The following is a 52536-nucleotide window of genomic DNA, read 5'->3' on the forward strand; positions in this document are numbered from 1 at the left end:
GCTCCATGTATCTTATTATTTTATGTAAGCTGGTCATGCTGAACTAATTTAGGACTGATCACTGCCTATCGAACATCATAATCAAGTTCTGTTGATTTACGTAACAAAACTAAAAAAGAAAAAACCAATTTTTCACATTTTCTGTGGGATATCCTCTGCTTCGAAATACAACCTTCCCACATGCCTCAACAAAAAATGTACTGTTGCTGCCTACGGTATTGTTCGATTGAAATTTGTATTTTTTGACAGTTGAAAAATCTGCCCAATATTCTCATCTCCTATACTCGAAAGGTTTGTAATTTGTATTATTGTTTATACGGAAAATGAACGTATCGTTTTTCGTTATGAATTTGTTGGTCCTGAAAAGGACCGATTTTGATTGTGGGATGTCGTCACTTATGTAACATCTTAAGCACGTTCACCACGAATACGTCTGGCCAATTGGATATCCTTTGGCATGATGGTAACTCGCTTGGCGTGGATTGCGCACAAATTGGTGTCTTCGAACAGACCGACCAAATAGGCTTCGCTGGCCTCCTGTAGAGCCATAACAGCCGAACTTTGGAAACGTAAATCGGTCTTGAAATCTTGAGCGATCTCACGAACGAGCCGTTGGAAAGGCAATTTACGAATCAACAATTCGGTGCTCTTTTGGTAGCGACGGATTTCTCGCAATGCAACGGTACCAGGGGCGATAACGATGTGGCTTCTTAACTCCACCAGTAGCTGGTGCACTTTTACGTGCAGCCTTGGTGGCCAATTGTTTACGAGGTGCTTTGCCACCGGTCGATTTACGTGCAGTTTGCTTTGTACGAGCCATTTTTCTCTCTTTTGCTGTTGTTTGCTTGTCAACGATCAGAAACAGAATGAGGAGAGCGCAACACATTCCCCTCTATTTATATCATTTTGACAGCTCGTTGTATGGCACGGAATGTTTGCATTTTCCCAACTTTGTCGACTGGAATCGGAAAATTTTCTTTTTGATTTTCCTTAATTTCGTCGACAGCAAATAGAAAATCGAGAAAAATCGAAATTTGTGCGGAAATTGAAGATTTTAGCCGGAAAACGGAAAATGCAAGTGGAGGGGAGAAGTGTATATAAATGAGTGCGTACCGCTTGCAAAACATTCAGTATCGACTTGGTCGTTGTGTTGCACAGTTCGAATAAAAAAATAAAATTGAAAAATGACTGGACGCGGTAAAGGTGGTAAAGGTTTGGGAAAAGGAGGCGCCAAGCGTCATCGCAAAGTTTTTGCGTGATAACATCCAAGGTATTACGAAGCCAGCCATTCGTCGATTGGCCGTCGTGGTGGTGTCAAACGTATTTCCGGTTTGATCTATGAAGAAACCCGTGGTGTTCTGAAAGTTTTCTTGGAAAATGTTATCCGAGATGCAGTCACCTACACGGAACATGCTAAACGTAAGACCGTAACAGCCATGGATGTCGTTTATGCCTTGAAACGACAGGGACGTACATTGTACGGTTTCGGAGGTTAAATCATTCTGCGTTAACAAGAGCAACGCGCTTATTAAAATGGCCCTTTTCAGGGCCGCCAAAATCATAAATAAAAACGATTCGATACTCACTTTCGAACATAATAATACAAAACCCTATATGTTGAGAGGAATAATGTTAATGATGAAATTGAATTTCGAATGAAACTTCTGAATGTGTGACGCATGTGTACGTCTTGAGATTAGTTCTGTTTTCGATTATAATTAATGGAGCGTTAACAACAGTAGCAAAATTGGGCTAGGGAAATTATTGTGTAAGGGAAAAGGCTAAAAAAAAACAACACAAAGGGACCCATCCATTTTTCTTCATTCACAAGTTGTGTACGTTACAAAGAGTATAGCGTCTGACTTAAGGCGACGATAACAAATTTGATATTTTCTGATTAAAGCCATGCGAGTTGCGCATCATAAAACGCTTTGTTCTTTAAAATTGCAGCTGAAAATGAACGCAGCACCAACAGAAAAGCTTCTATTTTTCTCGTATTATTCTATCGAATGATTCAATTGTTTTTCGTTAAATTTTTGGTCGCCCTTAAAAGGGCGTTTTTTCGGGTATACTCGAGATGTTTCCAGTATACAGGGCACTTAAGCCTTCTTTTCGGTCTTTTTCGGCAACAAAACTGCCTGAATGTTGGGCAGAACACCACCTTGGGCAATGGTTACACCCGACAACAACTTGTTCAATTCTTCGTCGTTGCGGATGGCCAACTGTAAGTGACGTGGAATGATTCTGGTCTTCTTGTTGTCACGGGCTGCGTTACCAGCCAATTCCAATACTTCAGCAGCCAAATATTCCATCACAGCTGCCAAATAAACTGGAGCACCAGCACCGACACGTTCGGCATAGTTGCCTTTACGCAACAATCGGTGAATGCGACCGACTGGAAACTGTAATCCGGCACGGTTCGAACGAGACTTTGCCTTTCCCTTAACTTTTCCACCTTTACCACGGCCAGACATTTTTCAAATTGGTTTTTAATTTACTTGTTTACAGCACGAAACTGAATGACTGAATGATACCGAACGTACGCGTCTACTGTCTTTATATGCACGTTCGTTCAACCATATGGATGAATGGGCGGAGCCATCTCGTTGAACAAAAGTGAATATAAAAGTGCGGTACGAATGTGACGGTATTGATATAGTTTCATTGAGTGTATCGTTCAGTAAACATGCCACCAAAGACAAGCGGAAAAGCTGCCAAGAAGGCCGGTAAGGCGCAAAAGAACATTTCGAAAGGCGACAAGAAGAAGAAACGCAAGCGTAAGGAATCTTATGCCATCTACATCTACAAAGTGTTGAAGCAAGTGCATCCAGACACTGGCATTTCGAGCAAAGCCATGAGTATCATGAACAGTTTCGTTAATGATATTTTCGAACGCATTGCTGCCGAAGCATCCCGTTTGGCTCACTACAACAAACGATCGACCATCACCAGTCGGGAAATTCAAACCGCTGTTCGTCTGTTGTTGCCTGGTGAATTGGCCAAGCACGCTGTCAGTGAAGGCACAAAAGCCGTCACCAAATACACCAGCTCCAAGTAAATTGGTTTAAAAAAAAATGGTTTCACATTAAAATCTCCGACATCAAAACAAACGGCTCTTTTCAGAGCCACCATTTCATTTACGAAAAACATTGAAATCAATTCGAAAATAATACAAAAAAAACCGACTCCGAAACTTTGGGTGTGGCTCTACTCCGTCTAACTGTAATTGGGCTTTGGCCATGATTTTTAATATTGTTCTACATAATTGAGAGTGGTCGCTGAGCAGGCTTGATTAGATTTAGACAGTCTCTTTATGAAATCTGCTAGCAATCATTAAGTAGAAGACAAACAAACAAAATGCAATGTCGCCCATCCACAATTCGTTAATAGAAATAAATTTGAGCTGTGTGTGGTCCGTCCACTTTCAGTCGCTATTTCTGTACAGATGTTGACATATATGGGGCAGTCAAGAAAACCGACTTTTTCCACTTTTAAAGGAAGATCCTAAAGGCGAACGTTGACTGTCTTTTCTGGAACATAAAATTTTTTGTCCATCACCAACCGAGTTAAAATAACGGTCTGTTGTTTGCGTCAATCAGTCAATGGGTTAGTAAACAATGATGTCTGCAGAAGAAATTCGAACGCGTTGTAACTCGCATTCAATGTGTTAGTGGCGTGGATTTCATGCCATACCATTACTGTTTGTGGTCATTTCACTGATTATTCCAGTCAGGAAAAAAAAAACATTTCCCAGACTCACAGGTCTAGATGATGAAAACGTTAGCTCTAATAAACATCGAACAAAACCTCACGTAAATGTTGGCTCGTGAATGTCTGGTGTGCTTGTGCTTTTGTATGTCGGAATCAATAGTTGTTCCATGGATCGAAAGTGGTAAAAAAGTGAATCTGACGAAGAACGAGGACTAGCTAAAGGTCCAACTGCCACAGAGGGCCCAAATTAAAAGAATCGAAATAAATCGAAATTGGAAAGAGTGTGCGGACAGCGCCATAGAATGTAGAGGTTGCAGTGCCCCTTAAAACCATCAAATTTTTCCACACACAGCCAAATGCATACGGATTTTGTTACTGCTTTCGATGCATGTAACTCCATTGCTGCCTAAAATCATTGTGGGCAATCGCTGGACCCCGATTGATCATTAATTTGACTTCATTAAAAAAATTAACTTTCGAAGTTCCGATTGCACGTCTGTCACGACGCACTCGTTTTCCATGCGACATTGAATAACCTTGGACGATTGAATGACCTCACGATTAAGATTAGAGTGTCGACATTACGAATCCATCACAACATCCCGGACGGCTCTCGGGTTTCCCCAAAATAATTAACAATTTGGACAATCGTGTACGGTTGGACTACTTTGTGCAAAGTTTTGTATCGTGCTATACAGGCATGATGTTGTTTCCGTGAGGGACTAATGTTTTGTCAGTACCACATTTGCACCGCATTTTTCGAATAAAAATACGCAAATCGTGTGTACCGCAAACATTCAACGCTTTCAAACCGAAATCTAAAAACAAAACATTTACAATGGCCGACACTGCTGTGACCGAAGCTGCTCCCCCAGCTACCTCATCTCCAGCTGCAAAGAAAAGCAAGACTGCTTCTGCTGCATCGAAGAAACCACGAGTGAAGCCAACCCATCCGCCAACAGCCGATATGGTTAATGCTGCTATCAAAAGCCTGAAAGAACGTGGTGGTTCATCGTTGCAGGCAATCAAGAAGTACATCACAGCCAATTACAAGATCGATGCCGAGAAACTATCGCCTTTCATCAAGAAATACCTGAAGAGTGCCGTTGCCGGTGGCAAATTGATCCAAACCAAAGGCAAGGGTGCTTCTGGTTCATTCAAACTTTCTGCTACTGTTGCAAAATCAAAGTCCGAATCGGCACCGAAGAAAGCTGCTGCCAAGCCCAAGAAAGCTAAGGCAGCGACCGGTGAAAAGAAACCGAAAGCGAAGAAAGCTGCATCTCCAGCTAAGAAGAAGCCTGCAGCCAAAAGTGCTGAAAAGAAGAAGAAAGCCGCAGCACCAGCTAAAGCAGCAAAGAAGGCTGGTTCCGTGAAGGCACCAAAAGCCCCAAAGGAAAAGTCAACGAAACCGAAAGCTGCCGCTAAAAAGCCAAAAACACCAAAACCCAAGAAGGCAGCTCCAGCCAAGAAAGCAGCACCAAAGAAGGCAGCTGCACCAAAAAAGAAGTAAATTCCTTAAAACACGGGAATTTTCGCCAATTATAAATTGCAATGATCCAATTGCATTGAAAAACACAGCCCTTATTAGGGCTACCAAATTGCTGACGAAAACGTGCAATCCATTTCCATTAATAATACACAACGCGTCTACTATAGTAGTGCGACACTACGACTCGTCGCCATAAAATCAGAATTTTTTGTTGATTCGTTGATTCTTCGAGCTACTTTTAACGAAATTGAACATGTTGATGTACACTACAGGCTCCCATGTATCTTATTATTTTATGTAAGCTGGTCATGCTGAACTAATTTAGGACTGATCACTGCCTATCGAACATCATAATCAAGTTCTGTTGATTTACGTAACAAAACTAAAAAAGAACAAAAACCAATTGTTCACATTTTCTGTGGGATATCCTCTGCTTCGAAATACAACCTTCCCACATGCCTCAACAAAAAATGTACTGTTGCTGCCTACGGTATTGTTCGATTGAAATTTGTATTTTTTGACAGTTGAAAAATCAGCCCAATATTCTCATCTCCTATACTCGAAAGGTTTGTAATTTGTATTATTGTTTATACGGAAAATGAACGTATCGTTTTTCGTTATGAATTTGTTGGTCCTGAAAAGGACCGATTTTGATTGTGGGATGTCGTCACTTATGTAACATCTTAAGCACGTTCACCACGAATACGTCTGGCCAATTGGATATCCTTTGGCATGATGGTAACTCGCTTGGCGTGGATTGCGCACAAATTGGTGTCTTCGAACAGACCGACCAAATAGGCTTCGCTGGCCTCCTGTAGAGCCATAACAGCCGAACTTTGGAAACGTAAATCGGTCTTGAAATCTTGAGCGATCTCACGAACGAGCCGTTGGAAAGGCAATTTACGAATCAACAATTCGGTGCTCTTTTGGTAGCGACGGATTTCTCGCAATGCAACGGTACCAGGGCGATAACGATGTGGCTTCTTAACTCCACCAGTAGCTGGTGCACTTTTACGTGCAGCCTTGGTGGCCAATTGTTTACGAGGTGCTTTGCCACCGGTCGATTTACGTGCAGTTTGCTTTGTACGAGCCATTTTTCTCTCTTTTGCTGTTGTTTGCTTGTCAACGATCAGAAACAGAATGAGGAGAGCGCAACACATTCCCCTCTATTTATATCATTTTGACAGCTCGTTGTATGGCACGGAATGTTTGCATTTTCCCAACTTTGTCGACTGGAATCGGAAAATTTTCTTTTTGATTTTCCTTAATTTCGTCGACAGCAAATAGAAAATCGAGAAAAATCGAAATTTGTGCGGAAATTGAAGATTTTAGCCGGAAAACGGAAAATGCAAGTGGAGGGGAGAAGTGTATATAAATGAGTGCGTACCGCTTGCAAAACATTCAGTATCGACTTGGTCGTTGTGTTGCACAGTTCGAATAAAAAAATAAAATTGAAAAATGACTGGACGCGGTAAAGGTGGTAAAGGTTTGGGAAAAGGAGGCGCCAAGCGTCATCGCAAAGTTTTGCGTGATAACATCCAAGGTATTACGAAGCCAGCCATTCGTCGATTGGCCCGTCGTGGTGGTGTCAAACGTATTTCCGGTTTGATCTATGAAGAAACCCGTGGTGTTCTGAAAGTTTTCTTGGAAAATGTTATCCGAGATGCAGTCACCTACACGGAACATGCTAAACGTAAGACCGTAACAGCCATGGATGTCGTTTATGCCTTGAAACGACAGGGACGTACATTGTACGGTTTCGGAGGTTAAATCATTCTGCGTTAACAAGAGCAACGCGCTTATTAAAATGGCCCTTTTCAGGGCCGCCAAAATCATAAATAAAAACGATTCGATACTCACTTTCGAACATAATAATACAAAACCGTATATGATGAGAGGAATAATGTTAATGACATGAAATGATGAAATTGAATTTCGAATGAAACTTCTGAATGTGTGACGCACGTGTACGTCTTGAGATTAGTTCTGTTTTCGATTATAATTAATGGAGCGTTAACAACAGTAGCAAAATTGGGCTAGGGAAATTATTGTGTAAGGGAAAAGGCTAAAAAAAAAACAACACAATGGGACCCATTCATTTTTCTTCATTCACAAGTTGTGTACGTTACAAAGAGTATAGCGTCTGACTTAAGGCGACGATAATAAATTTGATATTTTCTGATTAACGCCATGCGAGTTGCGCATCATAAAACGCTTTGTTCTTTAAAATTGCAGCTGAAAATGAACGCAGCACCAACAGAAAAGCTTCTATTTTTCTCGTATTATTCTATCGAATGATTCAATTGTTTTTCGTTAAATTTTTGGTCGCCCTTAAAAGGGCGTTTTTTCGGGTATACTCGAGATGTTTCCAGTATACAGGGCACTTAAGCCTTCTTTTCGGTCTTTTTCGGCAACAAAACTGCCTGAATGTTGGGCAGAACACCACCTTGGGCAATGGTTACACCCGACAACAACTTGTTCAATTCTTCGTCGTTGCGGATGGCCAACTGTAAGTGACGTGGAATGATTCTGGTCTTCTTGTTGTCACGGGCTGCGTTACCAGCCAATTCCAATACTTCAGCAGCCAAATATTCCATCACAGCTGCCAAATAAACTGGAGCACCAGCACCGACACGTTCGGCATAGTTGCCTTTACGCAACAATCGGTGAATACGACCGACTGGAAACTGTAATCCGGCACGGTTCGAACGAGACTTTGCCTTTCCCTTAACTTTTCCACCTTTACCACGGCCAGACATTTTTCAAATTGGTTTTTTAATTTACTTGTTTACAGCACGAAACTGAATGACTGAATGATACCGAACGTACGCGTCTACTGTCTTTATATGCACGTTCGTTCAACCATATGGATGAATGGGCGGAGCCATCTCGTTGAACAAAAGTGAATATAAAAGTGCGGTACGAATGTGACGGTATTAATATAGTTTCATTGAGTGTATCGTTGAATAAATATGCCACCAAAGACAAGCGGAAAAGCTGCCAAGAAGGCCGGTAAGGCGCAAAAGAACATTTCGAAAGGCGACAAGAAGAAGAAACGCAAGCGTAAGGAATCTTATGCCATCTACATCTACAAAGTGTTGAAGCAAGTGCATCCAGACACTGGTATTTCGAGCAAAGCCATGAGTATCATGAACAGTTTCGTTAATGATATTTTCGAACGCATTGCTGCCGAAGCATCCCGTTTGGCTCACTACAACAAACGATCGACCATCACCAGTCGGGAAATTCAAACCGCTGTTCGTCTGTTGTTGCCTGGTGAATTGGCCAAGCACGCTGTCAGTGAAGGCACAAAAGCCGTCACCAAATACACCAGCTCCAAGTAAATTGGTTTTAAAAAAAAATGGTTTCACATTGAAATCTCCGACATCAAAACAAACGGCTCTTTTCAGAGCCACCATTTCATTTACGAAAAACATTTGAAATCAATTCGAAAATAATACAAAAAAAAACCGACTCCGAAACTTTGGGTGTGGCTCTACTAACTGTAATTGGGCTTTGGCCATGATTTTTAATATTGTTCTACATAATTGAGAGTGGTCGCTGAGTTTTAGGCTTGATTAGATTTAGACAGTCTCTTTATGAAATCTGCTAGCAATCATTAAGTAGAAGACAAACAAACAAAATGCAATGTCGCCCATCCACAATTCGTTAATAGAAATAAATTTGAGCTGTGTGTGGTCCGTCCACTTTCAGTCGCTATTTCTGTACAGATGTTGACATATATGGGGCAGTCAAGAAAACCGACTTTTTCCACTTTTAAAGGAAGATCCTAAAGGCGAACGTTGACTGTCTTTTCTGGAACATAAAATTTTTTGTCCATCACCAACCGAGTTAAAATAACGGTCTGTTGTTTGCGTCAATCAGTCAATGGGTTAGTAAACAATGATGTCTGCAGAAGAAATTCGAACGCGTTGTAACTCGCATTCAATGTGTTAGTGGCGTGGATTTCATGCCATACCATTACTGTTTGTGGTCATTTCACTGATTATTCCAGTCAGGAAAAAAAAAACATTTCCCAGACTCACAGGTCTAGATGATGAAAAGGTTAGCTCTAATAAACATCGAACAAAACCACTCGTAAATGTTGGCTCGTGAATGTCTGGTGTGCTTGTGCTTTTGTATGTCGGAATCAATAGTTGTTCCATGGATCGAAAGTGGTAAAAAAGTGAATCTGACGAAGAACGAGGACTAGCTAAAGGTCCAACTGCCTCAGAGGGCCCAAATTAAAAGAATCGAAATAAATCGAAATTGGAAAGAGTGTTGGGACAGCGCCATAGAATGTAGAGGTTGCAGTGCCCCTTAAAACCATCAAATTTTTCCACACACAGCCAAATGCATACGGATTTTGTTACTGCTTTCGATGCATGTAACTCCATTGCTGCCTAAAATCATTGTGGGCAATCGCTGGACCCCGATTGATCATTAATTTGACTTCATTAAAAAATTAACTTTCGAAGTTCCGATTGCACGTCTGTCACGACGCACTCGTTTTCCATGCGACATTGAATAACCTTGGACGATTGGATGACCTCACGATTAAGATTAGAGTGTCGACATTACGAATCCATCACAACATCCCGGACGGCTCTCGGGTTTCCCCAAAATAATTAACAGTTTGGACAATCGTGTACGGTTGGACTACTTTGTGCAAAGTTTTGTATCGTGCTATACAGGCATGATGTTGTTTCCGTGAGGGACTAATGTTTTGTCAGTACCACATTTGCACCGCATTTTTCGAATAAAAATACGCAAATCGTGTGTACCGCAAACATTCAACGCTTTCAAACCGAAATCTAAAAACAAAACATTTACAATGGCCGACACTGCTGTGACCGAAGCTGCTCCCCCAGCTACCTCATCTCCAGCTGCAAAGAAAAGCAAGACTGCTTCTGCTGCATCGAAGAAACCACGAGTGAAGCCAACCCATCCGCCAACAGCCGATATGGTTAATGCTGCTATCAAAAGCCTGAAAGAACGTGGTGGTTCATCGTTGCAGGCAATCAAGAAGTACATCACAGCCAATTACAAGATCGATGCCGAGAAACTATCGCCTTTCATCAAGAAATACCTGAAGAGTGCCGTTACCGGTGGCAAATTGATCCAAACCAAAGGCAAGGGTGCTTCTGGTTCATTCAAACTTTCTGCTACTGTTGCAAAATCAAAGTCCGAATCGGCACCGAAGAAAGCTGCTGCCAAGCCCAAGAAAGCTAAGGCAGCGACCGGTGAAAAGAAACCGAAAGCGAAGAAAGCTGCATCTCCAGCTAAGAAGAAGCCTGCAGCCAAAAGTGCTGAAAAGAAGAAGAAAGCCGCAGCACCAGCTAAAGCAGCAAAGAAGGCTGGTTCCGTGAAGGCACCAAAAGCCCCAAAGGAAAAGTCAACGAAACCGAAAGCTGCCGCTAAAAAGCCAAAAACACCAAAACCCAAGAAGGCAGCTCCAGCCAAGAAAGCAGCACCAAAGAAGGCAGCTGCACCAAAAAAGAAGTAAATTCCTTAAAACACGGGAATTTTCGCCAATTATAAATTGCAATGATCCGATTGCATTGAAAAACACAGCCCTTATTAGGGCTACCAAATTGCTGACGAAAACGTGCAATCCATTTCCATTAATAATACACAACGCGTCTACTATAGTAGTGCGACACTACGACTCGTCGCCATAAAATCAGAATTTTTTGTTGATTCGTTGATTCTTCGAGCTACTTTTAACGAAATTGAACATGTTGATGTACACTACAGGCTCCCATGTATCTTATTATTTTATGTAAGCTGGTCATGCTGAACTAATTTAGGACTGATCACTGCCTATCGAACATCATAATCAAGTTCTGTTGATTTACGTAACAAAACTAAAAAAGAACAAAAACCAATTTTTCACATTTTCTGTGGGATATCCTCTGCTTCGAAATACAACCTTCCCACATGCCTCAACAAAAAATGTACCGGTGCTGCCTACGGTATTGTTCGATTGAAATTTGTATTTTTTGACAGTTGAAAAATCTGCCCAATATTCTCATCTCCTATACTCGAAAGGTTTGTAATTTGTATTATTGTTTATACGGAAAATGATCGTATCGTTTTTCGTTATGAATTTGTTGGTCCTGAAAAGGACCGATTTTGATTGTGGGATGTCGTCACTTATGTAACATCTTAAGCACGTTCACCACGAATACGTCTGGCCAATTGGATATCCTTTGGCATGATGGTAACTCGCTTGGCGTGGATTGCGCACAAATTGGTGTCTTCGAACAGACCGACCAAATAGGCTTCGCTGGCCTCCTGTAGAGCCATAACAGCCGAACTTTGGAAACGTAAATCGGTCTTGAAATCTTGAGCGATCTCACGAACGAGCCGTTGGAAAGGCAATTTACGAATCAACAATTCGGTGCTTTTTTGGTAGCGACGGATTTCTCGCAATGCAACGGTACCAGGGCGATAACGATGTGGCTTCTTAACTCCACCAGTTGCTGGTGCACTTTTACGTGCAGCCTTGGTGGCCAATTGTTTACGTGGTGCTTTGCCACCGGTCGATTTACGTGCAGTTTGCTTTGTACGAGCCATTTTTCTCTCTTTTGCTGTTGTTTACTTGTCAACGATCAGAAACAGAATGAGGAGAGCGCAACACATTCCCCTCTATTTATATCATTTTGACAGCTCGTTGTATGGCACGGAATGTTTGCATTTTCCCAACTTTGTCGACTGGAATCGGAAAATTTTCTTTTTGATTTTCCTTAATTTCGTCGACAGCAAATAGAAAATCGAGAAAAATCGAAATTTGTGCGGAAATTGAAGATTTTAGCCGGAAAACGGAAAATGCAAGTGGAGGGGAGAAGTGTATATAAACGAGTGTGTACCGCTTGCAAAACATTCAGTATCGACTTGTTTTGCATCGTACTAAGTAGACATTATGTTGTTTCCATGAGGAACTTATGTTTTGTCAGCATCACTTTGTTCGAATAAAAATACGCAAATCGTGTGTAACCGTAAACATTCAACGCTTTCAAAGCGAAATCTAAAAACAAAACATTTACAATGGCCGACACTGCTGTGACCGAACCTGCTCCCCCAGCTACCTCATCTCCGGCTGCGAAGAAAAGCAAGGCTGTTTCCGCTGGAAAAGTGATTAAAACCAAAGGCAAGGGTGCGTCTGGTTCATGCAAACTTTCTGCTGCTGTTACAAAAGCAAAGTCTGAATTGGGAAAGTCCAAGGACTATGATGAAGACGATGAGAGTAAACGAATGTCGTTTGTCGATTTCCTCGTTAAACGAAAAGAAACTTTGGAACAGATCTATTTTACATAGATAACAGTAAGATTGCAGTAAAACCCAGCCCTTATCAGGGCTACCAAATTTGTAATGAAAACGTGCAATCCATTTCCATTAATAATACAAGTTGACGTGAACACCTACTGTGACCCGCTTCATTTGGTTGATTGTTTCAGAGCAAACGAAATTCACAAAATTGAATATGGGGGTGAGTATATGAGTATAATATGATGTAAGGTAAAGTATCGCGGTTCGACAAGAATTTTGAAAATCTGAGTTTCAACTCGATTGTTTCCGTTTCTTATAAGAGATATGTACGCGGAAATTGTTTTAGACTATGGGAACAATTAATCGCCCAAAACTACTTACAGTGGAGGTGTGACGCAAGTCCTGTTATCCACTTACAAAAGAACCGATATCGGTGTAGGTGACGCTTACAGATTCGACACGCAAAAAGATATGCGTCACAAATGGCAGCTGATGAGGAAAGTCGCGAAAGTTTCATCAACAAAAATCTTACCAGAAAAATTGCAGGAAGAAAATTATAACAAAAAAAAAATTGCGTCAAAAAGTGGCAGATGATTCGGCTTTCTTCCGTTTGAATTCCATTCTTTAAAGCAATATATTTCACAATAAAAATTGTCCTTCCTCAACATCTGTAAAATCAAAAATAAAGGGGCCATTTTGTAATTTTCTTACGGGCGGCTGTACGTTTCAAAGTTTAGATAAACGTATAATAAGATCAGTGCATTTTAGAGACATATCGTTAAACAATTTTTTGTTTAGAATAATCGTAAAATAAAACACAACATTCTCCAAAACAAATGAAAATTGAATTCAACTATTTCACTCCACTCTTAATCAGAACGTATTTCCATCATATAAACAAAAAACAAGCTGATTTCGTCGTTTACGACTCATCAGTGCACCTTTGTCATGACCATGTGCATATCAGCTCGTACACTTTTAGACTAAATCAAATCAAGTGTACGAAGTACATCACATCCTGACCGTACTGATAGAACAATGGGTTACTGTAAATACAATTCGCTCGATGCTTAGAATAATGTTTTACGTCGATTAAAAATAACTTCAATCCCCCATTCGGGAGATACTGTCTGAGATGGGTAAGTTGCGTACTTGATATCCCGCCTAAATGTAGGCATCATACGCAGGCACGGTATCATACGAGTAGCTCAGTGCGTTCAGTACCTAGTGCCTAGTCAGTTTTTCACATTGCATACATATACATTGGTAATGTGTGACCTAAGTGATTTGTTGCAGAAATTAACAATCGAGATGAAAATAATTGGAGGCGATGCAGAGCATCATTAGGTTAAGTTATTAACTGTAGATATATCTTACTCACTGCTCATGATCCAAACACTGTGGTACACTCAAAATGAGATACATCTGAAGCAGCTAAAGCTCCTTAACCCCATCCTCCTAGGTTTTCTTTATGGGACAGATAAATTGCTTGTGAAAACTTTTATACAAACTACATATACCTACTCTTGTATGCAAATTTCCAAACAATTCTCAAAAGGAAAATAACTGGGACGGTATTATCGTTTAGGAACACGTTATCGTACAGAAAACGAAATAGCACTGAATTTGGTTAGAACAAATTTATCGTCCAAAAAACGATATTGTCGTTTTTTAAAACGATATTATCGTCCTGGATGAAAAACGTTTTTAGACCATAATATCGTCTTAAAACGACAATATCCTTCCTGACAATATTAACCGTGTAGAAATATCCCGTCACCACTCCACATTCATGGTCGGTTTATTTCTTTTTGTACACAAAAATTACGTTCTGTACACAAAACATACATTTTGTACACACAAAGTCAATTGTGTACACAGAAACCATGATTTTGTACACAAAAATGATTATTTTGTACATAAAAGTGATCATTTTGTACACAAAAGTGATCATTTTGTACACAGTAAGTTCGTTCTGTACACAGTATGTTCGTTCTGTACACAAAGAAGAATCATTTTGTACACAAATTTGATGATTTTGTGAGAGAGAGAAGAATATATTTATTCATCGACGTTATTACAATGTTGGCCTGTGGGAATCGGAATAATGCGAATTCTTATACATGTGCATTTGAATATTTAAAATTTTGAATGAGTAATCTAAATATTGTATTATTGTGTTATTAATTTAAAAAATGTTAGGTAAAAACATTGTACATGAAAAGCAGCGCCGCAGGCCGTGAACTTAAAAAAAAAAAAAAGAAGCGGGGTCGAGGGGCGGCAGCCCCCGCAGTGGGGGGTCAAGGGGGGTACAGCCCCCCTTGCGGGGTCTAAGGGGCAGAGCCCCTAGCGGGGTTTGGGGCAGAGCCCCATGAACGTACGGCAGCCTGCAGGGCGTAAAGAAAAGCTCGCCGCAGGCGCGGGGGTTTGGGGGCGGAGCCCCCGCACAAAGAAAATACATCATCCTACAGTAAAGAAAGTGTATGAAACAAGATGTAGTCCAATGACAAAAGATTTAATTAAGCAAATATACTTTTGAAAGACTACAGACACAAATTACACGTTCTCTTCTCTAACTGTATTACCTCTTCTTTTTGGTGCCGTTGTTCTGTTAATTATTAACTTCTAGGAATGAAAGTGCTGCTCAATGCAATTTATGTTTATAATAAAAAAATCTCTCAAAATCAAAAAACACAGCCAATTGAGAACTCTCATTGTGATAAAGCTTCTTTGTTTTGTCACACTTGATAACTTATGTGCTGAGATCGCGTAAAGCTAATTCAAAAAATTGCTAGAAGCTTAACAAGATTTTGTGTACGAATAGTGTTTTCTGTGTACGTTGTTACGGTTTCCGTGTACAAAATCAGTTATGTTTGTGTACAAAATATTTTTATTTGTGTACAAAACAGACCTTTTGTGTACAAAATAATCAATTTTGTGTACAAAATCTTTAATTTTGTGTACAAAATATTTTTTGTGTGTGTACAAAAGGGACGTTTTGTGTACAGAACGTACTTTTTGTGTACAAAATGAAATGAACCTTCATGGTCTTCGTTGACTTCTATTCAAAATAATCCCATCAAAATGACTGTTTTTATTGGGTTAAAATCTGATGATACAAAACATGCAAAATATTGTAAATTAACTTCAGCTAGACTAGGCTTTTTTCAACGTTTATGGAAGTGATTCGATTAATTGACAAATCCAAATTGCCCAAAATTAGAGATTGGTCTGCCATACTTTTCGTCAAATTGTGCAAATCGACTTGATGATCTGGCTTGCCTATATAAAAACTTCCGAATAATTCCATATAATTGGGGTCTTCAAGTCGTTCCATTTCCTTCTTTTCAAAATCATCTGGCTCCGTGCTTATTGCAGTATAAATAACAGTTTTCGTCTGTAAGTCAACAAACTGCGGGAATGCATTCAAGTCAATAGTTTCCAGTCCATCTTGTTTGCGTAAGATTAATTGGACCAAATTGGGTAAACCCGAAAATGCGTTGACACTTATGGTCGATATTGAGTTGCCCCTCAAACTCAAATATTTCAAATTACGAAGTCCTCTGAAAGTGTATTCGTCCAGAGCAGTAAGTTTGTTGTTTCTCAAATCTAATTTTTTCAAATTTTTCAAGTTCGTAAATGCACCATTTTCAATGCGATCAATGGAATTATCCCACAAATTTAACACTCTCAAATCAGTTAATTCGATGAAGGCGTTTGCGGGTAGCCGCTCAATTTGATTGAGACTCATTTCCAGGCGAATTAAATTGGGCATTTGTGAGAATGAAGTTGATGCAATGTCGCGGATACCATTGTCCTGTAGCACCAAATATCTTAGACTCTTCGGAATATACATCTTTGTAGGTATAAACGAAATTTGCTTCATATTTATGTTTAACGACGTCAATTTTTCCAATCCGGTAAAGTCAATGGCACTGAAATTTGACAAATGACCCAAATGAAGAATCAAAGTTTCCAATTGATTCAAATCGCGAAACAGACCAGGAGGCAATGATGACAATGTTGGATTCGTATACTCTGCGATAAGCAATTTCTTTAAGTGGTGGACGCCTTGAAACGATGATGCACTCATCTTTGTTAAATTGTAACCGTAACAATGAACTGATCGCAAATTTGCTAGACCAGAAATGGCCGATGCTAGCCATGTCAGATCTTCAGGATCTGTATACATGAGTTCGATGTTTGTCAACTGATTCATTTCACTGAGTGTCTCCTTTTGCATCGAATGCATATCTTCAATATAGTGCAGTTTGAGCAATGTGCAGTTTTTAAACAAATTGAACTCGTTAAAAATGCATCGCCTAATACTGAGGGTCGTGATGTTCTCCCTGAGTACTTCCTCATCTCCACAGATAACACTTTCATCCTTGATGGTGTGAATCTGTTCACTGTCACATTCGTCACTATCGCAGTTCAGGTACAATTCTCCCGGGTTACAGAAATTACAGAATTCAAATGAATTCATGGAAAACGAAAATTTCCATGACAAAGCCAACAAAATCAAAAGTTTCATGTTGGACTGGTAGTTCTCAGACACTAACTGAAAAAAATAATTTAATTTGCCAAATCTTACATTCAGCTCATCTGCTCAATTATATTGACCTTAGGTTATTGTATGAATATCATCAACGCACTTCAAGCATGAATGGTACTCCAAATAGGGTACGGAAACTTGACAGTGTGCAACAGTGTAAAAAAAACATTTCATGCAAAATAGTATGGCAGGTGTCGACTGTGATCACTGTTGCCTGAAGTGCGTTGATATACATGACGACGTTGAATTCTTGAATTCTCTTCTGAATAATTTTTCTTCTAAAATTGCACACTATGAATGATCTGGAGCTCAATTGTGTGCCAATTGAATGAATTAAAGCGCTTCAATATATCAAAAAAGACGAACATCAATCAATTTTGATAATTTTTCAGTCATTTGGTTATTTTGAAAAAGCCTTTGTGATATCTACCGGTCGTTTGGGATTTTGAGAAAACTATTATTTTTTGATTCAGGTGACTGGAGTGTGACTGGATATGTGAGTTTAGAATTAGTACATTACTTCAAGGTTCTGAAGGAACAGGTTAAGACACTTCTGACTTGATCACGAAGGCGATGAAACACAAATTTTAACAATTTAGACGGGTTTTGTTAAACACACTCATTAGTCATTACAGATTGTGTAAAATGTCAACTTGATAATTTTTTTCCTCAAGTTTTCTTTTCATACAATCTATAATGCGTGTGTTTAACAAAACTTGTCTAAATTGTAAAAATTTGTGTTTCACCCGCCTTCGTGAGTGTCTTAACCTGTTCTTTCAGAACCTTGCATTACTTATCAATGGGGCAAATGATGGAAATGGTACTTCTTGTGTGAAATTTGCCGATCGAGGCGTAGCTAACTTATTTTGTAAATCGTTCCAGGTTAGCGATATCGCCAAAATTTCGATAAATTTTTTTAGCTAAAACAATTCGATACTCACTTTCGAACATAATAATACAACATTTGGTTCGTGGCCTCGTGTACCCTATATTGATATACTGAGCGGAAAAATGCAATGACATGAAACGATGAAATTGACGGTCGAATGACTTCTGCATGCGTACGTACTGAGATTAGTGTTCCTTTCGATTAATGGAGCGTTAACAGTAGCAAAATTGGGTTAGGGAAATTATTGTGTAAGGGGAAAGGCTAAAAAAAAACAACACAAAGGGACCCATTCATTTTTTTTCATTCACAAGTTGTGTACGTTACAAAGAGTACACACAGTACAGCGTCTGACTTAAGGCGACGATAACAAATCTGATATTTTCTTTGTTCTTTAAAATTGCAGCTGAAAATGAACGCAGCACCAACAGAAAAGCTTCTATTTTTCTCGTATTATTCTATCGAATGATTCAATTGTTTTTCGTTAAATTTTTGGTCGCCCTTAAAAGGGCGTTTTTTCGGATATACTCGAGATGTTTCCAGTATACAGGGCACTTAAGCCTTCTTTTCGGTCTTTTTCGGCAACAAAACTGCCTGAATGTTGGGCAGAACACCACCTTGGGCAATGGTTACACCCGACAACAACTTGTTCAATTCTTCGTCGTTGCGGATGGCCAACTGTAAGTGACGTGGAATGATTCTGGTCTTCTTGTTGTCACGGGCTGCGTTACCAGCCAATTCCAATACTTCAGCAGCCAAATATTCCATCACAGCTGCCAAATAAACTGGGGCACCAGCACCGACACGTTCGGCATAGTTGCCTTTACGCAACAATCGGTGAATACGACCGACTGGAAACTGTAATCCGGCACGGTTCGAACGAGACTTTGCCTTTCCCTTAACTTTTCCACCTTTACCACGGCCAGACATTTTTCAAATTGGTTTTTTAATTTACTTGTTTACAGCACGAAATTGAACGACTGAATGATACTGAATGCACGCGTCTACTGTCTTTATATGCACGTTCGTTCAACCATATGGATGAATGGGCGGAGCCATCTCGTTGAACAAAAGTGAATATAAAAGTGCGGTACGAATGTGACGGTATTGATATAGTTTCATTGAGTGTATCGTTCAGTAAACATGCCACCAAAGACAAGCGGAAAAGCTGCCAAGAAGGCCGGTAAGGCGCAAAAGAACATTTCGAAAGGCGACAAGAAGAAGAAACGCAAGCGTAAGGAATCTTATGCCATCTACATCTACAAAGTGTTGAAGCAAGTGCATCCAGACACTGGTATTTCGAGCAAAGCCATGAGTATCATGAACAGTTTCGTTAATGATATTTTCGAACGCATTGCTGCCGAAGCATCCCGTTTGGCTCACTACAACAAACGATCGACCATCACCAGTCGGGAAATTCAAACCGCTGTTCGTCTGTTGTTGCCTGGTGAATTGGCCAAGCACGCTGTCAGTGAAGGCACAAAAGCCGTCACCAAATACACCAGCTCCAAGTAAATTGGTTTTAAAAAAAATGGTTTCACATTGAAATCTCCGACATCAAAACAAACGGCTCTTTTCAGAGCCACCATTTCATTTACGAAAAACATTTGAAATCAATTCGAAAATAATACAAAAAAAAAACCGACTCCGAAACTTTGGGTGTGGCTCTACTCCGTCTAACTGTAATTGGGCTTTGGCCATGATTTTTAATATTGTTCTACATAATTGAGAGTGGTCGCTGAGTTTTAGGCTTGATTAGATTTAGACAGTCTCTTTATGAAATCTGCTAGCAATCATTAAGTAGAAGACAAACAAACAAAATGCAATGTCGCCCATCCACAATCCGTTAATAGAAATAAATTTGAGCTGTGTGTGGTCCGTCCACTTTCAGTCGCTATTTCTGTACAGATGTTGACATATATGGGGCAGTCAAGAAAACCGACTTTTTCCACTTTTAACGGAAGATCCTAAAGGCGAACGTTGACTGTCTTTTCTGGAACATAAAATTTTTTGTCCATCACCAACCGAGTTAAAATAACGGTCTGTTGTTTGCGTCAATCAGTCAATGGGTTAGTAAACAATGATGTCTGCAGAAGAAATTCGAACGCGTTGTAACTCGCATTCAATGTGTTAGTGGCGTGGATTTCATGCCATACCATTACTGTTTGTGGTCATTTCACTGATTATTCCAGTCAGGAAAAAAAAAACATTTCCCAGACTCACAGGTCTAGATGATGAAAAGGTTAGCTCTAATAAACATCGAACAAAACCTCACGTAAATGTTGGCTCGTGAATGTCTGGTGTGCTTGTGCTTTTGTATGTCGGAATCAATAGTTGTTCCATGGATCGAAAGTGGTAAAAAACTGACGAAGAACGAGGACTAGCTAAAGGTCCAACTGCCACAGAGGGCCCAAATTAAAAGAATCGAAATAAATCGAAATTGGAAAGAGTGTGCGGACAGCGCCATAGAATGTAGAGGTTGCAGTGCCCCTTAAAACCATCAAATTTTTCCACACACAGCCAAATGCATACGGATTTTGTTACTGCTTTCGATGCATGTAACTCCATTGCTGCCTAAAATCATTGTGGGCAATCGCTGGACCCCGATTGATCATTAATTTGACTTCATTAAAAAATTAACTTTCGAAGTTCCGATTGCACGTCTGTCACGACGCACTCGTTTTCCATGCGACATTGAATAACCTTGGACGATTGAATGACCTCACGATTAAGATTAGAGTGTCGACATTACGAATCCATCACAACATCCCGGACGGCTCTCGGGTTTCCCCAAAATAATTAACAATTTGGACAATCGTGTACGGTTGGACTACTTTGTGCAAAGTTTTGTATCGTGCTATACAGGCATGATGTTGTTTCCGTGAGGGACTAATGTTTTGTCAGTACCACATTTGCACCGCATTTTTCGAATAAAAATACGCAAATCGTGTGTACCGCAAACATTCAACGCTTTCAAACCGAAATCTAAAAACAAAACATTTACAATGGCCGACACTGCTGTGACCGAAGCTGCTCCCCCAGCTACCTCATCTCCAGCTGCAAAGAAAAGCAAGACTGCTTCTGCTGCATCGAAGAAACCACGAGTGAAGCCAACCCATCCGCCAACAGCCGATATGGTTAATGCTGCTATCAAAAGCCTGAAAGAACGTGGTGGTTCATCGTTGCAGGCAATCAAGAAGTACATCACAGCCAATTACAAGATCGATGCCGAGAAACTATCGCCTTTCATCAAGAAATACCTGAAGAGTGCCGTTACCGGTGGCAAATTGATCCAAACCAAAGGCAAGGGTGCTTCTGGTTCATTCAAACTTTCTGCTACTGTTGCAAAATCAAAGTCCGAATCGGCACCGAAGAAAGCTGCTGCCAAGCCCAAGAAAGCTAAGGCAGCGACCGGTGAAAAGAAACCGAAAGCGAAGAAAGCTGCATCTCCAGCTAAGAAGAAGCCTGCAGCCAAAAGTGCTGAAAAGAAGAAGAAAGCCGCAGCACCAGCTAAAGCAGCAAAGAAGGCTGGTTCCGTGAAGGCACCAAAAGCCCCAAAGGAAAAGTCAACGAAACCGAAAGCTGCCGCTAAAAAGCCAAAAACACCAAAACCCAAGAAGGCAGCTCCAGCCAAGAAAGCAGCACCAAAGAAGGCAGCTGCACCAAAAAAGAAGTAAATTCCTTAAAACACGGGAATTTTCGCCAATTATAAATTGCAATGATCCGATTGCATTGAAAAACACAGCCCTTATTAGGGCTACCAAATTGCTGACGAAAACGTGCAATCCATTTCCATTAATAATACACAACGCGTCTACTATAGTAGTGCGACACTACGACTCGTCGCCATAAAATCAGAATTTTTTGTTGATTCGTTGATTCTTCGAGCTACTTTTAACGAAATTGAACATGTTGATGTACACTACAGGCTCCCATGTATCTTATTATTTTATGTAAGCTGGTCATGCTGAACTAATTTAGGACTGATCACTGCCTATCGAACATCATAATCAAGTTCTGTTGATTTACGTAACAAAACTAAAAAAGAACAAAAACCAATTGTTCACATTTTCTGTGGGATATCCTCTGCTTCGAAATACAACCTTCCCACATGCCTCAACAAAAAATGTACTGTTGCTGCCTACGGTATTGTTCGATTGAAATTTGTATTTTTTGACAGTTGAAAAATCTGCCCAATATTCTCATCTCCTATACTCGAAAGGTTTGTAATTTGTATTATTGTTTATACGGAAAATGAACGTATCGTTTTTCGTTATGAATTTGTTGGTCCTGAAAAGGACCGATTTTGATTGTGGGATGTCGTCACTTATGTAACATCTTAAGCACGTTCACCACGAATACGTCTGGCCAATTGGATATCCTTTGGCATGATGGTAACTCGCTTGGCGTGGATTGCGCACAAATTGGTGTCTTCGAACAGACCGACCAAATAGGCTTCGCTGGCCTCCTGTAGAGCCATAACAGCCGAACTTTGGAAACGTAAATCGGTCTTGAAATCTTGAGCGATCTCACGAACGAGCCGTTGGAAAGGCAATTTACGAATCAACAATTCGGTGCTCTTTTGGTAGCGACGGATTTCTCGCAATGCAACGGTACCAGGGCGATAACGATGTGGCTTCTTAACTCCACCAGTAGCTGGTGCACTTTTACGTGCAGCCTTGGTGGCCAATTGTTTACGAGGTGCTTTTCCACCGGTCGATTTACGTGCAGTTTGCTTTGTACGAGCCATTTTTCTCTCTTTTGCTGTTGTTTGCTTGTCAACGATCAGAAACAGAATGAGGAGAGCGCAACACATTCCCCTCTATTTATATCATTTTGACAGCTCGTTGTATGGCACGGAATGTTTGCATTTTCCCAACTTTGTCGACTGGAATCGGAAAATTTTCTTTTTGATTTTCCTTAATTTCGTCGACAGCAAATAGAAAATCGAGAAAAATCGAAATTTGTGCGGAAATTGAAGATTTTAGCCGGAAAACGGAAAATGCAAGTGGAGGGGAGAAGTGTATATAAATGAGTGCGTACCGCTTGCAAAACATTCAGTATCGACTTGGTCGTTGTGTTGCACAGTTCGAATAAAAAAATAAAATTGAAAAATGACTGGACGCGGTAAAGGTGGTAAAGGTTTGGGAAAAGGAGGCGCCAAGCGTCATCGCAAAGTTTTGCGTGATAACATCCAAGGTATTACGAAGCCAGCCATTCGTCGATTGGCCCGTCGTGGTGGTGTCAAACGTATTTCCGGTTTGATCTATGAAGAAACCCGTGGTGTTCTGAAAGTTTTCTTGGAAAATGTTATCCGAGATGCAGTCACCTACACGGAACATGCTAAACGTAAGACCGTAACAGCCATGGATGTCGTTTATGCCTTGAAACGACAGGGACGTACATTGTACGGTTTCGGAGGTTAAATCATTGTGCGTTAACAAGAGCAACGCGCTTATTAAAATGGCCCTTTTCAGGGCCGCCAAAATCATAAATAAAAACGATTCGATACTCACTTTCGAACATAATAATACAAAACCCTATATGATGAGAGGAATAATGTTAATGACATGAAACGATGAAATTGAATTTCGAATGAAACCTCTGAATGTGTGACGCATGTGTACGTCTTGAGATTAGTTCTGTTTTCGATTATAATTAATGGAGCGTTAACAACAGTAGCAAAATTGGGCTAGGGAAATTATTGTGTAAGGGAAAAGGCTAAAAAAAAAACAACACAAAGGGACCCATTCATTTTTCTTCATTCACAAGTTGTGTACGTTACAAAGAGTATAGCGTCTGACTTAAGGCCACGATAACAAATTTGATATTTTCTGATTAAAGCCATGCGAGTTGCGCATCATAAAACGCTTTGTTCTTTAAAATTGCTGCTGAAAATGAACGCAGCACCAACAGAAAAGCTTCTATTTTTCTCGTATTATTCTATCGAATGATTCAATTGTTTTTCGTTAAATTTTTGGTCGCCCTTAAAAGGGCGTTTTTTCGGGTATACTCGAGATGTTTCCAGTATACAGGGCACTTAAGCCTTCTTTTCGGTCTTTTTCGGCAACAAAACTGCCTGAATGTTGGGCAGAACACCACCTTGGGCAATGGTTACACCCGACAACAACTTGTTCAATTCTTCGTCGTTGCGGATGGCCAACTGTAAGTGACGTGGAATGATTCTGGTCTTCTTGTTGTCACGGGCTGCGTTACCAGCCAATTCCAATACTTCAGCAGCCAAATATTCCATCACAGCTGCCAAATAAACTGGAGCACCAGCACCGACACGTTCGGCATAGTTGCCTTTACGCAACAATCGGTGAATACGACCGACTGGAAACTGTAATCCGGCACGGTTCGAACGGGACTTTGCCTTTCCCTTAACTTTTCCACCTTTACCACGGCCAGACATTTTTCAAATTGGTTTTTTAATTTACTTGTTTACAGCACGAAATTGAACGACTGAATGATACTGAATGCACGCGTACGGCCGTTATATGCACGTTTATTTAACCATATGGATGAATGGGCGGAGCCATCTCGTTGAACAAAAGTGAATATAAAAGTGCGGTACGAATGTGACGGTATTGATATAGTTTCATTGAGTGTATCGTTCAGTAAACATGCCACCAAAGACAAGCGGAAAAGCTGCCAAGAAGGCCGGTAAGGCGCAAAAGAACATTTCGAAAGGCGACAAGAAGAAGAAACGCAAGCGTAAGGAATCTTATGCCATCTACATCTACAAAGTGTTGAAGCAAGTGCATCCAGACACTGGTATTTCGAGCAAAGCCATGAGTATCATGAACAGTTTCGTTAATGATATTTTCGAACGCATTGCTGCCGAAGCATCCCGTTTGGCTCACTACAACAAACGATCGACCATCACCAGTCGGGAAATTCAAACCGCTGTTCGTCTGTTGTTGCCTGGTGAATTGGCCAAGCACGCTGTCAGTGAAGGCACAAAAGCCGTCACCAAATACACCAGCTCCATGTAAATTGGTTTTAAAAACGAGCCATCAGAACAGTCGGAGCGTTTGCTGCGACTGAGCCCCGTACAAACCCGTATATCTATTGCGTACGTGACCCTAGTGCGTCTGTCACCCTACTTTGACCGTAAGCCTTTGCGCCGGTTAAAGTAGTTAAAGTAAAATTATTATGTAATGTGTACATCTTAGAAATTGCGCATAGCGCAATTACGAAGCCCCGTACGACGTTCCTTTCAAATAAAACAAAAATTTCAAATAGCCCTAAAATTTTAATTTATTGAGTATAAATACACATAGGGCCTAGTATCGGCCTCAGTCCGAGGATCCAATTTTTTTTTTCAACTACATTCTATTCGGCCTTTGATTACCTTCCAAATGAAACAAAAAATACGAAAAACGGATGAAATTTGCTCGAGTTATATGTAAAATACACATAGGGCCCTAGTAGCGGCCTTAGTCCGAGGACCCAAATTTAATTTTTTTCAACAACATTCTATTCGGCCTTTGATTACCTTCCAAATGAAACAAAAATTACGAAAAACGGATGAAATTTGCTCGAGTTATATGTAAAATACACATAGGGCCCTAGTAGCGGCCTTAGTCCAAGGACCCAAATTTAATTTTTTTTCAACAACATTCTATTCGGTGTTCGATTATCTTTCAAATGAAACAAAAATTACGAAAAACGGATGAAATTTACTCGAGTTGTATGTAAAATACACATAGGGCCCTAGTAGCGGCCTTAGTCCGAGGACCCAAATTTAATTTTTTTTCAACAACATTCTATTCGGCCTTTGATTACCTTCCAAATGAAACAAAAATTACGAAAAACGGATGAAATTTGCTCGAGTTATATGTAAAATACACATAGGGCCCTAGTAGCGGCCTTAGTCCAAGGACCCAAATTTAATTTTTTTTCAACAACATTCTATTCGGTGTTCGATTATCTTTCAAATGAAACAAAAATTACGAAAAACGGATGAAATTTGCTCGAGTTGTATGTAAAATACGCATAGGGCCCTAGTAGCGGCCTTAGTCCGAGGACCCAAATTTAATTTTTTTTCAACAACATTCTATTCGGCCTTTGATTACCTTCCAAATGAAACAAAAATTACGAAAAACGGATGAAATTTGCTCGAGTTATATGTAAAATACACATAGGGCCCTAGTAGCGGCCTTAGTCCAAGGACCCAATTTTTTTTTTTTTCAACAACATTCTATTCGGTGTTCGATTATCTTTCAAATGAAACAAAAATTACGAAAAACGGATGAAATTTACTCGAGTTGTATGTAAAATACGCATAGGGCCCTAGTAGCGGCCTTAGTCCGAGGACCCAAATTTAATTTTTTTTCAACAACATTCTATTCGGCCTTTGATTACCTTCCAAATGAAACAAAAATTACGAAAAACCGATGAAATTTGCTCGAGTTATATGTAAAATACACATAGGGCCCTAGTAGCGGCCTTAGTCCAAGGACCCAATTTTTTTTTTTTTCAACAACATTCTATTCGGTGTTCGATTATTCTTCAAATGAAACAAAAATTACGAAAAACGGATGGAATTTACTTGAGTTCTATGTAAAATACACATAGGGCCCTAGTAGCTTTTCACTTCTAAGGCCCTAACTCACGGTCCACTCACCCGATTTTAAAAAACTTTTTTTTCCTGGATTGGTATTGACAATACCTATCATTTGCCGTGTCATTTACATTTCCATCGTTTATTTTGCCATAAATATCACCAAAAGACCTTAAATCACTTAAGTGGCCCTAACTCACGAAGGGCCGACCCGAATATGCCCATCTTCGAACTTAGCCTCACTATTTTGACTATCTTTCAGGGAAAAAAAAAATTTTTGAAATCGGATTTGATTTACTCAAGATATCGACGTGACGGACAGACGGACAGACGGACAGACGGACAGACGGACAGACGGCCCAAATTTTTATTGCAGATTCGTCATCTATAAACATAGGCAAACACTTTGCCCTTACCGTCTGCTTCGAATTCCATCAATTACACACGGCATCGTAATCCTATAAGCCCCTTCGTACTTCGTACGGGGCTAAAAATGGTTTCACATTGAAATCTCCGACATCAAAACAAACGGCTCTTTTCAGAGCCACCATTTCATTTACGAAAAACATTTGAAATCAATTCGAAAATAATACAAAAAAAAAACCGACTCCGAAACTTTGGGTGTGGCTCTACTCCGTCTAACTGTAATTGGGCTTTGGCCATGATTTTTAATATTGTTCTACATAATTGAGAGTGGTCGCTGAGCTTTAGGCTTGATTAGATTTAGACAGTCTCTTTATGAAATCTGCTAGCAATCATTAAGTAGAAGACAAACAAACAAAATGCAATGTCGCCCATCCACAATTCGTTAATAGAAATAAATTTGAGCTGTGTGTGGTCCGTCCACTTTCAGTCGCTATTTCTGTACAGATGTTGACATATATGGGGCAGTCAAGAAAACCGACTTTTTCCACTTTTAAAGGAAGATCCTAAAGGCGAACGTTGACTGTCTTTTCTGGAACATAAAATTTTTTGTCCATCACCAACCGAGTTAAAATAACGGTCTGTTGTTTGCGTCAATCAGTCAATGGGTTAGTAAACAATGATGTCTGCAGAAGAAATTCGAACGCGTTGTAACTCGCATTCAATGTGTTAGTGGCGTGGATTTCATGCCATACCATTACTGTTTGTGGTCATTTCACTGATTATTCCAGTCAGGAAAAAAAAAACATTTCCCAGACTCACAGGTCTAGATGATGAAAAGGTTAGCTCTAATAAACATCGAACAAAACCTCACGTAAATGTTGGCTCGTGAATGTCTGGTGTGCTTGTGCTTTTGTATGTCGGAATCAATAGTTGTTCCATGGATCGAAAGTGGTAAAAAAGTGAATCTGACGAAGAACGAGGACTAGCTAAAGGTCCAACTGCCACAGAGGGCCCAAATTAAAAGAATCGAAATAAATCGAAATTGGAAAGAGTGTGCGGACAGCGCCATAGAATGTAGAGGTTGCAGTGCCCCTTAAAACCATCAAATTTTTCCACACACAGCCAAATGCATACGGATTTTGTTACTGCTTTCGATGCATGTAACTCCATTGCTGCCTAAAATCATTGTGGGCAATCGCTGGACCCCGATTGATCATTAATTTGACTTCATTAAAAAATTAACTTTCGAAGTTCCGATTGCACGTCTGTCACGACGCACTCGTTTTCCATGCGACATTGAATAACCTTGGACGATTGAATGACCTCACGATTAAGATTAGAGTGTCGACATTACGAATCCATCACAACATCCCGGACGGCTCACGGGTTTCCCCAAAATAATTAACAATTTGGACAATCGTGTACGGTTGGACTACTTTGTGCAAAGTTTTGTATCGTACTATACAGGCATGATGTTGTTTCCGTGAGGGACTAATGTTTTGTCAGTACCACATTTGCACCGCATTTTTCGAATAAAAATACGCAAATCGTGTGTACCGCAAACATTCAACGCTTTCAAACCGAAATCTAAAAACAAAACATTTACAATGGCCGACACTGCTGTGACCGAAGCTGCTCCCCCAGCTACCTCATCTCCAGCTGCAAAGAAAAGCAAGACTGCTTCTGCTGCATCGAAGAAACCACGAGTGAAGCCAACCCATCCGCCAACAGCCGATATGGTTAATGCTGCTATCAAAAGCCTGAAAGAACGTGGTGGTTCATCGTTGCAGGCAATCAAGAAGTACATCACAGCCAATTACAAGATCGATGCCGAGAAACTATCGCCTTTCATCAAGAAATACCTGAAGAGTGCCGTTACCGGTGGCAAATTGATCCAAACCAAAGGCAAGGGTGCTTCTGGTTCATTCAAACTTTCTGCTACTGTTGCAAAATCAAAGTCCGAATCGGCACCGAAGAAAGCTGCTGCCAAGCCCAAGAAAGCTAAGGCAGCGACCGGTGAAAAGAAACCGAAAGCGAAGAAAGCTGCATCTCCAGCTAAGAAGAAGCCTGCAGCCAAAAGTGCTGAAAAGAAGAAGAAAGCCGCAGCACCAGCTAAAGCAGCAAAGAAGGCTGGTTCCGTGAAGGCACCAAAAGCCCCAAAGGAAAAGTCAACGAAACCGAAAGCTGCCGCTAAAAAGCCAAAAACACCAAAACCCAAGAAGGCAGCTCCAGCCAAGAAAGCAGCACCAAAGAAGGCAGCTGCACCAAAAAAGAAGTAAATTCCTTAAAACACGGGAATTTTCGCCAATTATAAATTGCAATGATCCGATTGCATTGAAAAACACAGCCCTTATTAGGGCTACCAAATTGCTGACGAAAACGTGCAATCCATTTCCATTAATAATACACAACGCGTCTACTATAGTAGTGCGACACTACGACTCGTCGCCATAAAATCAGAATTTTTTGTTGATTCGTTGATTCTTCGAGCTACTTTTAACGAAATTGAACATGTTGATGTACACTACAGGCTCCCATGTATCTTATTATTTTATGTAAGCTGGTCATGCTGAACTAATTTAGGACTGATCACTGCCTATCGAACATCATAATCAAGTTCTGTTGATTTACGTAACAAAACTAAAAAAGAACAAAAACCAATTTTTCACATTTTCTGTGGGATATCCTCTGCTTCGAAATACAACCTTCCCACATGCCTCAACAAACGAGCCATCAGAACAGTCGGAGCGTTTGCTGCGACTGAGCCCCGTACAAACCCGTATATCTATTGCGTACGTGACCCTAGTGCGTCTGTCACCCTACTTTGACCGTAAGCCTATGCGCCGGTTAAAGTAGTTAAAGTAAAATTATTATGTAATTTGTACATCTTAGAAATTGCGCATAGCGCAATTACGAAGCCCCGTACGACGTTCCTCTCAAATAAAACAAAAATTTCAAATAGCCCTAAAATTTTAATTTATTGAGTATAAATACACATAGGGCCTAGTATCGGCCTCAGTCCGAGGATCCAATTTTTTTTTTCAACTACATTCTATTCGGCCTTTGATTACCTTCCAAATGAAACAAAAAATACGGAAAACGGATGAAATTTGCTCGAGTTATATGTAAAATACACATAGGGCCCTAGTAGCGGCCTTAGTCCGAGGACCCAAATTTAATTTTTTTTCAACAACATTCTATTCGGCCTTTGATTACCTTCCAAATGAAACAAAAATTACGAAAAACGGATGAAATTTGCTCGAGTTATATGTAAAATACACATAGGGCCCTAGTAGCGGCCTTAGTCCAAGGACCCAAATTTAACTTTTTTTCAACAACATTCTATTCGGCTTTTGATTACCTTCCAAATGAAACAAAAATTACGAAAAACGGATGAAATTTGCTCGAGTTATATGTAAAATACACATAGGGCCCTAGTAGCAGCCTTAGTCCAAGGACCCAAATTTAATTTTTTTTTCAACAACATTCTATTCGGTGTTCGATTATCTTTCAAATGAAACAAAAATTACGAAAAACGGATGAAATTTACTCGAGTTGTATGTAAAATACGCATAGGGCCCTAGTAGCGGCCTTAGTCCGAGGACCCAAATTTAATTTTTTTTTCAACAACATTCTATTCGGCTTTCGATTACCTTCCAAATGACACAAAAGTTACGAAAAACGAATGAAATTTACTCGAGTTCTATGTAAAATACACATAGGGCCCTAGTAGCTTTTCACTTCTAAGGCCCTAACTCACGGTCCACTCACCCAATTTTAAAAAACTTTTTTTCCTGGATTGGTATTGACAATACCTATCATTTGCCGTGTCATTTACATTTCCATCGTTTATTTTGCCATAAATATCACCAAAAGACCTTAAATCACTTAGGTGGCCCTAACTCACGAAGGGCCGACTTGAATATGCCCATCTTCGAACTTAGCCTCACTATTTTGACTATCTTTCAGGGAAAAAAAAAATTTTGAAATCGGATTTGATTTACTCAAGATATCGACGTGACGGACAGACGGACAGACGGACAGACGGACAGACGGACAGACGGACAGACGGACAGACGGACAGACGGACAGACGGACAGACGGCCCAAATTTTTATTGCGGATTCGTCATCTATGAACATAGGCAAACACTTTGCCCTCACCGTCTGCTTCGAATTCCATCAATTACACACGGCATCGTAATCCTATAAGCCCCTTCGTACTTCGTACGGGGCTAAAAATGTACTGTTGCTGCCTACGGTATTGTTCGATTGAAATTTGTATTTTTTGACAGTTGAAAAATCTGCCCAATATTCTCATCTCCTATACTCGAAAGGTTTGTAATTTGTATTATTGTTTATACGGAAAATGAACGTATCGTTTTTCGTTATGAATTTGTTGGTCCTGAAAAGGACCGATTTTGATTGTGGGATGTCGTCACTTATGTAACATCTTAAGCACGTTCACCACGAATACGTCTGGCCAATTGGATATCCTTTGGCATGATGGTAACTCGCTTGGCGTGGATTGCGCACAAATTGGTGTCTTCGAACAGACCGACCAAATAGGCTTCGCTGGCCTCCTGTAGAGCCATAACAGCCGAACTTTGGAAACGTAAATCGGTCTTGAAATCTTGAGCGATCTCACGAACGAGCCGTTGGAAAGGCAATTTACGAATCAACAATTCGGTGCTCTTTTGGTAGCGACGGATTTCTCGCAATGCAACGGTACCAGGGCGATAACGATGTGGCTTCTTAACTCCACCAGTAGCTGGTGCACTTTTACGTGCAGCCTTGGTGGCCAATTGTTTACGTGGTGCTTTGCCACCGGTCGATTTACGTGCAGTTTGCTTTGTACGAGCCATTTTTCTCTCTTTTGCTGTTGTTTGCTTGTCAACGATCAGAAACAGAATGAGGAGAGCGCAACACATTCCCCTCTATTTATATCATTTTGACAGCTCGTTGTATGGCACGGAATGTTTGCATTTTCCCAACTTTGTCGACTGGAATCGGAAAATTTTCTTTTTGATTTTCCTTAATTTCGTCGACAGCAAATAGAAAATCGAGAAAAATCGAAATTTGTGCGGAAATTGAAGATTTTAGCCGGAAAACGGAAAATGCAAGTGGAGGGGAGAAGTGTATATAAATGAGTGCGTACCGCTTGCAAAACATTCAGTATCGACTTGGTCGTTGTGTTGCACAGTTCGAATAAAAAAATAAAATTGAAAAATGACTGGACGCGGTAAAGGTGGTAAAGGTTTGGGAAAAGGAGGCGCCAAGCGTCATCGCAAAGTTTTGCGTGATAACATCCAAGGTATTACGAAGCCAGCCATTCGTCGATTGGCCCGTCGTGGTGGTGTCAAACGTATTTCCGGTTTGATCTATGAAGAAACCCGTGGTGTTCTGAAAGTTTTCTTGGAAAATGTTATCCGAGATGCAGTCACCTACACGGAACATGCTAAACGTAAGACCGTAACAGCCATGGATGTCGTTTATGCCTTGAAACGACAGGGACGTACATTGTACGGTTTCGGAGGTTAAATCATTGTGCGTTAACAAGAGCAACGCGCTTATTAAAATGGCCCTTTTCAGGGCCGCCAAAATCATAAATAAAAACGATTCGATACTCACTTTCGAACATAATAATACAAAACCCTATATGATGAGAGGAATAATGTTAATGACATGAAATGATGAAATTGAATTTCGAATGAAACTTCTGAATGTGTGACGCATGTGTACGTCTTGAGATTAGTTCTGTTTTCGATTATAATTAATGGAGCGTTAACAACAGTAGCAAAATTGGGCTAGGGAAATTATTGTGTAAGGGAAAAGGCTAAAAAAAAAACAACACAAAGGGACCCATCCATTTTTCTTCATTCACAAGTTGTGTACGTTACAAAGAGTATAGCGTCTGACTTAAGGCGACGATAACAAATTTGATATTTTCTGATTAAAGCCATGCGAGTTGCGCATCATAAAACGCTTTGTTCTTTAAAATTGCAGCTGAAAATGAACGCAGCACCAACAGAAAAGCTTCTATTTTTCTCGTATTATTCTATCGAATGATTCAATTGTTTTTCGTTAAATTTTTGGTCGCCCTTAAAAGGGCGTTTTTTCGGGTATACTCGAGATGTTTCCAGTATACAGGGCACTTAAGCCTTCTTTTCGGTCTTTTTCGGCAACAAAACTGCCTGAATGTTGGGCAGAACACCACCTTGGGCAATGGTTACACCCGACAACAACTTGTTCAATTCTTCGTCGTTGCGGATGGCCAACTGTAAGTGACGTGGAATGATTCTGGTCTTCTTGTTGTCACGGGCTGCGTTACCAGCCAATTCCAATACTTCAGCAGCCAAATATTCCATCACAGCTGCCAAATAAACTGGAGCACCAGCACCGACACGTTCGGCATAGTTGCCTTTACGCAACAATCGGTGAATACGACCGACTGGAAACTGTAATCCGGCACGGTTCGAACGAGACTTTGCCTTTCCCTTAACTTTTCCACCTTTACCACGGCCAGACATTTTTCAAATTGGTTTTTTAATTTACTTGTTTACAGCACGAAACTGAATGACTGAATGATACCGAACGTACGCGTCTACTGTCTTTATATGCACGTTCGTTCAACCATATGGATGAATGGGCGGAGCCATCTCGTTGAACAAAAGTGAATATAAAAGTGCGGTACGAATGTGACGGTATTGATATAGTTTCATTGAGTGTATCGTTCAGTAAACATGCCACCAAAGACAAGCGGAAAAGCTGCCAAGAAGGCCGGTAAGGCGCAAAAGAACATTTCGAAAGGCGACAAGAAGAAGAAACGCAAGCGTAAGGAATCTTATGCCATCTACATCTACAAAGTGTTGAAGCAAGTGCATCCAGACACTGGTATTTCGAGCAAAGCCATGAGTATCATGAACAGTTTCGTTAATGATATTTTCGAACGCATTGCTGCCGAAGCATCCCGTTTGGCTCACTACAACAAACGATCGACCATCACCAGTCGGGAAATTCAAACCGCTGTTCGTCTGTTGTTGCCTGGTGAATTGGCCAAGCACGCTGTCAGTGAAGGCACAAAAGCCGTCACCAAATACACCAGCTCCAAGTAAATTGGTTTTAAAAAAAATGGTTTCACATTGAAATCTCCGACATCAAAACAAACGGCTCTTCAGAGCCACCATTTCATTTACGAAAAACATTTGAAATCAATTCGAAAATAATACAAAAAAAAACCGACTCCGAAACTTTGGGTGTGGCTCTACTCCGTCTAACTGTAATTGGGCTTTGGCCATGATTTTTAATATTGTTCTACATAATTGAGAGTGGTCGCTGAGCTTTAGGCTTGATTAGATTTAGACAGTCTCTTTATGAAATCTGCTAGCAATCATTAAGTAGAAGACAAACAAACAAAATGCAATGTCGCCCATCCACAATTCGTTAATAGAAATAAATTTGAGCTGTGTGTGGTCCGTCCACTTTCAGTCGCTATTTCTGTACAGATGTTGACATATATGGGGCAGTCAAGAAAACCGACTTTTTCCACTTTTAAAGGAAGATCCTAAAGGCGAACGTTGACTGTCTTTTCTGGAACATAAAATTTTTTGTCCATCACCAACCGAGTTAAAATAACGGTCTGTTGTTTGCGTCAATCAGTCAATGGGTTAGTAAACAATGATGTCTGCAGAAGAAATTTTAATTTTTAATTTTAATTTTAATTTTAATTTATTTAAGCCAACGGCTGACACCTACTGGCTGTAATTTACAACATAAGAATTTACAAATAGAATAAGGTAAATTCATTAAGCAAAACCGGAGGTGAAATTCGGCCCAGTCGACCCGTCGGAGCCTCGTTTCGCCTTTTGCTTCGTCACTTGATTGAAACTGATCGATCGCGTTCTATTTCGGAAATTCGCGGTCCAGCAGCGCACAACAGTCCACGTTCCATACACTGAATGATTGGGTAACCGGTCCATGAAAACAACTCGCATGATTCTCCATTCGTGTGATCGGTCCACGCAGTCAATATGGAATAAGAAAAGAGCAATTCTTAGAAAGTACAGTCAAGAAGACGTATGACAAGAACTATGAATAACGACCGAAAAAGAAAATGATCAGGTGGCAGAAAGAATAAATCCATGCCTTCTTAACGTCTGACTCGTCAGATGCATAGATTTAACCGACGATCGAAAAGCGAACCGAGTAGTGGACGGGGTGAAAAGGTGTGCGAACACATTGAAGACTCTTGACAAGTAATTGATTGGCTCATATAGCCCGTAATTTACGCGGTGACTTTCAATGACCAGGTACCCAGTGTTGCGTAAAGGCCTGACTGGCTGATTAACACTCAACTTTGAGCGCAAACTGGGCGAGTCTACGCGGTCGCTGAGGACATCAAAGACAAACATTGCTGACAAATTGAGTCGTCTTCGTGCCAGTGATTCGATCTGGATCGACTCACACCTGCTCTCATACGAAGGAAGTTTGAAATTCTCATCCCTCTTAACGGTCCTCCTCAACGCGTATATAAGGAAGTTCTTCTGCACGGACTCGATTTTGTCACTATAGTTCTGGTAGTACGGAGACCAAACGACCGAGGCGTACTCAAGATGAGACCTGACATGAGCGAAGTAAACACTCTTAAGGGCTGCCACACTATGAAAATTTTTACAGATTCGCTTCACAAATCCAAGCATCGAGTACGCTTTAGCTACAATGATATCCATGTGCCTGTTAAACGACAACTCCTCAGTGAGTGTTACTCCTAGATCGCGAACCTCCACAGCCCGTTTCAAGACAGAGCCGGCCACCCCATAAGCAAATCGCAACGGTTTCCGTTTTCGAAAAAAGGACATAGTGACGCATTTACTAACGTTGAGTTCCAGCGCATTCGCTTCAAACCATCGATTCAGAGCAAGCAAGTCTCTCTGAAGAGCGATGCAGTCTCTCAGCGTTTTTACCTCTCGGTATAATTTGAGGTCATCAGCGAACAACGAGCACTTTGAGAACCTGACTGCTTCCATGACATCGTTTATAAAGATCAAAAACAAGAGCGGACCTAAGTGGCTCCCTTGAGGAATACCAGAAGTCACTAAAAACGACTGTGACTTCCACCCCATCAACTTGACATATTGTTTACGATCAGACAGATACGATCGCAACCACCCCAACAGTGAAGAGTGCACTCCAAGTTCTCTAAGCTTACAACGGAGAGAATCGTGTTGAACCCTGTCGAACGCTTTGCGCACATCCGTGTAAACAACATCCATCTGGTTACCTCTTTCCACCACCCGAATTGCTTCGTGTACGAAATCAATCAAATTCGTCGATGTCGATCGACCCTTCATAAAGCCGTGCTGCGTTACCGAGATGATGGGTCTAAGCTTCTCTGTCAGAAGATTGCACACAACGGATTCAAACAGCTTGCCAAACGTAGGAAGAATTGCCACACCTCTATAACATTCTACATCTGACCGTGAGCCACTTTTGAAAATCGGAACTACGTACGATTCTTTCCAACGAGTTGGAAACGTCGATGACAAAGATAGATTAAAGATGAAATGCAGTGGCGTGGTTAGTGCAGTCGAACAATTCTTCAACAAAAGCGGTGAAATATTGTCGGGTCCGTCTCCCTTCGATACGTCCACACTTTTTAGAGCTGTCACGATCTGTTCTTTGCTCAGTGATAACGTTCCAATGTCGATACATTTCCTCAGTCCGAACTCTCTAGTCTCGTCTCGAGAGCCTTCAACAAAAACGTCTTTGAAAAACTCGGCAAATAAGTCGCATTTACCTTGCATTGTCATAGCCCGATCCTCGCCGCGATGCATTAAGCTCGGGTAGCCAACTGTCTTCCTCATGACATTTACGTACGACCAAAATTTGGATGGGTCCGAAGTCAGACTTTCCTCCGTCTTCTTAATGTACGAGTCATAAGCGCGTGACTGTACAGCAGTGAACTGGTTCCTTAATGCGCAATAATTTAAGTAACACCCTGTGCATCCAGGGTGTTTCATTGAATTAACACAGTCCCTGTACTTCTTATGCGCCTTAGACTTCCTGTTCTTTAGCGTCAGCAGGGCCTTGCTGTACCATGGCGGATGGCTGTTCGAACCTTTCTTCTTGAATGGTACAAAGCGGTTGAAACCATCGGTCAGTAACTCATAAAAACGGTCAAAGACACTGTCAACGTTCAAAATTCCAGACAATTCGTCCTCCCAGTCTACTGAAGACAAGTAATCGTTGAGTTTATCAAAGTCCGCTTTCCTAAAATTGAATTCATGTTCGTCATAATTGAACTCAACAACATCATCAGAATCAAGAGAGAATTCAATCTCTAACGGCTCGTGGTAACCATCAACTCTTGACATTGGCGAGTATGAATTTCTAACTACAACATCGCCAGGGTCACTACAGAAGACCAAATCCAACACGTTGCCTTGGAAGTTAAGATTAGCGTTTATCTGATTCAACCCGGCACCAAGCAGACTGTAAAGCAACTCGGCGTTAGCGCTCGTATCAATATTATGCGGCAACAAGGAACTCGGCTCGAAATCCGAGTGAGACAAAAATTCATAAGCGAACTCAGCGCCGTCAGTGGACGACATCCAACGAACCTCGGGCATGTTGAAGTCCCCCAAAATAAACAGTCTATCACCAACGCTTAAATCAACATGACTAATCACTCTCTCCAGCGCAGCTGCGTATCGGTAGTAAACAGCGATTGGAGAATTCGAGGGAATGTACAGATTACAGACATAAACGCACTTGTCTTTCAAACGTAATTTAACGACCACTAATTCAACATCATCGGCCTGTGGAACAATGACTCTCTCGCTAGGAATGCCATTCCTCACAGCGATCAATACACCGCCAAATCGCTGGTGAACGCTGTTGGCCTTAGATCTATCACATCTGTAAATGCAAAATTTATTACCGTCAAACAACTCACCATCGTATATTGCTGGATGAAGACCAGTTTCTGTCAGTGCAATTATGTCGAACTCGCAACCATAGGAGGAAAGTTTGAAGTCTTCAGTTTTGGTACGGAGGCCCCTAACGTTTTGATAGTACATGACGGCTCGATTATTTATGCGGACATTCGACTGTGATTGTGGTGAGGGCAAGCTGGTCAATTGTGCTTCATATGTTGCCGGATGAAGACCAGTTTCTGTCCATGTAATTATGTCGAGATCGTAACCATATGGGAAAAGTATGAAGTCTCCAGTTTTGGTACGCAGGTATTTAACGTTTTGGCAATCCATATCGGCTCGGTTATTCATGGACAATATGGTCGATTGTGCTGATATGGGTGACGGATGTGATCCTTGTGGTTTTGAAGATTGTGGCAGTAGCAAGGCCGATGTATGATGAATTTTGTCCAAAAATAATGAATCTGCAGGTGTTATGTGATGCTCGGTGAGATCATTCGTGGTGTGATCTCTTCGATTGTCCATAGTTGGTAATGTAGTCGCCGATGAGGAATACATTTCGTCATAAAATAACAAATCAGCAGATGCTGTGCAATGCTCGGTAAGATCGCTCGTATTGCAATCTCTTCGATTGTCCAAATTCGTTATCGCAGCATCGTTGTCTAAACGGTTCGTTGCATGTGTTACGTTGTCATCATTACGGTTGCAGATTTCGGTCAATGAAGTGTCGTTGAATCTTCGGTTCCAGTTGCTTCTACCAGTTGCCTCTTCGTTGCTTCCAATGTAGGTGACATTATTGTTCGAACGCGTTGTAACTCGCATTCAATGTGTTAGTGGCGTGGATTTCATGCCATACCATTACTGTTTGTGGTCATTTCACTGATTATTCCAGTCAGGAAAAAAAAAACATTTCCCAGACTCACAGGTCTAGATGATGAAAAGGTTAGCTCTAATAAACATCGAACAAAACCTCACGTAAATGTTGGCTCGTGAATGTCTGGTGTGCTTGTGCTTTTGTATGTCGGAATCAATAGTTGTTCCATGGATCGAAAGTGGTAAAAAAGTGAATCTGACGAAGAACGAGGACTAGCTAAAGGTCCAACTGCCACAGAGGGCCCAAATTAAAAGAATCGAAATAAATCGAAATTGGAAAGAGTGTGCGGACAGCGCCATAGAATGTAGAGGTTGCAGTGCCCCTTAAAACCATCAAATTTTTCCACACACAGCCAAATGCATACGGATTTTGTTACTGCTTTCGATGCATGTAACTCCATTGCTGCCTAAAATCATTGTGGGCAATCGCTGGACCCCGATTGATCATTAATTTGACTTCATTAAAAAATTAACTTTCGAAGTTCCGATTGCACGTCTGTCACGACGCACTCGTTTTCCATGCGACATTGAATAACCTTGGACGATTGAATGACCTCACGATTAAGATTAGAGTGTCGACATTACGAATCCATCACAACATCCCGGACGGCTCTCGGGTTTCCCCAAAATAATTAACAATTTGGACAATCGTGTACGGTTGGACTACTTTGTGCAAAGTTTTGTATCGTGCTATACAGGCATGATGTTGTTTCCGTGAGGGACTAATGTTTTGTCAGTACCACATTTGCACCGCATTTTTCGAATAAAAATACGCAAATCGTGTGTACCGCAAACATTCAACGCTTTCAAATCGAAATCTAAAAACAAAACATTTACAATGGCCGACACTGCTGTGACCGAAGCTGCTCCCCCAGCTACCTCATCTCCAGCTGCAAAGAAAAGCAAGACTGCTTCTGCTGCATCGAAGAAACCACGAGTGAAGCCAACCCATCCGCCAACAGCCGATATGGTTAATGCTGCTATCAAAAGCCTGAAAGAACGTGGTGGCTCATCGTTGCAGGCAATCAAGAAGTACATCACAGCCAATTACAAGATCGATGCCGAGAAACTATCGCCTTTCATCAAGAAATACCTGAAGAGTGCCGTTACCGGTGGCAAATTGATCCAAACCAAAGGCAAGGGTGCTTCTGGTTCATTCAAACTTTCTGCTACTGTTGCAAAATCAAAGTCCGAATCGGCACCGAAGAAAGCTGCTGCCAAGCCCAAGAAAGCTAAGGCAGCGACCGGTGAAAAGAAACCGAAAGCGAAGAAAGCTGCATCTCCAGCTAAGAAGAAGCCTGCAGCCAAAAGTGCTGAAAAGAAGAAGAAAGCCGCAGCACCAGCTAAAGCAGCAAAGAAGGCTGGTTCCGTGAAGGCACCAAAAGCCCCAAAGGAAAAGTCAACGAAACCGAAAGCTGCCGCTAAAAAGCCAAAAACACCAAAACCCAAGAAGGCAGCTCCAGCCAAGAAAGCAGCACCAAAGAAGGCAGCTGCACCAAAAAAGAAGTAAATTCCTTAAAACACGGGAATTTTCGCCAATTATAAATTGCAATGATCCGATTGCATTGAAAAACACAGCCCTTATTAGGGCTACCAAATTGCTGACGAAAACGTGCAATCCATTTCCATTAATAATACACAACGCGTCTACTATAGTAGTGCGACACTACGACTCGTCGCCATAAAATCAGAATTTTTTGTTGATTCGTTGATTCTTCGAGCTACTTTTAACGAAATTGAACATGTTGATGTACACTACAGGCTCCCATGTATCTTATTATTTTATGTAAGCTGGTCATGCTGAACCAATTTAGGACTGATCACTGCCTATCGAACATCATAATCAAGTTCTGTTGATTTACGTAACAAAACTAAAAAAGAACTAAAACCAATTTTTCACATTTTCTGTGGGATATCCTCTGCTTCGAAATACAACCTTCCCACATGCCTCAACAAAAAATGTACTGTTGCTGCCTACGGTATTGTTCGATTGAAATTTGTATTTTTTGACAGTTGAAAAATCTGCCCAATATTCTCATCTCCTATACTCGAAAGGTTTGTAATTTGTATTATTGTTTATACGGAAAATGAACGTATCGTTTTTCGTTATGAATTTGTTGGTCCTGAAAAGGACCGATTTTGATTGTGGGATGTCGTCACTTATGTAACATCTTAAGCACGTTCACCACGAATACGTCTGGCCAATTGGATATCCTTTGGCATGATGGTAACTCGCTTGGCGTGGATTGCGCACAAATTGGTGTCTTCGAACAGACCGACCAAATAGGCTTCGCTGGCCTCCTGTAGAGCCATAACAGCCGAACTTTGGAAACGTAAATCGGTCTTGAAATCTTGAGCGATCTCACGAACGAGCCGTTGGAAAGGCAATTTACGAATCAACAATTCGGTGCTCTTTTGGTAGCGACGGATTTCTCGCAATGCAACGGTACCAGGGCGATAACGATGTGGCTTCTTAACTCCACCAGTTGCTGGTGCACTTTTACGTGCAGCCTTGGTGGCCAATTGTTTACGTGGTGCTTTGCCACCGGTCGATTTGCGTGCAGTTTGCTTTGTACGAGCCATTTTTCTCTCTTTTGCTGTTGTTTGCTTGTCAACGATCAGAAACAGAATGAGGAGAGCGCAACACATTCCCCTCTATTTATATCATTTTGACAGCTCGTTGTATGGCACGGAATGTTTGCATTTTCCCAACTTTGTCGACTGGAATCGGAAAATTTTCTTTTTGATTTTCCTTAATTTCGTCGACAGCAAATAGAAAATCGAGAAAAATCGAAATTTGTGCGGAAATTGAAGATTTTAGCCGGAAAACGGAAAATGCAAGTGGAGGGGAGAAGTGTATATAAATGAGTGCGTACCGCTTGCAAAACATTCAGTATCGACTTGGTCGTTGTGTTGCACAGTTCGAATAAAAAAATAAAATTGAAAAATGACTGGACGCGGTAAAGGTGGTAAAGGTTTGGGAAAAGGAGGCGCCAAGCGTCATCGCAAAGTTTTGCGTGATAACATCCAAGGTATTACGAAGCCAGCCATTCGTCGATTGGCCCGTCGTGGTGGTGTCAAACGTATTTCCGGTTTGATCTATGAAGAAACCCGTGGTGTTCTGAAAGTTTTCTTGGAAAATGTTATCCGAGATGCAGTCACCTACACGGAACATGCTAAACGTAAGACCGTAACAGCCATGGATGTCGTTTATGCCTTGAAACGACAGGGACGTACATTGTACGGTTTCGGAGGTTAAATCATTCTGCGTTAACAAGAGCATCGCGCTTATTAAAATGGCCCTTTTCAGGGCCGCCAAAATCATAAATAAAAACGATTCGATACTCACTTTCGAACATAATAATACAAAACCCTATATGCTGAGAGGAATAATGTTAATGACATGAAATGATGAAATTGAATTTCGAATGAAACTTCTGAATGTGTGACGCATGTGTACGTCTTGAGATTAGTTCTGTTTTCGATTATAATTAATGGAGCGTTAACAACAGTAGCAAAATTGGGCTAGGGAAATTATTGTGTAAGGGAAAAGGCTAAAAAAAAACAACACAAAGGGACCCATTCATTTTTCTTCATTCACAAGTTGTGTACGTTACAAAGAGTATAGCGTCTGACTTAAGGCGACGATAACAAATTTGATATTTTCTGATTAAAGCCATGCGAGTTGCGCATCATAAAACGCTTTGTTCTTTAAAATTGCAGCTGAAAATGAACGCAGCACCAACAGAAAAGCTTCTATTTTTCTCGTATTATTCTATCGAATGATTCAATTGTTTTTCGTTAAATTTTTGGTCGCCCTTAAAAGGGCGTTTTTTCGGGTATACTCGAGATGTTTCCAGTATACAGGACAATTAAGCCTTCTTTTCGGTCTTTTTGGGCAACAAAACTGCCTGAATGTTGGGCAGAACACCACCTTGGGCAATGGTTACGCCCGACAACAACTTGTTCAATTCTTCGTCGTTGCGGATGGCCAACTGTAAGTGACGTGGAATGATTCTGGTCTTCTTGTTGTCACGGGCTGCGTTACCAGCCAATTCCAATACTTCAGCAGCCAAATATTCCATCACAGCTGCCAAATAAACTGGAGCACCAGCACCGACACGTTCGGCATAGTTGCCTTTACGTAACAATCGGTGAATACGACCGACTGGAAACTGTAATCCGGCACGGTTCGAACGAGACTTTGCCTTTCCCTTAACTTTTCCACCTTTACCACGGCCAGACATTTTTCAAATTGGTTTTTTAATTTACTTGTTTACAGCACGAAACTGAACGACTGAATGATACCGAACGTACACGTCTACTGTCTTTATATGCATGTTCGTTCAATCATATGGATGAATGGGCGGAGCCATCTCGTTGAACAAAAGTGAATATAAAAGTGCGGTACGAATGTGACGGTATTGACAGTTTCATTGAGTATATCGTTGAATAAATATGCCACCAAAGACAAGCGGAAAAGCTGCAAAGAAGGCCGGCAAGGCACAAAAGAACATTTCGAAAGGCGACAAGAAGAAGAAACGCAAGCGTAAGGAATCTTATGCCATCTACATCTACAAAGTGTTGAAGCAAGTGCATCCAGACACTGGTATTTCGAGCAAAGCCATGAGTATCATGAACAGTTTCGTTAATGATATTTTCGAACGCATTGCTGCCGAAGCATCCCGTTTGGCTCACTACAACAAACGATCGACCATCACCAGTCGGGAAATTCAAACCGCTGTTCGTCTGTTGTTGCCTGGTGAATTGGCCAAGCACGCTGTCAGTGAAGGCACAAAAGCCGTCACCAAATACACCAGCTCCAAGTAAATTGGTTTTAAAAAAAATGGTTTCACATTGAAATCTCCGACATCAAAACAAACGGCTCTTTTCAGAGCCACCATTTCATTTACGAAAAACATTTGAAATCAATTCGAAAATAATACAAAAAAAAACCGACTCCGAAACTTTGGGTGTGGCTCTACTAACTGTAATTGGGCTTTGGCCATGATTTTTAATATTGTTCTACATAATTGAGAGTGGTCGCTGAGTTTTAGGCTTGATTAGATTTAGACAGTCTCTTTATGAAATCTGCTAGCAATCATTAAGTAGAAGACAAACAAACAAAATGCAATGTCGCCCATCCACAATTCGTTAATAGAAATAAATTTGAGCTGTGTGTGGTCCGTCCACTTTCAGTCGCTATTTCTGTACAGATGTTGACATATATGGGGCAGTCAAGAAAACCGACTTTTTCCACTTTTAAAGGAAGATCCTAAAGGCGAACGTTGACTATCTTTTCTGGAACATAAAATTTTTTGTCCATCACCAACCGAGTTAAAATAACGGTCTGTTGTTTGCGTCAATCAGTCAATGGGTTAGTAAACAATGATGTCTGCAGAAGAAATTCGAACGCGTTGTAACTCGCATTCAATGTGTTAGTGGCGTGGATTTCATGCCATACTGAAGAAATATTAAAAATCACTTCTTTATTTTCAAACACTTTATTAGAAATTAATTCAATTACACACAAAAACACAATGTCACTTTTGGTATGGTTAATTCTAATAGTCGCGGGTCGGGTGAGACAACTTAAGACAAATTAAACTGAATGAAACTGAATGAATCCTTAGCTAGCGTTAAACCTTTACTTATAGTGAATTTAACATTGAAGGTATAGCAAGTCGTAAAAAACCCATTAAATTTTATTGTTTTCCCATATGCGCTTATTCATAAAAAACCAAGATTTTCATCTTCGGAATTTCTTAATTGTTTTTCTCTCTAAGAGGTCTTTCTCTTGTACTAGTTCAATCATACATTTTCCATATAGTCAATGTATTTTGAATTTCTCATAAATCAAAAGACTTTCTTGAGTAGAAATACTCCCGCAAGCATTTGGCGGTTATTTAACGAATATTGAAAATATAATGCAATCGACAATGGTATACAAAATTCTTGTTGCATCATCTTTAATCGCCTAACTTGCTACTATAATGATAATCTATTTAAAGGCGTTATCTCAAAATTAAGTAGTATGAGATCTTCAAGAATTATTTGAATTAATTAATGATTGAGAAATAATTCCTTTACATCATTCCCCTCAAGAAGTGTGATATAAGGGATCACACGACAAAAGAAAAAAAAAAATATTATGAATATTCACGCATTCACTTCGACTAGCTATTCCTCTTTTCACAAAAAGTGTGATATTCATATAACACTTAAATTGTCTCGACCTTTAACCAAATTCTACTTAAAAAAACAAAACAAAAATAGTTTTAAAACTAGGTTAACCTCCCGGACGCCTATCCTAAAATTAAAACAAGTTCGGAGAATGACAATAAGTCCAGTTAACTGCTTAACTAAGAAAATCTATAATGAAAATAAGTATCAAATTTTTTAACTTTGTCTTTATGAATCAAATTTTCTTCTCATTTGTCATCGACTATCGTTATGGTTGGTTCTTTAATTGACTTAACTTTATATTTGTGTCTTTCATTTACTTCAATCAATACCAAATCATTAGGCAATAATGATTGTGGTTTACAATTTTCATCATAAATTACTTTCCGTTTCTCTTTAGATCTTTTCAAAAATTTCTGAGCGAATTGATTTGCAATTTGTAATCTGTATTTGGTTTCTTTGTGATATGATTCTATGTTGTAAACTGGGTCAACTGTAACTGAATTCAAAAATTCATAATTTTGAGGTAAAATTCCAAAAATTAATTGAAATGGGCAATAATTGTTAATAGCGGTGGATGGAGTTGTGTTATAACAATACGTAAAATATGATAACCAATGATCCCAATCAGTTTTACTGTCACTGATGTACGATCGAATATACTCATTAAAAGTTATGTGTGACCTTTCTACTGTACCTAACGTTCTATGATCGATATGCAGCTGACGTGTTATGAGGAATTTTCAAAAATGTACACGATTCCTCAATTCAAATATTTTGTACCTCGATCAGTCAATATTTGCTTTGGTCCACAGATAAGAATAAAATTCTCAAATATAGCTTTAGCTATAGTATTTGCTTTATGATCTATTGTGAGAATAGTAACTTGATACTTAGTTAAGTCACATATAATTGTAACAGCATATTTTTATAATTGTAACAACCACGATTGGACGTTGGAAAAGGTCCAATAGTATCAATTGAAACTAAATCGAAAGCTTTTTTTTATTTTTGGTGTTGGAGTAAAAGTCAATTCTTCTTTTGTTTTAGGAAAAGTTTTGACATTTCGCCACTTTACAATCTTTAAAAGAATTTTACTTTGAATTAGGGGACAAAAAAAAATTGTCAAAAAAATACTGGAATAATCTATTCGTTGCTTAATTTTCGAAAGGTGCATTTGTTTTTTTTTTCATTGTTGTCTTCATTCTGGTTTTTTTTTTATTTGTTTTATCGTAATAAATCTTCTTTTCAAATTTAAATGAGCTTACTTTTAATAAACTTTTTTTTTAATGGATGGTTTTGCTCTAAAATAGCTACTGCTTCTTAGTTTATCATAACATATGTATTTTTAATCACTGAGTGTAATAATCAAAAGAAATTCAAATTCAAAAAGTGAAATAAATGACACTAATTAAGGTTAATTACTCCTTGCATGTGTCAAATTCAAATATCTCTTCTTCTTGATATACTCAATTGATGAACTACACTCAATGAATTGACATAATTAAACATGAACTCAACAATTTTTCTACTTTATATCAGCCTAACTTGGGAATAGACTCAACCTGTCTATTAATTTATTTATTGTCTGGCCTCTTACTCGAACCACGATAGACATTGACCTTAGTCAATGTATCTTTAACAATTAATATTATACCAGAAAAGTAGTAATGACTAAATGTTTATGCCGTTAAAATTTGATTCGAATTCTTCATATAATAAATGTTCACCTCCTCAATAATAATAAAATGTTTGACCTAACAGTCATAACTTGGGACAATTATGAAATTATTACAAACATTGGTTGAATGCCCTATACATAAATCAAACAACACACGTGAAAATGATTAATTAATCGTGTGGGTTACAATTAAAATTTGACCAGTGTTTGTGCACACACTGCAAGATTTAAACCTAACAGGATCTTAGGTACATGTTAACAAATTAAAATTGATCACGATTAACTGGATCCATTAATTTTGAGGTGAATCTAAGGGCTACGGCAAAGGCTATACATTGATAATCATGGTCTTGGCATGCATATCTGAAGTTCACAGTTCTTAAAGGCAACTGAGCCTAATGAGTTCATTTATCAAAACGTTCATTATTTATTTGTCAGAGTACTAAAATTACATAAATATTTTGAAGAATGACAACCATTGCACTTTTCTATACTATTGTTATCAAGCTGTCGATAATGTCGTACACAATTTGATCAAGTGGTCAAAATTTATTATTTAGTTAAAATTAATTGTGAAATAAGTTGCATGGCAAAAATCATTGATTTAATTGCGTTAATTTAAAAGATTCATTGGATTGATTGCATTTGATATAACGATGTATCTTTTTACTTTTACTCAACTTTTCCTCTCCACTTTGTACTGAGCTTTTTATTTCTTCATGATTATGGGAACTGTAAGGACGTTGATTTGCATTATCATTGATTGAACTGTCTCGAATTTGTCTACTATAAAAGTTCTTGTTCGTTTAAAATTACAAATTGCACAATTGAGTTTCGATTTATTGTTATTAAATCTTATATCAAATTTTATAACCTAATAAATCTTATTATCTATTTATCTTCCTTCCTAGTTTCTCGTTCTGTTTCCTCTGGGCGATTCATTGTTGTTCTTATTCGATTGATCATCTGTGCTGAAATAAACTATAGCTTTATACTGCCTCTGTTGGGCACCTTCTGACTCTGATTCCTTTAATCGATTTATAACCCTTATTTCGTATCAATACAGCGCCTTTGACTGTCTTTGAAACTTCTTTCACTTCTTTTCTTACTTTCATTCTTCTACTGAAGTAAACTCTATCTGGTCTTCCTCCTTTATTCTAACATTCTATCCTTTAGTAATATATCTCATCTCTTTTTTCCTTGTTGCTTATTCAGTTATTACAAATTATATCATCTTTGCTTCTTTGGCTATTTGCTAATTTATTAGTTATCATGTCCCCGTGATGACGATTAGTTCTAACTTTCCATTTTAATATGCTTATTTTTAATACATGCTATTGTATTTTGTTTATTACCTGCTGTCCTTTATTTTTATTACCTTATTACTTTCATCCTATAGATATAAACATTTTCATCAGTTTTTTTGTCTTATGAATATGTATTATATACCCTATATGCTGTATATAGCTCAAATTATAGCTTATCAAATAGCTATATATTAGATGTCCATATATGGAATGTCCTGAAACACTGTCCTGCACATCACAGAACTCAATCAATTTTATTATCTTATTTTCTTCATTTGTTAAACAGAATTACTTCGTTCTTCATAGTATCTTATTTTTTTATCTACAAGAATTATTTTTCTTATTTTTAGGCTCATATAATCCCAATCCTATGGCGTCTGTCATCTCTCATTTTTTTTGTTCTAGTGACGATCTTCGGCCAATATTTGTTAGCTACTGTTTATTCTGTATTGCATTCATTTCTGTTTGAATATCCTCTTTTCATAAATCAAACAAATAGTTATTTCATTGAACATTTCTCTTTTGTTCTTGCTTGGTTCAAAACTTTTTATCTCGCTTCTGAGTGATATTGGATCAAAACTTGACTTCACTTTTTCACACGTCATTGTGTTCTACTGGTGCCGTATTGCTCATTTGTTTATACACGTAGTGCTCACTTACCAGATGATCCTTTTATTGTTCTCCGCTTCTCGTTGAGTAACATTTAATTTCAATAATATTAGGTTTTTATTTCTGCCACTGATTTTCCGGCCTCGGTCACATACCTATCTAAATAAATCAATACAGACGAATATTATTGTTTGTCAATATTTTGTGGCTCCCTCGACTTCCTAGCAAGTCAAAAACTGCTTTCTTGTGCCGCCTCCCTGTCCTGTTTCCACCAAGGTCGTTCTATATCTTTTTCTGTTCTCACGAGGTTTTTTTCGTTCCTCGCGCAAAAATCGATTTCTCCTTATTAAATCTTTTTTTTTTTTCTTTTTCCTTTTCTCTTGAGTTATTTCTCTTGGTATTTGTATAATACTTCTTTTATTTTTTGATCTGGTATTTTTTCATGTTTACATATTGTGTTATTTACGTTTCTTCTCCTCTTTATCTTTTGTATTACTGTTCCGGAGATTAAAATCTGTCTTTGTTATATATATATCTCGTATAAGCATTTTCTTTATTTGTGCTCCATCTATGCTCTTGTGTGTGCTTTCTTTTATAGCGCATTGTTCGCATTCCTTTAATAATTCAATATTCATGTTCTTCTTCTGGTGATATTTTTCTTTAGTTCTTTTGTTCTCTTTCTTTACTATTTTATCTCCAATACCTTCGCCTGTGAATTAATATCAAGAATTTTTTCAATTTTTTAATCTCTGTCCTTTCTCTTTTTCTTGAATGCTTCTGTTCTTTACTCAATTCATATTTCGTTTGTTCAGTACAGTTCGCTTATGGGCGGTTTGGTTACACGGACAGACGGACATTTTTTTTTCACTGCATTTGGCATCTCTAGCACATACCTACTACATCTTTTTATGTTTGTTCTCCCTTTCCTTTATCAGAGTCTGCGTTTCAGTCCTTCAATCTTTCGACTGTTTTATCTTTCGTTTTTTCGCTCCCGTTTTGTTACTTTAATACTTGTCTTTGATGTGTGGTTAATCTTTAACCTTATCTTAAGGACTCCAGTATCTGTTCGTCCTTACTTTGTGGTTCCGTTCTCTAAAAATGAATTTTGTTCTGTGTGCTCCTTGTCTGTGGTTCAAGATTGCTTATGCATCGAATGATAACACCTCCAATAACTCTTTTATTGTAAATTATGTGTTTCAATATTAAAGCTGTAAGATCTGAAATGTTGATGCGAGCAGAGAGACTTTAACTTGTTGTTTTCGTTGAGCTCGGGAATGTAAGAATTTTACTTTTACCCTGACCGTTTTACGGCCTCGGTTTTTTAAATTCTTTTGGGGCTTACCGGTCTAGAGTAGCGGCGACGGAACAACGAACTAGGTCACGTGGCGCTAATCGCCGATGTACGGGTTTGTCACGAGGGCTCTAGTCGCAGCCAAACGCTTTCCGACTGTTTCGGCGGCTCGTTCTTATTTCCTGATATTTTCGAATGGAGAAAAGTCCGTCTGAAGGCCCGTATCAAATTTTTGACCAAAAGCAGCCGCCGGTATGGTGACCATCAGTCTGTAAGTTACTTAGCCGTCGCCGAATGAGTTATTTTTCGTTCTTTCTTTCTTGTCTTTTCGCTTCTGCTTTTTCTTTTTTGGTCCTGGTCGACTCAGACCCGGCCACAGTTCTGTATCATTATCGCACTGCATGTACAAATGACAGGTTGACACTTCATAACGATTGGTCTGCCTTAGATTCTCAATGTTTAACATTTCAATTCGAGTTTTTAGTCTTTTTTTTTGAAATTAGTCAGCATCTTGTTTCACTGACCGATATCACGGAACTATCTAAGAAACACTAGGTCAATGAAACACAAAAAGGGTGACATTGTGTTTATGACTTGGTTTTAGAATAATTCAACGTTAATAAAGTTTTATAATGGAAAGGCTTCTGACTCAGAATAATCAAATACTGAATTTTTTCAACCTCTTTTGATTCGTCTAAGCGTGTCACGAGTTACTGACAATTTGTCATTGTCAAATATATATTTTCAAAGCACTTAGATAAAATAGTTTCAATCATTTACGAAATATTAGAACATAACATCTATTGAAAATTAATTGTAAAAAGATAAAAATCTTGTGACTTAAGACTGGAAATCTATTAATTCAAATAGATTGAAAATTAGTGAGTTTTATTTCCTATAGAAATATTTATTTAGACAAACCTAAGGAGAAGAAAAGATAATCTACGTGTACTGTAAGTACCGACTTCTTCGGGCACTAAGCAAACCTGTAAGTTTAATTGAAAATGCATTGATGAAAATATTCGAAACAATGAAATTTGATTAAAAAACATTTGCTGCAATTAATGATAATTACCGAAATTCCGATACCAATTTAATAAACTAAAAAAAAATTGTCTACAATATCAAACAAGTGACTGAATTTTATAGAAAAATTTCAAAGCATCAAGGCTGGTAATAATACACAGATATAACTCATTACACTTGTCCTCTATAACATCAACAAACATACATGAACAATTCGAGTAATTGCAGCAATACATGCGTATATTTAGTAGAGGTGATTGACTTCCCAAAGACGATTGTAAGCAGTCAACAGACGCCACAACCCTCACACTTAAATAATGGATCCACAAAGAATCATATATATGCAGTAACTGTTCGCACCTTGGAGACACCACTGACTATCTATATGACTTACAGTTGAGACGGATACATCCAGCACCAGATAACAAGAAATTGGAGACACGCTTTAAGTATCAATAATTTATGTGTGTTTCTTTCTTTGTAACAGTCTGGTGTACTGATAAAACACTACATATAATGAATATGAATTGGCCCAGTTCTATGCGAGTCAATATCTCAGCATCTCTCATGGGATTGGATACATTCACACAGATATATATAAAGCGACATGATAAGTGATTAGAATAAACACCTAAAATCTTCAAAGATTAACAATAAATCACTTGAGCTTAATTTTATTTTTTGAGGTTTTATACGATTAGAGATAGTATCGTAGAATAGATAACTAAGATTTTTCCTCTTGATTTTAACAATATGAGAACCAAAAAGTTTATATGACAAAATTTTAACACTTAAAAAACAAATCTATTCGAAAGGGTAAGATGCATATACATAAATCACAATAGTGTCATATTCATTATAAATACATTTCATTTTTAAATCGCTATAAAAATTTATATAGCGGCCTTTACTTTCATGTCACGAATCAATCGCAATACTATTATCACATTTCATACTTGCTTAATTGGAATGAAGTTGATATACTAATAAAAAAAAAAGAAAGATAAAAAATTCTCGAATATATGGCAACTTCATACATTATGCATATTCATTTAAAACTTTCAATGATATCATTTGGAAATCCATTAATAAAATAATGATTAGACGTTATTCGAATCTCCTAGTTCAATTGATTATGAAGAATGTCATCCGTCAATCTTTGCCCCAAAGAAAGTTACTCGTTATGCGTATACTATCCACAAATGAAATATATGGCCGTCTAACATAAAATCCACCAAAGCTCTTCATTAATCAATTGTATCTCCAATCTTGCTGCCAGAAGATCAAACTGTATCGTACTAGATAATATATGAGAGACACTTTGTTCTAAAAAGTGTGATTTAAAGATATGAGATTCTGATTTCCGAGGATAATTATCCAAATGCAGTGTAATTATATGTCCAAGGTAGATTTAGTAGAGTAATGAAATGGCAAATAAATTTGTCTGAATTGTTCAAAAACCTTTCAAATGAAAGCACATCAGTTTTGGTAATTCATACTTAGTTGGCCTTTGAATGATGAAATTTTTTAATGTGACTGTCCACCAGAAATGATTTACAAGATAAACAGGCTACTTTGCAGACAGACCTGAAGATAAAATAACCCGAGCAAATCTACACGACGTTTGATACACAAGATAGACCAATATTCATGTCTATTAAGATTCCGACATTATTTAAAAAGCACAGAAACATAACGCTTATGAGAGAGTATTTAGACCATTGAAATATGGAAGATCAAGTGTTTGAAAAATCTTTGTGTAGACATAGTGAGATGTTAGTCTCAA

At 39.3% G+C, this 52536-nt stretch overlaps 21 protein-coding genes and 1 pseudogene across 21 annotated transcripts; 16 read left to right on the plus strand and 6 right to left on the minus strand.

Moving 5' to 3' along the window:
• The first annotated feature begins 1113 nt into the window (after positions 1-1113).
• On the plus strand, positions 1114-1547 carry LOC119075119 (annotated as a pseudogene).
• Positions 1548-2035: 488 nt separating this feature from the next.
• Positions 2036-2500, minus strand: LOC119075115 (histone H2A). The gene has a single exon (XM_037181504.1). The coding sequence runs from the start codon at positions 2472-2474 to the stop codon at positions 2100-2102; it is 375 nt and encodes a 124-aa protein (XP_037037399.1). The 5' UTR covers positions 2475-2500; the 3' UTR covers positions 2036-2099.
• Positions 2501-2662: 162 nt separating this feature from the next.
• On the plus strand, positions 2663-3129 carry LOC119075116 (histone H2B-like). Its single transcript, XM_037181505.1, has one exon. It carries the CDS (start codon positions 2687-2689, stop codon positions 3056-3058), a length of 372 nt encoding a protein of 123 aa, XP_037037400.1. The 5' UTR covers positions 2663-2686; the 3' UTR covers positions 3059-3129.
• A 1330-nt stretch (positions 3130-4459) lies between these two features.
• Positions 4460-5232, plus strand: LOC119075114 (histone H1-like). Its single transcript, XM_037181503.1, has one exon. It carries the CDS (start codon positions 4550-4552, stop codon positions 5219-5221), a length of 672 nt encoding a protein of 223 aa, XP_037037398.1. The 5' UTR covers positions 4460-4549; the 3' UTR covers positions 5222-5232.
• A 1355-nt stretch (positions 5233-6587) lies between these two features.
• LOC119075118 (histone H4) lies at positions 6588-7021 on the plus strand. Its single transcript, XM_037181506.1, has one exon. The coding sequence runs from the start codon at positions 6659-6661 to the stop codon at positions 6968-6970; it is 312 nt and encodes a 103-aa protein (XP_037037401.1). The 5' UTR covers positions 6588-6658; the 3' UTR covers positions 6971-7021.
• Positions 7022-7520: 499 nt separating this feature from the next.
• LOC119075098 (histone H2A) lies at positions 7521-8009 on the minus strand. The gene has a single exon (XM_037181487.1). The coding sequence runs from the start codon at positions 7957-7959 to the stop codon at positions 7585-7587; it is 375 nt and encodes a 124-aa protein (XP_037037382.1). The 5' UTR covers positions 7960-8009; the 3' UTR covers positions 7521-7584.
• Positions 8010-8156: 147 nt separating this feature from the next.
• On the plus strand, positions 8157-8548 carry LOC119075097 (histone H2B-like). The gene has a single exon (XM_037181486.1). It carries the CDS (start codon positions 8173-8175, stop codon positions 8542-8544), a length of 372 nt encoding a protein of 123 aa, XP_037037381.1. The 5' UTR covers positions 8157-8172; the 3' UTR covers positions 8545-8548.
• A 1397-nt stretch (positions 8549-9945) lies between these two features.
• LOC119075096 (histone H1-like) lies at positions 9946-10790 on the plus strand. The gene has a single exon (XM_037181485.1). The coding sequence runs from the start codon at positions 10035-10037 to the stop codon at positions 10704-10706; it is 672 nt and encodes a 223-aa protein (XP_037037380.1). The 5' UTR covers positions 9946-10034; the 3' UTR covers positions 10707-10790.
• A 7637-nt stretch (positions 10791-18427) lies between these two features.
• Positions 18428-18898, minus strand: LOC119075103 (histone H2A). The gene has a single exon (XM_037181491.1). It carries the CDS (start codon positions 18841-18843, stop codon positions 18469-18471), a length of 375 nt encoding a protein of 124 aa, XP_037037386.1. The 5' UTR covers positions 18844-18898; the 3' UTR covers positions 18428-18468.
• A 135-nt stretch (positions 18899-19033) lies between these two features.
• On the plus strand, positions 19034-19432 carry LOC119075104 (histone H2B-like). The gene has a single exon (XM_037181492.1). The coding sequence runs from the start codon at positions 19057-19059 to the stop codon at positions 19426-19428; it is 372 nt and encodes a 123-aa protein (XP_037037387.1). The 5' UTR covers positions 19034-19056; the 3' UTR covers positions 19429-19432.
• Positions 19433-20829: 1397 nt separating this feature from the next.
• LOC119075102 (histone H1-like) lies at positions 20830-21674 on the plus strand. Its single transcript, XM_037181490.1, has one exon. The coding sequence runs from the start codon at positions 20919-20921 to the stop codon at positions 21588-21590; it is 672 nt and encodes a 223-aa protein (XP_037037385.1). The 5' UTR covers positions 20830-20918; the 3' UTR covers positions 21591-21674.
• A 1282-nt stretch (positions 21675-22956) lies between these two features.
• LOC119075105 (histone H4) lies at positions 22957-23345 on the plus strand. The gene has a single exon (XM_037181493.1). The coding sequence runs from the start codon at positions 23028-23030 to the stop codon at positions 23337-23339; it is 312 nt and encodes a 103-aa protein (XP_037037388.1). The 5' UTR covers positions 22957-23027; the 3' UTR covers positions 23340-23345.
• Positions 23346-23889: 544 nt separating this feature from the next.
• On the minus strand, positions 23890-24343 carry LOC119075099 (histone H2A). The gene has a single exon (XM_037181488.1). It carries the CDS (start codon positions 24326-24328, stop codon positions 23954-23956), a length of 375 nt encoding a protein of 124 aa, XP_037037383.1. The 5' UTR covers positions 24329-24343; the 3' UTR covers positions 23890-23953.
• A 174-nt stretch (positions 24344-24517) lies between these two features.
• Positions 24518-43532, plus strand: LOC119075110 (histone H2B-like). The gene is made up of 2 exons (XM_037181499.1): positions 24518-24918; positions 43497-43532. Exon 1 carries the CDS (start codon positions 24540-24542, stop codon positions 24909-24911), a length of 372 nt encoding a protein of 123 aa, XP_037037394.1. The 5' UTR covers positions 24518-24539; the 3' UTR covers positions 24912-24918; positions 43497-43532.
• LOC119075106 (histone H1-like) lies at positions 28367-29211 on the plus strand. Its single transcript, XM_037181494.1, has one exon. The coding sequence runs from the start codon at positions 28456-28458 to the stop codon at positions 29125-29127; it is 672 nt and encodes a 223-aa protein (XP_037037389.1). The 5' UTR covers positions 28367-28455; the 3' UTR covers positions 29128-29211.
• On the plus strand, positions 32005-32393 carry LOC119075112 (histone H4). Its single transcript, XM_037181501.1, has one exon. It carries the CDS (start codon positions 32076-32078, stop codon positions 32385-32387), a length of 312 nt encoding a protein of 103 aa, XP_037037396.1. The 5' UTR covers positions 32005-32075; the 3' UTR covers positions 32388-32393.
• LOC119075109 (histone H2A) lies at positions 32938-33426 on the minus strand. The gene has a single exon (XM_037181498.1). The coding sequence runs from the start codon at positions 33374-33376 to the stop codon at positions 33002-33004; it is 375 nt and encodes a 124-aa protein (XP_037037393.1). The 5' UTR covers positions 33377-33426; the 3' UTR covers positions 32938-33001.
• On the plus strand, positions 33568-33965 carry LOC119075113 (histone H2B-like). Its single transcript, XM_037181502.1, has one exon. The coding sequence runs from the start codon at positions 33590-33592 to the stop codon at positions 33959-33961; it is 372 nt and encodes a 123-aa protein (XP_037037397.1). The 5' UTR covers positions 33568-33589; the 3' UTR covers positions 33962-33965.
• LOC119075107 (histone H1-like) lies at positions 39402-40247 on the plus strand. The gene has a single exon (XM_037181496.1). It carries the CDS (start codon positions 39492-39494, stop codon positions 40161-40163), a length of 672 nt encoding a protein of 223 aa, XP_037037391.1. The 5' UTR covers positions 39402-39491; the 3' UTR covers positions 40164-40247.
• On the plus strand, positions 41530-41969 carry LOC119075111 (histone H4). Its single transcript, XM_037181500.1, has one exon. It carries the CDS (start codon positions 41601-41603, stop codon positions 41910-41912), a length of 312 nt encoding a protein of 103 aa, XP_037037395.1. The 5' UTR covers positions 41530-41600; the 3' UTR covers positions 41913-41969.
• LOC119075108 (histone H2A) lies at positions 42472-42959 on the minus strand. The gene has a single exon (XM_037181497.1). It carries the CDS (start codon positions 42898-42900, stop codon positions 42526-42528), a length of 375 nt encoding a protein of 124 aa, XP_037037392.1. The 5' UTR covers positions 42901-42959; the 3' UTR covers positions 42472-42525.
• LOC119075101 (histone H2B-like) lies at positions 43112-43483 on the plus strand. The gene has a single exon (XM_037181489.1). It carries the CDS (start codon positions 43112-43114, stop codon positions 43481-43483), a length of 372 nt encoding a protein of 123 aa, XP_037037384.1.
• Positions 43533-52536: the final 9004 nt, after the last annotated feature.

The sequence above is a fragment of the Bradysia coprophila genome, unplaced genomic scaffold, assembly GCF_014529535.1.
Source record: "Bradysia coprophila strain Holo2 unplaced genomic scaffold, BU_Bcop_v1 contig_18, whole genome shotgun sequence".
In the NCBI taxonomy this organism is placed as follows: domain Eukaryota; kingdom Metazoa; phylum Arthropoda; class Insecta; order Diptera; family Sciaridae; genus Bradysia; species Bradysia coprophila.

Coding starts and splice junctions, on each gene's coding strand:
- LOC119075118 (XM_037181506.1), top strand. CDS start 6,659: ATGACTGGACGCGGTAAAGGTGGTAAAGGTTTGGGAAAAGGAGGCGCC.
- LOC119075099 (XM_037181488.1), bottom strand. CDS start 24,328: ATGTCTGGCCGTGGTAAAGGTGGAAAAGTTAAGGGAAAGGCAAAGTCC.
- LOC119075101 (XM_037181489.1), top strand. CDS start 43,112: ATGCCACCAAAGACAAGCGGAAAAGCTGCAAAGAAGGCCGGCAAGGCA.
- LOC119075097 (XM_037181486.1), top strand. CDS start 8,173: ATGCCACCAAAGACAAGCGGAAAAGCTGCCAAGAAGGCCGGTAAGGCG.
- LOC119075114 (XM_037181503.1), top strand. CDS start 4,550: ATGGCCGACACTGCTGTGACCGAAGCTGCTCCCCCAGCTACCTCATCT.
- LOC119075110 (XM_037181499.1), top strand. CDS start 24,540: ATGCCACCAAAGACAAGCGGAAAAGCTGCCAAGAAGGCCGGTAAGGCG.
- LOC119075115 (XM_037181504.1), bottom strand. CDS start 2,474: ATGTCTGGCCGTGGTAAAGGTGGAAAAGTTAAGGGAAAGGCAAAGTCT.
- LOC119075104 (XM_037181492.1), top strand. CDS start 19,057: ATGCCACCAAAGACAAGCGGAAAAGCTGCCAAGAAGGCCGGTAAGGCG.
- LOC119075113 (XM_037181502.1), top strand. CDS start 33,590: ATGCCACCAAAGACAAGCGGAAAAGCTGCCAAGAAGGCCGGTAAGGCG.
- LOC119075109 (XM_037181498.1), bottom strand. CDS start 33,376: ATGTCTGGCCGTGGTAAAGGTGGAAAAGTTAAGGGAAAGGCAAAGTCT.
- LOC119075112 (XM_037181501.1), top strand. CDS start 32,076: ATGACTGGACGCGGTAAAGGTGGTAAAGGTTTGGGAAAAGGAGGCGCC.
- LOC119075108 (XM_037181497.1), bottom strand. CDS start 42,900: ATGTCTGGCCGTGGTAAAGGTGGAAAAGTTAAGGGAAAGGCAAAGTCT.
- LOC119075111 (XM_037181500.1), top strand. CDS start 41,601: ATGACTGGACGCGGTAAAGGTGGTAAAGGTTTGGGAAAAGGAGGCGCC.
- LOC119075107 (XM_037181496.1), top strand. CDS start 39,492: ATGGCCGACACTGCTGTGACCGAAGCTGCTCCCCCAGCTACCTCATCT.
- LOC119075096 (XM_037181485.1), top strand. CDS start 10,035: ATGGCCGACACTGCTGTGACCGAAGCTGCTCCCCCAGCTACCTCATCT.
- LOC119075103 (XM_037181491.1), bottom strand. CDS start 18,843: ATGTCTGGCCGTGGTAAAGGTGGAAAAGTTAAGGGAAAGGCAAAGTCT.
- LOC119075098 (XM_037181487.1), bottom strand. CDS start 7,959: ATGTCTGGCCGTGGTAAAGGTGGAAAAGTTAAGGGAAAGGCAAAGTCT.
- LOC119075116 (XM_037181505.1), top strand. CDS start 2,687: ATGCCACCAAAGACAAGCGGAAAAGCTGCCAAGAAGGCCGGTAAGGCG.
- LOC119075106 (XM_037181494.1), top strand. CDS start 28,456: ATGGCCGACACTGCTGTGACCGAAGCTGCTCCCCCAGCTACCTCATCT.
- LOC119075102 (XM_037181490.1), top strand. CDS start 20,919: ATGGCCGACACTGCTGTGACCGAAGCTGCTCCCCCAGCTACCTCATCT.
- LOC119075105 (XM_037181493.1), top strand. CDS start 23,028: ATGACTGGACGCGGTAAAGGTGGTAAAGGTTTGGGAAAAGGAGGCGCC.